The sequence below is a fragment of the Lissotriton vulgaris genome, chromosome 7 (assembly GCF_964263255.1).
Source record: "Lissotriton vulgaris chromosome 7, aLisVul1.2, whole genome shotgun sequence".
Classification (NCBI taxonomy): Eukaryota; Metazoa; Chordata; class Amphibia; order Caudata; family Salamandridae; genus Lissotriton; species Lissotriton vulgaris.
The window spans coordinates 971,781,108-971,853,196 of NC_141695.1; positions in this window are offsets into that span (position 1 = coordinate 971,781,108).

Below are 72,089 nucleotides of genomic sequence, written 5' to 3' on the forward strand. Positions count from 1 at the left end.
AAACAGTCCCTAACATCGCTACCTTCTATTACCAACTTTTGGAGATATTCGTGCTAAGCGCGAATATCTCCAAAATCTAACACCTGCCCTGAGCAGTTCTTAGCCATGTTATCCAATGGGAGGTGGATAACATGGCTAAGAGCATTTGCTCGATAATACATGAATATCGCTGACTTTTCTGCGATAATAGCAAGGTTTATCTGCAATAAAAATCGCCGATGTGCGGCGATAATTTTTGTCTCTAAACAAAAATTATCTCCCTATTACCAAGCTGTCGCTAACACCAGTTACTGACAGCTAAAAGGAGATAGCGACCATCTTGGGCCCCGCTTTGCATGTCAGTGATACTTATCACTAATGACATGCTAAGTGGCGTGCCAAGATGTTAGCGACTGGAAACAGTCCCTAACATCGCTACCTTCTATTACCAACTTTTGGAGATATTCGCGCTAAGCGCGAATATCTCCAAAATCTAACACCTGCCCTGAGCAGTTCTTCGCCATGTTATCCAATGGGAGGTGGATAACATGGCTAAGAGCATTTGCTCGATAATACATGAATATCGCTGACTTTTCTGCGATAATAGCAAGGTTTATCTGCGATAAAAATCGCCGATGTGCGGCGATAATTTTTGTCTCTAAACAAAAATTATCTCCCTATTACCAAGCTGTCGCTAACACCAGTTACTGACAGCTAAAAGGAGATAGCGACCATCTTGGGCCCTGCTTTGCATGTCAGTGATACTTATCACTAATGACATGCTAAGTGGCGTGCCAAGATGTTAGCGACTGGAAACAGTCCCTAACATCGCTACCTTCTATTACCAACTTTTGGAGATATTCGCGCTAAGCGCGAATATCTCCAAAATCTAACACCTGCCCTGAGCAGTTCTTAGCCATGTTATCCAATGGGAGGTGGATAACATGGCTAAGAGCATTTGCTCGATAATACATGAATATCGCTGACTTTTCTGCGATAATAGCAAGGTTTATCTGCGATAAAAATCGCCGATGTGCGGCGATAATTTTTGTCTCTAAACAAGTTAGAGACAAAAATTATCGCTAGTTGTTCGTAATATGCCCCCGTGTTTTTGCTTGCAGAAATCGGGAGGCGGGAGACTAGCACTGAAATCAGTAGTCACACGCCTGAATCGGGAGGGTTGGCATGTCTGAATTCTCTACAGCTGGGGCCATAAACTACATCCGCAGGGGTAGATGATAGCCTGGGACCAGCCTGGCATCTAAAATGGCTGCCGTGCACGACAAAATTGTGGCATTGGAAAAAAGGCAAGATGGCGCAGCCGCTGGAAGAGATGTATCAACATATATCAGCCTCCTCAGCCACCCTCAGGAAACATAGGGGATTAGGATACGTCTCCCGCACCCACTTATACCTAGTAATTTAATTAACGAAGCACAAAATGGCGAATTCCCGTTTCGCTACCAGTTTGCGGCCCAGTTCGCGGCCCGTGAAGCGCTTCTACCGTGAAAAATCATTTTTTTTTTATTTTCCCCACGGGACCCTTTAATAACCCCAACAACATTCCTAGGGGGTCAAGAGGGGGATACCTTGCCCCCTTTCATTAAATTCCCCTTTCGTTTTTCACCTCTTCTTCTCTCTCGATCCTACCGAGAGACAAGATGGCGGCCGCTCCGGACTGTTTAGAATGTTGACAGACACCGGAGAGCCAATCAGCTTTCTGCGCGCAAAGTTCCGATAAGCGAAAAGTAAGCGGACCGGATCGCTGCCCGGAGCGCTGTTACAGATATATATCTTGATTTAAACGTTAATTTCTCAAAATCCACTGAAGCACATATATTGAGACCTAGCAAAGGCACATCGGGCTAACAGTCCCTACAATTTTGCCAAGTTTCGTGCAAATCCATTCAGCCGTTCGAGCTAAAAGTGAGTCCAACCGCCCTATGGAAAACTCAATGCAAAAAACGCGTTTTGGGACCCCCCTTTTTTCTCAGCCCACCCTTGACGAAACCCCACCAAATTTTCAGGGGCTGCTCAGAAACAAAATGTGCCATTTTCCTGAAAATTTCAGCCGATTCCGTCCACAAACGCAAAAGTTATTAGACATAGAATTTTCAGAAATCCCATAGGGAATTAATCCTAACTATATATACCTACTGGCGATAGCCAGTAGGTAATATATATATATATATATATATATATATATATATATATATATATATATATATATATATATCACCTCCAATCCCGCTTTTCTTAAAAAACGGGCTGACACATGCTGGATTTGTTGCAAGGAGATTTATTGCCACCAGTTAACAACACTGCAGAATGTTCGCGTTATCTTCTCCCCTCAGCTCGGGCAGACCGGTTTCGGCGTAATGCCTTCTTCAATGCCATATGCGCTGGGAAGTTAGAGTTCTGACGGTCATTCGCGGGCAGTTTAATATCGCCAGGTGAATCCTTTCATTGGGCCAAAAAAGGATGACGTCTCTGGGGGAGGGTTTGTGGTGTTTCCCCCTCCCATGGCCCAAGAAGACTCGCAGTGTGCCTCCCACACAATTCAAGGAGCTGCAGACATCCGAAGTTTAGTGAGCCAGGTACAGTGACCCTCCCACAAACACACCGTGGTGCTCTGACGTAGTCAGTTCTCCGCTTGTCCCGTTCCTTAATTGCTTGTGTGGAACATGGTGAATTGCATCCCTCGAACAAAGTCCATAACAGACCAGCTGTTTCTCTTTCCCCATTACCCACACATAGTCCAGGTTGGGGGGGCGCCGCATTTGTGCAGTCCTTGCACTCAATCCACGAAGTTCGCCGGCAAATGCGGAGCACCAAACCAAGAGGCGTGTCAGTATAGCGGGGCCGACCCTCCGCTTCCAATCCAACCGCCCTATGGAAAACTCAATGCAAAAAACGCGTTTTGGGACCCCCCTTTTTTCTCAGCCCCCCCTTGACGAAACCCCACCAAATTTTCAGGGGCTGCTCAGAAACAAAATGTGCCATTTTCCTGAAAATTTCAGCCGATTCCGTCCACAAACGCAAAAGTTATTAGACATAGAATTTTCAGAAATCCCATAGGGAATTAATCCTAACTATATATACCTACTGGCGATAGCCAGTAGGTAATATATATATATATATATATATATATATATATATATATATATATATATATATATATATATATATATATGTATATATATATATATATATATATATATATATATATATATATATATACATATATAGATCAAGCCACTCTGTGTGGTGAAACGCATTATGGCTGACATTTAAATGCTATTCTAAGCACTAAAATGACAAATCTGTGTCTGCTTGCTGAAACGATTATCTGTTGGAGTGGCATTTAGTAGCTTTTCCTGATATATATATTTGCATTTGTAATACCGTAACAGCTAGTATTGCTGCAGAGCGTCCTGCAGGGAGGCACTTCCACGGGGGAAGAATCGAGTAAAAGATAAATAACTACTTGACTCATGGACATGTTCTGTGAAACGGACCACCCGCGCTGCAGATAAGGCTTTGTTCAAACAGAATGAAAAGCCGCCAGAATCAACAATGAAAGCAGCAGAGCCTCAAAGCAGCAAACTAAAGGATAATATAGTGAAACTGGAGAGACTCTACAAACGGGAAGTCCGAAAGTGGTGGGAGGCCACAAGTTTGATGAGTTATATTGAGGAGCATCATGTACCCCGAGGCTTGAGAGTATACACGGTCCCATCGTATGAACACCCTGACCCTCAACTCCTCACTGATTGGGCGGAGCACACAGCCATGTACTGCGAGGGGACATTAAAAATTCTCATAAAGTATGCCTGGAGTGAGAGGGAGAAGACGTTGGCGGAGATAAAAAGTCTGGAGGAAGAAATTGATAAGGAGGAACAAACTGCAAAGGTGCAAGACCTGAAGGGGCTAATGAAAGCCCGCTTGGTTAAATACGAACATAAAATTAAAGTTCGGAAGCAAGAGAAGTATGACCGCGATGAAAACGATTATCTGCAGGGTCTCGTTCTAACCTTTACCAAGAAATTTGATGCCCCCAGAAAAAGCACTCCGCCAAAACTTACAAACATGCAAGGGGTTGAGATTCTGTTTACAGCACTCCTAAACAGTTTCAGATTATAATAATCTGGGCATAAATTACAAAAGGCCCTAGATGCAACACACTCTAATTATCATAGAGAATACCAAAAGGGACAAACAACAAAATTCTATTCAATGGGGGATTCCAGAGAAATTCAAGATACAGTCCAATTATTTTGTTTCTTCAGTCTTTTCTTTATTGATATTCCAATTTCATAAAACAATTTCTCCCAGCACGTAAATCGCCAACACGTGTTTCGTCCTACACAAGGACTTCATCAAGGCATAAATGAGGTGGAGTGGAAATTAAGTTCGTTCATCAAAATAAGAGAAGCAGACTGTAGTTAAATTGAAGCAGAATACCATTAAATTTGATAATAGAATAACTATCTGCAATGAGAAGTGAGGAATTTGTTCGGATCTGTCAACCAGTCGCAAAAACAATCAGGTACGATGGAACTATTGTACTTGCTATATACGAATCAGTTTAGCGTTTGCACGTCTCATATGGAGTAATGTTCTAGGTGCACACTGGATGGTTAAGCAGTATTCGTGAAGTTAACATTACTGCAACCATGATAAGTTGCTTGCAAGAAAGTTAGGTCATAGCGCTTCCACACACATCCGTCCCCGCAACGAGAAACACGTTTCTCGTTGCGGGGACGGATTTGTGTGCTTCAATTTAACTACAGTCTGCTTCTCTCATTTTGATGAACGAACTAAATTTCCACTCCACCTCATTTATGCCTTGATGAAGTCCTTGTGTAGGACGAAACACGTGTTGGCGATTTGCGTGCTGGGAGAAATTGTTTTATGAATTTGGAATATCAATAAAGAAAAGACTGAAGAAACAAAATAATTGGACTGTATCTTGAATTTCTCTGGAATCCCCCATTGAATAGAATTTTGTTGTTTGTCCCTTTTGGTATTCTCTATGATAATTAGAGTGTGTTGCATCTAGGGCCTTTTGTAATTTATGCCCAGATTATTATAATCTGAAACTGTTTAGGAGTGCTGTAAACAGAATCTCAACCCCTTGCAGTCTATGTGACACATACCTCTGTGTGTGCCAACAGCACCTTGAGGTAGTAGGTGCCCTGAGTTTCTTTAGCACCCTTTTATATAAACTTTTTCTTGTATGATCAGACCACCAGTGTGTACGAACTGTATATGTAATAAGATTACTCTTTAGAGAGTTGTGCGGACGTTTCCCTATGGGAACACTACTACCTATCCTTGTTGTACTAAAACTTACAAACATCACCAGATCCCAGTGCGGTAACTTCTGAGTCCGAGGAAACCGAGAATGAGTCGAGTGATGACCAGTCTGACCCCAAGAGAAATCAGAGGGGACATGTGGTCCCTTTTCATGACAAATTCAAACTAATAAGGCAGTAGTGGCTGCGAGGGGGGAAACAAACCCCCAGAGACCACAAAAGGAGGATCAGAAGGGCAGGGGGTGGCAGCTGGAGGAAGGGGAAGAGGAAGAACAGGAGCCCCCGTTGGACCAGCCGCAACACAACCAAAAAGAAATTACTGATTTAGAGCCAAGAGATATGACCAATCTGACTGTGGTCAATCTCATGAACAGGCCATTGACTGAGAATGAACGGGAACTTTTAAGCCTTGGACTTACATTTTGCCCTAGTGCCAAATTGGAGTACACCCAGACAAGAATCGGTCTCTTCCGGTTTACCCGGAAGCTCAAGCTTCACAAATACTTTAAGTTGAGACCCCATATTAAGGATACAGCTAAACAGGGAGCCAGAATAACAGCAACGGACCTGTTGAGCAGTAGAGATTTACCCGGCCTGGAGGCCATGGATGATTTGAGAACTGAGCGGGACTCAAATCCAAGGGCCAATATGGATATAGCATAGCACAAAGAGCAATATTAAAAGGAGTGGATCAAGAAAGAGAAGAGAGTCACTTCAAACCGGCGTCTGTCTTTAACCCACAAGTACCATGGAATGCCATTGATCTCTTTACCGAAGCTATGACCAACAATCTGTTGAAATACAGAAAGACTACGAATCCGAATATGCAGAATATAACTGATGCCCAAAGAAAGGCACTGCACAACCTAATGAGTGAAGACACCATCATTATAAAACCGTCCGATAAGGGGGGAAACGTAGTCCTGCTTAGTAGAGAGTATTACCATCAGGAGGCGATGATACAGCTGTCCGATGAGAAGTATTATAGGGTCACCAACAACGAGATATACAATCAAAGTATCAAAGAGTATGACACTTTAGTACGTAAGTGGTACAATCTCGCTATGCTGGGCAGGGATGAACATCTTTTCCTACGCAGTAATAACCCTTTGACTCCTACATTCTACCATCTCCCTAAACTGCATAAGAACAACATATGCCCACCGGGTTGACCTATTGTTTAATCGATCAATGGTCTCACTGAAAACAGGTCTAGATTTGTGGATAATGTATTGTTCCCCTTTGTGGTTAACTTAAAGTCGTATATCCAGGACACAAAGGAATTTTTTAAACAAAATTATGGATATGACTTGGAACTCTGACTATTTATTGATGGTGCTGGATATCTCCAGCCTATACATGAATATAAAACACCAACATGGTTTCAATGCGGTCTGACACTATCTTGATCAGCGCCAGCTGCACTTTGCGCAGCATAACGATGATACTAGAATTTGTGGAATTCTGTCTCACACACAACATTTTTTTATTTGAAGAACAATTGTTCAGACAGGTATCTGGGACGGCGATGGGCACCTGCTTTGCCCCCAGCTATGCAAACTTGTTTGTTGGCTGGTGGGAGGAGCAGGTGCCCAGGAGCTGTAGTGTGGGACAGGATAGTGGGAGGTTGTTGTACTGGTACCGCTATATAGACAACCTATTCATTGTGTGGCAAGGGGCAATGAATACGGCAGAAAAATACATTGAGATCTTGAACAACAATGAATACAATCTGCACCTTTCGGGTTCCATTAGTCCGGTGGCAGCGGACTATTTGGACCTGAAGGTGTTCATTGACGATGGTAAAATCCAGACTGCACTCTTTAGAAAAAAAATGCGGGCAATTCCATCCTGTTCTCCAGCAGTAGCCACCCACCTAAGTTGGTCAAAAGTATACCCTATGGGGAACTGCTAAGACTACGCAGAAACAGTTCGAGGGACCAGGATTTTGAGGCGGCTGCCTCGGATTGCCTTGTGCGTTTTAGTCTTAGAGGGTATGATGTTGGGCTGCTACAGAGCCCCCTTAAAAAAGTCAGACCGAATCCGAGGAAAGAGCTTTTGAAGAAGAAAAAAATCTGTGAATAGTGAGACCAGTAAAGAAGGGAAATTTAGAATGGTGACTCCGTACTCCACTGGGGCGAACCACTTGAAAGCCATGCTGAGGAAGAACTGGCACATTCTCCTTACGGATAATGCACTGAAGGATGATTTGCCACCATACCCCTTAGTGACCTTTATTAGAGCAAGGTCATTGAGGGATAAGCTGGTCAGAAGCCACCTAGAGAAACCAATAGTCAAGACTAATACCCTCAAGGCTATGAGGGGTTTTTATCCCTGTGGCCGCTGTAAGGCCTGTGCAGCAAGCAGAAGGGTCCTTACCTATGATATACAGTATACAGGGAGATCTGTTAAGATACAGAAATGTATTACCTGCAGTACCTCATATGCTGTATATTGCTTGGTCTGCCCGTGTGGTCTACGCTACGTGGGGAGTACGATCAACCAACTAATGATGCGAATACTTGAGCATCTTCGGGCCATTGATAAGGCCGATCTGGCATACCGGTGGCCCGACATTTTGCAGAGCAGCACGGTAAAGATAGAAACAAACTGCAGTTTTTTGGTTATGAACTCCGTACCACAAAATGCCAGGGGAGGTGACCGTTTGAGGCGACTGAGGAGGCTCGAATCGAGATATATTATCGATTTGTCGATCAAATATCCCAGAGGCTTAAATGGCGGGGAGGAGATGGCAGTGCACCTAGGGAAATGAATAGAAATACCAGAATGTAAATATGAATGGTTTGAAGCTATATGACTCTGCTGTATGAGATATGGATTTTTTTATTAAGATCTTGTTGTGCAATAATTTTCCTCTTATCTGAATAATTTTGACAATGGGGATGATTAGATGCATTGGATTAATGAATTGAGTAATGTGTATATATCTATTTTGTAGTTGTTTGAATATTGTTGATTCGGTTATACTGATACTAATTGTATGAATTATTGTGAATTTCACTTGAAACAATAGAGCTTACATTTCGTGTATTAACTTTCGAGGGACAACAGCAGATCGACGGCTAGAGAATTGTGTAATTTTCATTTTTGCATCCTAATGAACCGATCTTCGGTTGAAAAACTGTGCTTTTATGTGCATTTGTAACATACTCTAAGATGGCGTCTTATTTGACACAGAGGGGTCAGTCCCTTGTTTGTTGCCACAAAATTGTAAATGTTTTATCAGTAGTGCATGAGTTTAGTGTCATTGACACTGACGAAGGCTAAACGCCGAAACGCGTTTGTTGTTACTCGTTTAAAATACCTGTTTAATCTGCCACCCTCTAGAGTGCTGTCTTTCCTGTGGGAATTATAGGAAAACTAAGCGTCAGATATATATGTAGATATATATATATATATATATATATATATATATATATATATATATATATAGATATATATATATATATATCTATATATATATATATATATATATATATATATATATATATTCATATATATATATTCATATATATATATATATATATATTCACTGAAAAAACCATAGGTTTTAGGCCATATATAGTTAGGGATTAGCATTTACAAAACCTTAATTTACTCGCACAAAACCCTAGAAATTCGCATATATAGTTAGATGCAATAACTATATATCGCGCACCCGCAATTCACTGCTGATGATGTCACATATTACATCATTAATGACATGGTCAGTGACATCACTGATGACATCACTGATGACATCTCAAATGACATCACTGATGACATCTCAAATGACATCACTGATGACATCACTGATGACATCTCAAATGTCATCACTGATGATATCACTGATAACATCTCATTTGACATTACTGATCACATCACTGATGATATCATTCATGTGATAATACGATGAACCTCTTCAGACTCTAATATAACCTTAGATACACTCAGTGTAAACCGACACTCACAGATTGTCACTCATCCATGGAGTTACTCATACATCTAGTCAGTCATGAAAAGAATCAGTCACTCCTCCATTTCCTCAACTATACAGTTATACACACCTTATTTATTCAAACATATACTAACACATATTTACTCTCTTATACAATTCCTGATACACGTTTTCAATGATCCTTTCAGCCACTCACACATTCACTGGCTCTTATACACAGTAATTTATATATGTGAACTCTCACATGTACTGTGTTTTACATATTTACTTACTTTGACATGTAGCACTGAGATATCCATTCACTCACTAATACACTCGTACACAGTCAACCACCCATACAGCTGTTTCAACATGCAGTTTTGAACCCATAGATCGAGTGAATCAACTGTTCACACATGTATACACAGAGTCACACACCTCCCAGCCACCCACACACACACACTTACTCTTCCATAGAAATACATAGGCAACCAATCAATAACCCATATAGTTACTCATATAGCTACTGATTAACACATGCAGCACTTCATAGAACAACAGATATAATGATGCACAAATTAAGACAGTTTAGTCACTAACCCATGCACTCAGTGAGACACATTTAATCATTTACTCATACAGTCAGTCATGCACCTACTAAATCCTTCATCCAGACACTTATACATCCACTCATTCTTCAATATGTAAGACATATTTTAACTTTACAGAAACATACAGTCACTGGATGATGTCATCAGTGATGTCATCAGTGATGTCACTGACCATGTCATTTATGATGTAATATGTGACATCATCAGCAGTGGATTGCGGGTGCGCGATATATAGTTATTGCATCTAACTATATATGCGAATTTCTATGGTTTTGTGCGAGTAAATTAAGGTTTTGTAAATGCTAATCCCTAACTATATATGGCCTATATCAAAAGCTGTCAAATGTGAAGTACGTGATAGGTAAAAACATTTTCGTATTTATGCACGCTGATGTACTTTGAACGCTGCCCCTCCCCCCCTCTTTTCTCTTAGCAGTACTCTCTCTTTGCAGATAGTGAAGGGTAGTTAACGCAGGCCTATGCCCCCGTTCTAATCCGTCGTGTCTGCTTCTCTCTCCATTTGATTGATTGTTATCCAAGCATTTACTGTTTTAGAATTGGTTCTCTTTGGTTCATTCTCTATTTACAAACAAGCATAGAGTCGCAATACTCTGTTTAGTCTTTGCAGATAGTGAAAAATCGTTTTAAAAAACAAAAGGAATCAAGCAAAATCAGTAGGCCACTAATGGGATCTCTTTTTGACCTAGCTAAAATAGAAACATTAAGAACAACCCCTCATGAGAAATACGAAACTAGTGAGATGAACTGAGCTCCACACGATGATGGCTGCAATACAGCTCGGCTCCGCCACCCACCCCACCCAAAATAACGACAAACCCTATGCAAATATTATAAATATATACAACACACCAGCAAAGTAACAGGGTAAAACATTTTATTAAATAACTATTTACATAACTATTTTATACTTTTAGTTGCCCGATCCGGCTAGCTCAATCGATCGAGCATGAAACTCAGAAACTCTGATAGCAAGCTTTGCTGCTGATGCTATGCAGACAAAAACTGGTTTTCAGTTTGTACATTCATCAAGATTTTTCCATCCAAGGCTGGTTGAGAGTTTGTAGAACGATGGCTTCAGATTTTCAACATACGATGTGGTGGCGCGGACTGGGAGGGGGCGCTTGGCTCCTGCCCCCTCCCCAAGTCGTGTTGCCCTGGTGTGGCCTAAGATCGCCCCCGACATAGGCGGCCGGCTCCCGGGGTCCGGCGGAACTTTTTGCCTTTTGATGACTCTTCCATTCTGGACCTTGTCCCACAATCCGTTTGACCTGAAGACACGTTGTAGTGGGGCGCCCCTTTACCGTTTCAGTTACCATTCCGCCCGCTTTTGCTACACTGTGCCTCTTCCGCCATTCAGCTGTTTACCGCCCGCTCTTGCGACTACAGCGTCTCGCTCACCATGTAGATGAGTTGCTCCCGCTCTTGCATTGCAGTGATAGGCGGCTGCCACAAGACTCTCAAAATGGCGGCCGGCTCTTCAGATTTAGGCGTGATCCACTAAAATGGCCCTGGGACACCTTGGAACTCGGACGCTTGTCTGCTAGGACTTGGGCCCCATTCTCGAAAGCGTCCCCTGAGCCTTGAAGATTCTACAAAAGTCTTGGGGGCCCCCGACTCCCGCAGGCTTCTGGTGGGGAGCGCCTGCCATGATTGCTCGTGGAATGGCCACGACTGAGCTACGATATGGTGGTGCTCTCATGCTGACGCCAGCTTCAGTCTGAAACATCCAGAAACACTGTAGACTACCAATTCGATCAGTTCCGGTAGCGCCCCAACGTGACCCGGTAGGGAAGAACTTGCCCTCCCCTCTTTGACTGATGGTTCTTGTTGCCTGTCCCTTCTGTTGTCATTTAACAGAACTTTTTAGACTACTGAAAGGGGTTGTGTTCCGACCGCTGGTTGGTGGAGACATTTTGACTATATTCTGGACCTACGTTGTCGCGTAATGCGTTATATGACACGTCGCGTTAGCGCACCCGGAAGTGCTCCGCTGCGCGAAGCGCAGCTTCCCGGAAGCGATCCAGGGCGCGGCGCGTAACGTAAGCATAACAGGTCATGTGACTTGTTTATAAAACTTTTCATTGGTTCATTTTACTTTTGTTATTCTAATGATGAAAGGCTTGGTCATATGACCTAAAAATTACGCTTTTTATTGCTTTCGAACATTATTTTTTCTTAAACATATATGTTATAAAGTTCCAGGCTAATGTACTTTCCCGGAAAATTTACAACTGTCCTGCAAGTAAAATATATTTCTTTTTCTAGCAAAAGGGCGTTTCTTCGTCCCATGTCGGAGCCGTTGAGCAAAAGATGCTCGGCCTGCTGTCTTAGTCACTTTATGTTGCAGGAGTAGAAAACACAACAGCCCTTGACCATTTATCTTTACTGCGTTCCTGCGTATTATACCTTTTATCCGTCATGTAATTGGACTGCTTTATTTCACTTGCCTTTTACTGATTCGAAAACAGTGACTAAAATTAAAAACTTTACCAATGTAAATACTACTACCATGTTTTGTTTTAAAAACCTTTATTGTGAAAATGTCAGTATACAAATACGGGCCTATAACCACGTGGGCCAGCCACGGAGCAAACTGGAAACGTATATGATGAGGAAACATTTACACTGTAGAGGAACGTAACGAGCGGGCCATTAGGTTGCAAGAACTAAGGTGTCTAACAGTTGTGGAATCGGTGGACGTACATTTTGTAATTAAAATACAACAGGGCCACTAACAATAAAATTTTCTAGATATACATTTGCGGGCAAGTACCATGGGTGACGTTAATTCGAACTTACAATAGTTCAGTAATCAATAACACATCAGAACTTAATATCAATAAGGATGTCGAAATATTCAATCAATTCTCGTCCCCGCCCGCCATGTGCTTCAAAACTGCATACGTATCTCGCGATATCAAGGTTGTTCAACCAGTACACAACAAGGAGTTACGAGTCCCATTTATACCGGCGCCATTTTGGGCGAGGCCGGGCAGGTCCAGGATATAGTCAAAATGTCTCCACCAACCAGCGGTCGGACCAGAACCCCTTTCGGCAGTCAAAAAAGGTTCAGTTAAATGACAACAGAAGAGATAGGCAACAAGAACCAACAGTCAAAAGAGGGGAGGGCAAGATCTGAAGCCATTGTTCTACAAACTCTCAAGCAGACTTGGATGGAAAAATCCTGAAGAATGTACAAGCTGAAAACCATTTTTTGTCTGTATAGCATCACCAGCAACGCTTGAGTCAGCTTTGTGTGAAGCCGCCATTTTGATTCAATCAATAGCGTCCCCCTGCACACATTCAGGGACCTGGTCGTGTCTTCAGGTCAAACGGATTGTGGGACAAGATGCAGAAAGGAAAAGGAAAAAAGTTCCGCCGGACCATGGGAGCCGGCCGCCTATGTCATGGGCGATCTTTGGCCACACCAGGGCAATAGTGAAGCTGCAGCAGGTGCAAATAAGCTTCAGACAGTGTTACAAGCACTGCTCAGAACTCTCAACTATGGCACCCAACATCCAGGACTTGCCATCCGGATCTTGACGCCTTGTGCTGGTTCCGACCTATTCACACATCGGTCCACTACTGACACCACCTCATAAGCCAACGGGGCACCCCACGCCGACTTTCGGCGCAGCATTGTAGGATGGCCACACCAGTGCGGCAACTTGCCGGACACCACCTCGGTGCCATCCAGATCTCGGCGCGTTGTGCTGCCTTCGGTCTACTGTAGCCGCAAGTGCGGACGCAACTCAGCTGGATAGCGAGTGAAACACCAAGGGGCGCCCCACTACAGCCGAGGAGCCTCCATCTTGGGGGCAACGCACAGCATCACATTGCTTTCTCAAACAGCCCCCACTGACTGACGCGACCTCACAGGCCAACGGGGCGCCCCACGCCGACTTTCGGCGCAGCATTGTAGGATGGCCACACCAGTGCGGCAACTTGCTGAACACCACCTCGGTGCCATCCGGATCTTGGCGCGTTGTGCTGACTTCGGCTTATTCGCACATCGGTCCACTACTGACGCCGCCTCACGTGCCAACGGATTTTCTACGCTTTTTATACCAGCGCGTAACGTAAGCATAACAGGTCATGTGACTTGTTTATAAAACTTTTCATTGGTTCATTTTACTTTTGGTTTCCTAATGATAGAAGGCTTGATCATATGACCTAAAAATAACACTTTTCATTGGATTAAAAAAAAAAAAAATTCCCAAACGATGAAAGCCCCACCTTGTTTCTGGATGTTTCAGACTGAAGCTGGCGTCAGCATGAGAGCACCACAATCTCGTGGCTCCGTCGTGGTCATTCCGCGAGCAATCATGGCAGCCGCTCCCCACCGGAAGCCTGCAGGAGTTGGGGGCCCTCAAGACTTTTGTAAAATCTTCAAGGCTCAGGGGACATCCGAGTTCCAAGGTGTCCCAGGGCCATTTTAGTGGACCAGGGCCAAATCCGAAGAGCCGTCCGCCATTTTAAGAGTCCTGTAGCAGCCGCCTATCGCTGCACCGCAAGAGTGGGCGCAACTCAACTACATGGTGAGCGAGACGCTGTAGCCGCAAGAGCGGGCGATAACCAGCTGAATGGAGGATGAGGCACAGTGTAGCAAAAGCGGGCAGAATGGCAACTGAAACGGTAAAGGGGCGCCCCAGTACAGCAGACGAGCCTCCACCTGGGGAGGCCCGTTCACGCCGCCTCCCCCTCCCCCCCCCGGGGCGCCCACGCCGTTTTTCCGAGCAGCATTGTAGGATGCCAAAACCAGTCGGGCAACTTACTGGACATCACCTGGTTGCCATCCACATCTCAGCGCGTTCTGCTACCTTGGGACTATTCGCACAACAGACCGCTACTGACGAGGCCTCCCCCGCACCACCCGGGACGCCCCACGCCATTTTTCGGAGCTGCATTGTAGGATACCAAAAACCAGTGCGGCACCCAGGTAACATCACCTGGGTGCCGTCCAGAACTCAGCACGTTGTGCTGCCTTGGGACTATTCGCACAAAACACAGCTACTGACCATTGTTGCTTCTTTTTTAAAAAAATGTTTAAATGTATTTACTGTTTTTGTTCCGTTGTATATATTTATAAGTTATTAAAGTGTTATAATCCTACAACTTTGTTGGAGTGCTATATATTTTTAATGTGACACATAATTGTGAAGACTTTGATGTACAAAAAGGCATCCCTGGAATCTTCCGCTTCAGGCTCGGACCCACACACCCTCACAGTGAGAATCCCCTCCCCAAGCACAATACAGGATGGTTATCAGATAGTAGGAACGCGTGTGGTGTGAAGGATCTCATCGGGTGGGGGCCTTGATCTACTGTAACTCCTTTGAAGAGGGGTGATTCTCTACAGCTGGGGCCATAAACTACACCTGCAGGACTAGGTGATAGCCTGGGACCGGCCTGGACAGTCGGACACAGAGGAAGAGGAGTGTCACAGGGTGCGGTAGTGAATAGGGTGAAAGGGAGGTGTCGGGCGGGCACAGGGTGTGATTCTCAGAGAAGAACAGCGCAGATGGGAGGAGGTTTCTGGGCCATGCATGAGAGAGAGAGCGGGGGTGACCAGTGCGTGGGGGAGATGCTTGCGAGGGAGGGAAGCCATGCTGAGGATCAGCGGCGTGCAGAGAGTGGGTCTGGTCAAGGCATCTAAAATGGCTGCCGTGCTCAACAAAAGTGTGGCATTGCAAAAAAGGCAAGATGGCGCAGACAATGTTTATCAATAAGGATTAATTTATAACAATTATTTTTATCAAAATATTTAATTGCAGTGACAAAATAGCGGTCAACAGTTCCTGATTTCCATCAAATCGAACGTTAACAGACGTCACGCAGCAAAAAAAAAAAAACGCTCACGAACAGCGCAGATGGGAGGAGGTTTCTGGCCCATGCATGAGAGAGAGAGCGGGGGTGCACGCAGCAACAAAAAAAAAACGCTCACGAACAGCGCAGATGGGAGGAGGTTTCTGGCCCATGCATGAGAGAGAGAGCAGGGGTGACCAGTGCGTGAGGGAGATGCTTGCGAGGGTGGGGAGCCATGCTGAGGATCGGCGGCGTGCAGAGAGTAGGTCTGGTCAAGGCATCTAAAATGGCTGCCGTGCTCAACAAAAGTGTGGCATTGCAAAAAAGGCAAGGTGGCGCAAACAATGTTAATCAATAAACAATTATTTTTATCAAAATATTAACTCGCAGTGACAAAATGGCGGTCAACAGTTCCTGATTTCCATCAAATCGAACGTTAACAGACGTCACGCAGCAAAAAAAAAAAAAAGCTCACGCACAGCCGCTGGAAGACATGTATCAACATATATGAGCCTCCTCAGCCACCCTCAGAAAACATAAGGGGTCAGGATACGTCTCCCGTACCCCCTTATACCTAGTAATTTAATTAAATCGAAACACAAAATAGCGAACTCCCATTTCGCTACCAGTTTGCGGCCCGGTTCGCGAACCGAGAAGCGCTTCTACCGCGAAAAATCAAATTTTAATTATTTGCCCCACGGGACCCTTTAATAACCCCAACATCATTCCTAGGGGGTCAAGAGGAGTCTACCTTGCCCCCTTTCATTAAATTCCCCCTTAGTTTTTCTCCTCCTCTTGTCTCTCGATCCTACCGAGAGACAAGATGGCGGCTGCACCGGACTGTTTAGAATGTTGACAGACACCGGAGAGCCAATCAGCTTTGCTACGCAAAGCTCCGTAACGCGAAAAGTACGCGATCTGGTGCGCTATCTAGGACGCTGTCACAGATATATCTGTTTTTTTAAACGTTAATTTCTCAAAATCCACTGGAGCACATATATTGAGACCCAGCAAAGGCACATTGGGCTAACAGTCCCTACAATTTTGCCAAGTTTCGTGTACATCCATTCAGCCGTTCGAGCTAAAAGTGAGGCCAAAGGCCCTATGGAAAAATGAATGGGAAAAACGCGTTTTGGGACCCCCCATTTTTCTCGGCCCGCCCTTGAGGGAACCCCCCCAAATTTTCAGGGGCTGCTCAGAAACAAAATGTGCCATTTTCCTGAATATTTCAGCCGATTCCGTCCACAAACGCCAAAGTTATTAGACATAGAATTTTCAAAAGTTCCATAGAGAAAAAATCCTAACTATATATACCTACTGGCGACCGCCAGTAGTTAATATATATATATATATATATAGAAACAAGGTCCTGCAATGTGACTCCTCACACATCCATCAGGTACAGATCTCCAAAACACCCAGAAGTTAATTTAAAAGTGGCTTTATTCTTCCCTCGCCATCGACATGACGCGTTTCGGCCGTCAAAAAACGGCCTTGATCACATGGCTTCAAATGACCAATGGGGGTGTTTATATACTGTGCTCATAAAAGTAGAAACAATAACATCAGGTCACATGGGTAAGGGACATAGAAAAAATACTTGTCTGCACATATGCACTGAGTACAAGCTCAATCAAACAAATTATAATATGTACACACATGAGCTCCTTCTAAACAATGTAAATTCATATTATTATAATATATCATCTTAGATAAACATTGTAAATCCGATCGAATTTGCATATCAGAGAAATAAAGTGCAAGTGCATCATTGAGCTCAATGTGAACTGTGTAAGGGTTTAGGAGTATGTACAAAGGAGTGCAAAAAAATATAGACTCATTATTTATACTAAAATAGGAATTATACAAGTCATGACGTATGTGCAAATTACTGATATCATGTCCCTGAGTGATGAAAAAAACCCATAGGATGTTATTGAAAAACAGTGCTCAAGTGCCCTAAAGTGCATGAAATACTCGCAGTTTGAACATATATGTCATGATTTGGTTCAAATCACAACAAAAGATGTCATGTATCATAATGTACCTGCGCTAGTGCTATCAACCAAACACAGTTAAAAACATTTATAAGGCACTGCCGCTGATGCTGTGAGTACACTATAGCCATAGTGATTAAGTAACAACAATTAATGTTTCAATAGGGAAAACATTTTTTTCAACAAGACTCAGACAGAAAATATATATACAAATGAACTGAAACTTGGTATGATATGCATTTAGAAAAGGGAGAAACACTCCAAAAGAAAGAGTTACACAGGTCAGGGGAAAGGGAGGCATATAATAAGGTCCTTCTCAGATAATCGCATGACAGGGTGATGTTATCAAGTTTACAAGAAAACTTGTAAATCTTCCCCCCTGTTTAGCCCATTTGGTATTCTGGTGTTTAAGAGTACAATGTATTTGCTCTCAAGTTGTCTCAATATTTTCTCACGATCCCCACCCCGGATGTTCTTGGGGATGGAGTCAATGACAAAGTAGGTGAGGTGATTCAAGTTTTTGGCATGTACAAGTTCAAAGTGCCGGGCAACAGGGTAATTTGCGTCAGAGTTAACTATTGCCCTGAGGTGCTGTAATATGCGATATATATATATATATTACCTACTGGCGGTCGCCAGTAGACAGCTCCGCTCTGCTCCTTGCCTGAAAGTTTTGGGGGGATTCGTGAATTTGGGGCTGAGAAAAAAAGGTGGGTCCCAAAATGTGTTTTCCCCATGTTAATTTCCATAGGACGGTCTGACAAGTCTACAGCCCGAACCGCTGAACGGAATTACACCAAATTTGGTAAAATTGTAGGGACTGGGACACAGAAGTGCCTTTGCTATGTTTGGTGAAAATTGCTCCTGTGGTTTTTATGAAAATTAACTTCAAAAACACATATATATCTATAGGCGCGCTCCAAGCGCTCACTGGCATGCGTACCGGGGAGCGCACTCGGCGCGCTACAGGAGTGCGCGAGTGGAAAGGTGATTGGCTGTCGGATGTCTGTCAACATTCTAAACTGTCCGGAGAGTCCGCCATCTTGTGTCTCAGTAAAATCGAGACACCTGAGTTGAAAATTAAAAGGGGGAAATGTTTAAAAGGGGGCAGAGTAGACACCCCCTGACTCCCTATGTATTCTGAGGGGAGCTTGAAGGACCCTGAAGGGCAAAAAAAATATATATTTTTTTTAATTTTCGCGAGGTGAGCGCTGGGTGCGTTTCCATGTACGATCTCCGGTACGTGCACCCTGAGTGCACCACAGGGTAAAACAGTGAAAGACAATAGTTTTAAATAAGAATTTGGATTTCTTAGAGGTAGGGTAGCTCTAAAAAGAGCTGTTGTGTTATGTGGGTGATTTAAGTACCTACAAGTAGGTACTGATGCAGAGTCTAAAATTCAAGAGCAAAACTCTGTTCTCCTCATCTGAGAAATGTACATTGTCTCCTCTGTAGATATCTTGCATGTTGTAATGCAAGTTATTGTGGTATATTCAACTCATACCATAGTTTCTCAGGAAAGCAGAAACAGATCCTTTTGGGACCTCCTGAGAAGGTCTAGGGGGTGAGGGGCACTTTACCCTGCTCTCTTTTCAAGTTTGGAAGTATTACATTTCACTCTCGTCTAAAACTACACAAAATGGCGGCGATAGGGTGCATCAGAGACAGGCAGTGAGAGAAAGGAGGCAGGAGATGAAGAAGAGATGTCAAATATACCTTGGTAAAAATACAGTGGGAGAAGGGCAGTAAATATGAGTAAACTTACTATGTAACATAAACATTTTGCACTCTATACTTTAAGTATTAAATTATACTACATTCACTTCGCTTTTACCTCATAAATTAGAAATACAAATGAATAATATGTCAACTTGTTTTTAATTTGTAATTAATAATTTATTGTTCAGATTTCTCATAATGTAATAGAACTTGTAGCATGTCCTCATCTGGTATTTCATCTTCATTTATATATTTAATCTCCTCATTAATATTGTTCATTGCTGTTTGTTGGCATTCTATTTCATCCAAACATTCTATAAATTCTTCATCTAGAGATTGATCTAAAAAGTCTTTTGAGTCTTCTTCTCCATGTGATGAAATTTTGCTTTCAGTCTCCATTACATTTTCATTATCAAGATATGTTGAAGTTATTTCAAATGAAATTTCTTTGCTCTCCTCCATATTAATTTCAAATTTCTTGCTGTAAATTGCAGAAAAAAGTAATCACTTTCATTTATCGTTTTTATTCATACATAACATAAAAGTTGCTTAATCAAGTATTTATTTATTTCAAATTAATTGGGCAGTGTATAGTATCAGGCAGGAACTAGAAATATAAAGCACTGTATGAGATGAAGCCTATCTTAATCCATAATTATAATATATGGACTGTAAATAACTAACAGAATACATTTTTCAAATTATCTCAAAGTGTACAATATAGTTCCCCTTACAAATGTACAACTCACCTTTTTGAAAGTAGAAGAGTAAGTACTGTGTTTTTGAAAGTCCAGAAATTGTGTACTCAAAATTCCTCTCAAAAGTACCTCTGACAGGAGTATCACAAAATGGCCGTGTTTTCCTCTCATTTAAGATATATACATAACCAATCATACTTCATCACATATAAATTCAAAATATAAGTTACATTTTGATTGGTTCTAATTTTCAATAGTTTCAAATGTGTTTTCCCCATGCAGTTTTCCATAGGACTTTTAGATACGGCTACAGCCTGAACGGTTGAAAAGAATTACACTAAAGTTGGCAAAATGCTAGGCACTGGTATGTAGTAGGGCCTTTTCCTTATTTTTTTAAAATTGCTTAAGTGGTTTTTATGAAAAGCAACTTCTAAAACACATATATATCTATGAGCGCAGTCCGAGCGCTCACCGGTACGCGTACCGGAGAGCGCACCCGGGGCGCTACGGGAGTGCGCGAGCTGTAAGCTGATTGGCTGTCGTGTGTCTGTCAACATTCTTAACAGTCCGGAGAGTCCGCCATCTTGTGTCTTGGGAAAATCGAGACACCCGAGGTGAAAGAAAAAAGGGGGAAATGTGTAAAAGGGTCAGGGTACACACCCCCGACCCCCTAGGTTTTTTGTGGTTGGCCTACAAAGACCCTGAAGGGTAAATAACATTTGTGGGGTAAGTGCAGGGTGCGTACCCAGGCGCGCTCTCCGGTAAGCGCACCCTGAGTTCACCACGGAGAAAAACAGTGAAAAAAATAGAGTAAAAAAATTATTTAGAGTGCATATAGGTAAGTTAGCTCCGAAAAGAGTTGTTGTGTTATGTGGGTGTTTCTTGTACCTACAAGTAGGTACCAATGCAGAGTCTTATATTCAAGAGGAAAACTCTATTCCCCTCATCTGTAAAATGCACACCATCTCTCCTATAGATGCCTTGCATGTTGTAACGCAAGTTGTTGTGGTAAATTGAGCCCATACCACAGTCTCTGAGGAAAGCAGAAACAGATTTATTCACATGTTTCCTTGCTTTCTCAATTTGTGGACAAAATTGGTTGGACTAGTTCCATTTTTGCCTTTGGCATATATTAAAAAATACCAAGGCAGTTTTTGGAAAAAGTGACATCAATTGCCCAAAGATGTCCTTTAAAATCATTTCCAGACCTACCCCAGTCAAAGAGCCAAGGTCATTTTCACCACAGTGCACAATTATGAGGTCAGGGTGTGGTAAATGCATAAAGGATTTTACCAATGGTATCAATTGATGACTTCTCAATCCTCTCTGTCCAATCCATACAATGTCCACATTTGGTAAATCAAGGTTGTAAATACCTCTGTTAGCTGTGTATTTTTGACTCCAGTGGACATAGCTATGACCCACAAACCAGACTTTTTGCATTTTGAAGGTAGATGTGCTTCTAGTCAGATGAGTTGTGGAAATGAAATAGCAGTTTGATTATAAAAAAAGTGGTTGAGAATCAGTGCACTTGAAAAACCAGAAATGATTGGTGCTTTCTTAAAAATCTCCACTGAAAATTAGGGTGCATGTTTTTTTTGTAAAACGTCATTATAATGGTTAAGAAAAAGTAATTTAAACAAACATTGTACTTGATTAGCTAGTACATTGAGAGGTCAAACACCCTTGATTAATTCTTTTGCAACATAGTATGATGAACTTGTGAACTGTGTGCTGGGTTAGGAGGGAGTTACCATGGTTACAGGGTGAATGAGCACTGGGGGGATGGGTGAATGTTATGTGAGTTTCAAAGTCTTGAAATGTACAACCAATTAAAATGTGCAGTTTGGTTTTGAATTTGTGTGGGGACAATTTTGATTGGTTAGGTAAAAAGAGTATGGGCCTGAAATTAGAAAGAATCTGTGCCATTATTCTGAGGCTCAAGTGAAAGAAGCATTATTCACAGATTCTGGTAAAGAATTTCTGTTGAGTGTGACTGACACTGTTCTATATCTTACAAAGCATTTTTAAAGGTGAGTAATGATTCTTTTAAAAGAGATAGAGAGCTGTATGCACTATGGGGAAGATTAAGAAGCATATTGTACTTCTTTATTCTTGCATTTTGTGTCATGTTTTTTTGTAATGTTGTTTAAAAATAGAATGGTGCATATTGGAAATGTATTTTGAAAAGGAGTTAATCTGCTTTGTTTTTGTAGTGGTCATTTAAATGAGTTGTGCTTTTTGTCAAAAACTGTTTAGTAGGGAAAATGTTTTCTGGAAAAAAGTCTGCTTTTAAAAATTTGTTGAAGTATCACACTGCATTTCTGAATGAAATAAGCGAAAACATTTTCACATTTTTCCATTATGTCAGCTATGCCTTGTAACAGTTTGTGTCAATCTGGTTAAAGAATATTCTTTGCTTGTGTCTAACTTTACTCTGTGCCTGTGTGTTATATGATATATGATTCATTTTATGAAGATACAATGCCGTATGCAGTATAGGGTGGATTAAGAAGCATATTGTGCTTCTGTATTCTTGCATTGTGTGTTATGTTTTTTTGTAATGCTGTTTAAAAATTGTATACTGCATATTGGAAATGTACTTTGCAAATGATTTAGGTTTCTGCTATGCTTTGTAGTGGTCATTTAAAAGGGAAGTGCTTTGTGTGAAAAACAATTTACTATAGAAAATGTTTTCTGGTAAAAGTTATGCTTATTTGATGTCAAGCTTCACTCACAGTGTGATCTTAGGCACATGATCAGAATGTTACATATAATGTACCGTGCCTGTCTCTGCTAACAGTATGTGTGATTTTGCCTAAGATCACACTGATGGGTGAATCAAGCTTCAGTCACATTGTGATCTTAGGCACATAATCAGAATGTTAGATATAATGTACTGTGTCTGTCTCTGCCAACAGTGTGTGTGTGACTCTGTCTAATATCACAGTGGTGGGTGAATCAAGCTTCAGTCACAGTGTGATCTTAGGCACATGATCAGAATGTTACATATAATGTACCATGTCTGTCTCTGCCAACAGTATGTGTGACTCTGCCTAAAATCACACTGATGGGTCAATCAAGCTTCAGTCACAGTGTGATCTTAGGCCCATGAACAGAATGTTAGATATAATGTACCGTGTCTGTCTCTGCCAACAGTATGTGTGACTCTGTCTAATATCACAGTGGTGGGTGAATCAAGCTTCAGTCACAGTGTGATCTTAGGCACATGATCAGAATGTTACATATAATGTACCATGTCTGTCTCTGCCAACAGTATGTGTGACTCTGCCTAAAATCAAATTGATGGGTGAATCAAGCTTCAGTCACAGTATGATCTTAGGCACATGATCACAATGTTACATATAATGTACCGTGTCTGTCTCTGCCAACAGTATGTGTGACTCTGCCTAAGATCACAGTGATGGGTGAATCAAGCTTCAGTCACAGTGTGATCTTAGGCACATGATCAGAATGTTAGATATAATGTACCATGTATGTCTCTGCCAATAGTATGTGTGACTCTGCCTAAGATCACACTGATGGGTCAATCAAGCTTCAGTCACAGTGTGATCTTAGGCCCATGAACAGAATGTTAGATATAATGTACCGTGTCTGTCTCTGCCAACAGTATGTGTGACTCTGCCTAAGATCACAGTGATGGGTGAATCAAGCTTCAGTCACAGTGTGATCTTAGGCACATGTACCATGTCTGTCGCTGCCAACAGTATGTTTGACTCTGCCTAAGATCACAGTGATGGGTGAATCAAGCTTCAATCACATATTTTTTTTTACTTATGCAGAAATGGCGCTCTCTCTGCGCTCTCTGGTGAGCTTACCGGTGCGCGTACCCGGAGAGCTCCAAGGCAAAATGATACGGGTAAGCTCACCGGTGCGCGCACTCTGAGCGCCCCAGGAAAAAATGATTAAAAAAAAGAAAAATACATTGCAAAAATATTTTTTATCAATAAATTAATAATAATTAATAGTTATACAAAACAGCTAATAAAAAAACACTTAAAATCGTAAGTTACAAACTCGATATACAAAGGAATTAGCTTTTAAAAAACCTTTGAAATTGACTGAAAAAACTAGAGGTTTCATAATCGTTATAGTTAGGAATTTGCATTTAAAAAACCTTTGAAATTCACTAAAAAAAACATAGGATTCACAATCGTTATAGTTAGGAATTAGCATTTAAAAAACCTTTGAAATTCACAGAAAAAAACATAGGTTTCACACCAGTTATAGTTAGCTGAACATTTCACTCATTCAAAACCCTTGAAATTCCCACGTTATAGTTAGTTTGACTCACTATAACTCGCGCGCCTGCAATCCACTGCTGATGATGTCACATATTACATCATTCATGACATGGTCAGAGACATCACTGATGACATCAGTGATGACATCTCAAATGACATCATTGATGACATCATTCATGTGATAATACGATGCACCTCCTCACACTCTAATCTAACCTTTGATATACCCAGTGTTAAATACAGACTGCCATTCTTGAAACCATTGACACACCAATATCAGTTACTACATACAAACTCATTGATTCCTAAGACAACACACACATCCACTCATTCACCCATACAATCACTCATACATACAGTCACTCATCAATACAACACTATCATATGCACTCATACACCTATACAGACACTCACACACTGCCACTCATCCACGGAGTTACTCACACACCTAGTCAGTTATACAAAGAATCAAACAAACTCCAAATTCCTCATCTACACAGTTATACACACTAAACCTTACTTATTCAAACATAAACTAACACATAGTTACTCTCTTTTACAATCACTGATACAAGTACACATTGATCCATACAGCCACTTACGCAATCACAGGCTCTCATGTATAGTCATTTACATATGCCAACTCTCTCAAGCACTATGTTTTACATATGTACTTACTTGGACATGTAGCACTGAGATATCCATTCACTCACCAACACACCCATGCACACAGTCAACCGCCCATACATCTGTTTCCACATGCACTCTTGAACTCATACACCAAGTGAATCAACTGCTCACACATCTATGCACAGAGTCACACACCTCCCAGGCACCCCCACACACACACTAAGCCTCACATACAAATACTTGGGCAACCAAACAATAACCCATATAGCCACTCATATAGCTACTGATCAACACATGCAACAGCTTACACATAATGTCATAATGACATAATGATGCACACATTCAGACAGTTTAGTCACTAACCCATGCATTCAGTAAGACACATTTAATCACTCAGTCATACAGTCAGTCACGCACCTTCTAAATCCTTCATCCAGACATTTATACATCCACTCATTCTTCAATATGAAAAACATATTTAAACTTTACAGAAACACACAGACACTGGATGATGTCATCAGTGATGTCATTTGAGATGTCATCAGTGATGTCATTTGAGATGTCATCAGTGATGTCATTTGAGATGTCATCAGTGATGTCATCAGTGATGTCACTGACCATGTCATGAATGATGTAATATGTGAGATCATCAGCAGTGGATTGCGGGCGCGCGAGTTATAGTGAGTCCAACTAACTATAACGTGGGAATTTCAATGGTTTTGTATGAGTGAAATGTTCAGCTACCTATAACTGGTGTGAAACCTATGGTTTTTTCTGTGGATTTCAAAGGTTTTTTAAATGCTAATTCCTAACTATAACGATTGTGAAACCTATTTTTTTTAGTGAATATATATATATATATATATATATATATATATATATATATATATATATATATCCAACAACAGGAAAGCACAAAGAGGGAGGCCACAGGAAGCTTAATTAAGTTCTTTTAATGAAAAACGAGCACTTGCCAGCAGTCACCACCAGGTAACAGGCTTCCAGTTTTTAAGACACTGCCAGACGCATTTCAGGATTAACAATCCTTTCTTCAGTGGCTGCTTTCAGGAATGAAACATCGCGCTACTCAGTTTTGATTTTGAACACCTGCCCCTGCGGGCGTGGCGCTCCCACTGCCTCTTGGTGTTCGTAGTTCATAACCCATGTGGGTGCGCTGTTCACTCCTTGATATTCACAAAATAAAACAAAATCCCAAGTGGGTTGATGCGCTGTACTTAGTACTGTGGCTGCCCTGCTTTAAAGTGGGCGAAAATGAACTCCGTGCAAGCTGCAGCCCTGAATTGCAGCCTGCACCGCTTCCTTCTGATGATTTCTTGCTCGCAGTGAGAGCCTGAACAGAACTGTAGACCACTTTAAAGCAGGGCAGCCACAGTACTAAGTACAGCGCATCAACCCACTTGGGATTTTATTTTATTTTGTGAATATCAAGGAGTGAACAGCGCACACACAAGGGTTATGAACTACGAACACCAAGAGGCAGTGGGAGCGCCACGTCGTCAGGGGCAGGTGTTCAAAATCAAAACTGAGTAGTGGGATGTTTCATTCCTGAAAGCAGCCACTGAAGAAAGGATTGTTTATCCTGAAACGCGTCTGGCCGTGTCTTAAAAACTGGAAGCCTGTTACTTGGTGGTGACTGCTGGCAAGTGCTTGAGTTTCATTAAAAGAACTTAATTAAGCTTCCTGTGGCCTCCCTCTTTGTGCTTTCCTGTTGTTGGATATTTGGGGCTTTGCACGCCTGACGAGGAAGGCCCACTGCTGTCTACAGGTCTGTTCAGGCTCTCACTGCGAGCAAGAAATCATCAGAAGGAAGCGGTGCAGGCTGCAATTCAGGGCTGCAGCTTGCACGGAGTTCATTTTCGACCACTTTAAAGCAGGGCAGCCACAGTACTAAGTACAGCGCATCAACCCACTTGGGTTTTTATTTTATTTTGTGAATATCAAGGAGTGAACAGCGCACCCACAAGGGTTATGAACTACGAACACCAAGAGGCAGTGGGAGCGCCACGCCCACAGGGGCAGGTGTTCAAAATCAAAACTGAGTAGCGCGATGTTTCATTCCTGAAAGCAGCCACTAAAGAAAGGATTGTTAATCCTGAAACGCGTATGGCAGTGTCTTAAAAACTGGAAGCCTGTTACTTGGTGGTGACTGCTGGCAAATGCTTGTGTTTCATTAAAAGAACTTAATTAAGCTTCCTGCGGCCTCCCTCTTTGTGCTTTCCTGTTGTTGGATATATATATATATATATATATATATATATATATATATATATATATATATATATATATATATATATATATATATATATATATATATATATACCCACACTGACGAAGGCAGCACGCCGAAACGCGTCTGTGTAGAGTGCCTGCGAAATTAAAATCTGCATGGTAGAAAGTACCCCTCGAGTGCTGTTGTCTTCTTCGGATATGAGGAGGAGTTGGAGCGTTATATATATATATATATTCTCCCAAACACCAGGTCCCTCGATCCTCTGGGCTATTTTTCCAAAAAAGAGCATTCTGAGCCTCTCTCGCATGTTTCGCCAAGATTTATTTACAGTCTCTTTGCAGTTTTTGGCAAGGTTACAAACGCGTTTCGGCGTTGCCGCCTTCGCCAGTGTAAACCCGCATATTTTTTTGTGGTGATTTAAGTGAAATTCATTGTGACTTCCTGTCAAGTGCATAAAACATAAACAAAAAAAACGCCACAGTTCATGTAATTTAGACATTATTCATGGCGGCTATCTTATAGTGGTTAAATAATATGTGTAATGAATCACAAAATATAACATTTAAACATTTCATTATATTCTTTAGGCATTCTTAAACTCAAATTTTTATGTATATGAAAATCAATTTATATGCAGCGTCTATGATAGCATGAGTAATATTATCCAACATATTACTGGTCGCCTATCTTGTTGGTGCCGTTGATTCGTAAGGCCCCCTAACATACTGTTTGGAGCCCTATCGAATGGTTCACGGATTAGTGACACATTATTTATTTTACTGATTGTGGTTTCTCCAATCTAGCCCTGAATGGGCTTAATCCACAACATTCATCGTGTTTTGTTACCACATTTATATATTAACAGGGTCTTATTGTTTCATGCATACTTTGGGTGGGCAGATACAGGAATTTTGGGGATATACCTCTGTTCAAGGAGTCATAGATGGTAACGGTTCAGATATGTGTCCACATTTCTTCTTCGTTATTCATCCCTCCTGGGGTCTTGGTCTGGAGCTGGATAATGAACCTAGATTCTAAGGTTTGTAATTTTTTCACCCAGTTCCCTCCTCTCTCAGTTCTAGTTAGTTGGTCCAGTGCGAAATAGGTAAGTAGATTGCTGTTGCTGTTATGCATCGCCTCAAAATGTCGGGCTACAGGGTAGCTTTGGTCTTTGGTCTTTTGAGGTGATGGCCCTCATGTGCTCTAAGACCCTGAGTTTAGTTTGTTTAACCGTGCTCCCTATATATTTTTTCCCACAGGGGCACATTAAGCAATATACTGTGTATTCTGAATTACAATTAAGTAATTTCGAAATCTTAGTCTTGTTCTTTTTCCCTGGTACTAGATATTCCTTGACCTTGTGTGAATTCTTGCAGGCCTTACATTTCATGCAGGGAAAAAAGCCCAAAACTGTTGATTTCCTCCTATTTCTGCACTCGTAATGGCTATTGACTAGATGGTCCTTGAATGAGTTCCCTTTTCTATAGGAGATGAGCGGATAGTTGGACAGCGATTTTCCTATCTTCAAAATTTTTCAATTTCTTCTCATAATATTGAAGACCTCTGTTGACTTCTCTGAATAGCCTGTGATCATTCTGATTTCTTAATTTGCCTACTTTAGGTTTATCTATCAGTAGGTCATTCCTCCCCACTGTGTCACTCTTTTTCTCAGCTTGATCAAGGATTCCTTTACAGTATCCCCTTTGTCTGAATCTTTTCCTAGATTCCCCTCTTGCTTTCTCAAATTCTTCATGTGTTGAGCAATTGCGTTTCATGAGCAAGAACTCCCCCAGTGGGATGTTGTTAATTACACTCCGTGGATGATAGCTTCCCGAGTGTAAATTGTGTTATTTATTTAAATCATCTCGCGCTGCCAGAACGCAAGGAAAGTCGCACTCAGGATTTTCAATTTATGAGTCGTTAGTATTTATTGACTTGACGCCTTTCGACAGCACGGTCTTGTAGTTGTAGTTGGTGGTAAATAATGAATCCTTAAAGCACATAAGCACTCTAAATGTGCTTCCTACATACCCGATTCAGTAAATAATGATTCGGTAAATACAGAAACTGTGAGTACTGATTCTGTATTTACCGAATCATCACCTACATTGGAAATGGCTCAATACTGGTCGGTAAGCCTTGAAATTTACAGAATTGTCATGAATTCCTGTCATGCGAGGGGAGGAAAACGGTAACCAGCGAAAACGGACTACATCTCCCAGGATGCTTAGCGGTTGAGAGGTTATGTAAACAGGAGAGCTGTTACATAACTCAAGGAAAACACGCCCTTATGTAAACAGGAGAGCTGTTACATAACTCAAGGAAAACACGCCCTTATGTAAACAGGAGAGCTGTTACATAACTCAAGGAAAACACGCCCTATAAAGGGAGGAACCGGGAGGTACAACGCTGTCGGATATTGTGTTTACACCGACGTACCTGCTTTGTGAAGAGCAGTGTTCCGGAGTGGTGCTCCAGTAAGGCTAGAACGGAGGTAGGTCGAGTCGTTACTCCCTGGGCCGTGTCTTGCCCCATCGTCACCTGTGAAGGACCCGGAAGCTCTACCGGTCAACCATTGAGCTTCGCTTTTTGACTCGGCTGAGTCAAAGCGCAGTGGCGCTTTTGCTGGTTGGAGTCGTAACTCCCAGCCCGACCAGAGACACAGGGACTGCCAGCTGTAACGCACACCAGGAGGTGTTTGCCGCGTTACAGACTCGGAAGTCCACAGGATCGATCGAGCGGCTGCTCTCGGTTCAGTCTTCTTGCTTTTGATTGGGGTATCGGTGACGCATCACCAGGAGGTGACTCCGCGTCCCGGTGCAGTCTGAGGAAGAGGTTGAGCGGCTGCTCCCTTCAGGTAGAGACCCCGGCTGGGTGTTTCCCTGACTCCTCGATTCTCCCCAACACTCTTCGTGCCCCTCACAGCCTACCGATTGGCATTGTCGGCCATTTCATTTCTGCCCTCTGTTGGCATACGCCGGGATCGGCGTATATGCAGAGGACGGTTAGGACCATCCGTGCTGTGGGCTGGTAACGTACTTAGCCTGGAGGATTCCAGTGACTATAACTTTTGTTTACTCTTTGTATTATTTTTGCCTTCATTAAAATAACTAACCCTTCACAAGTGGTTGCGTCCTCATTATCGTGTCTGTTAAACGATCCTGAGACGTTCAGGGCGTTACAAAATATCCGACCTTAATAACACTAACTGTCTCCCGGTCGATAACAGACATGGCAACACTTGATGATGTGCTGGCTGCTTTAGCGACCGTGCAAGTTGAATTGGCTGCCTCTAGGCAAGAAACAGCCGATGTAAAAGCCAGACTGGATGCTATCCAATTGGACCCGCTCACGCCCAGCACCTCCCTCACGAACCAGACCCCTGCGGTAGTAGTGGAAATGCCGGTAGCCATCCCCTTGGCAACACCAGAGAGGTACAGTGGGGATCCTAACACAGTGCAGGTATTCCTCACACATTTATCGTGCAAACCAAAGGCGTTCCCCACGAGTCAGGCTCGTGTGGCTTTCCTTATTTCCTATTTGGCTGGAACACGGCACAATGGGCCGTACCTCTGGTGAGCAGGGACGACCCCATCTTATGTGATTGGGGTGCTTTTCGCGAGGAATTCCTGAAGGTATTCGACAGAAGGGCTGACTCGTACACGGCGGACCGTGAAATGCTTGAGTTGAGACAAGGATCCAACGACCTTGTGGTAAATATTTGATTTACCGTCTTAATTTCTATGCAGGTAAGTACTTAAACAAAAATAACTAAATCGGAAAGAAAGAAACAGAGTCCGTGGTGTTAGAGTTCTTAGGGGTTTTATTCCTTAAAAAGGAATGGTACCAGACCGGATATCATGTTCCTGCCACCACAGGGGTGCAGGAAGGGATAGAGCCCTATTTTATTGACAATACATAGCTTATATACTTGAATCGTATTATAGGAACCAATACAGTAGGCGTAACAGCTGAGAGAGACAAGATAAGACACACACGTGGTAGTGATACGTAATTAGAAGGCGTGAACTAGGCGTGAACTAGGCGTGTGTGCTAGAAACGTCACATGTAAGTGTCATAAGTGGGTGGCAACAAAAGCTGAATCTTGCAATGTCAGCAGAAATCTGAGGCCTGGATGCGCGCGCAGCTGCATGACGTGTGCATGACGTGTGACTGGAGGGTGCAGGGGACTTGACATTACACCAGCGGAAAGAGACAGAAGTCTGGCATGTCAGATCAACTTGTACCACTATCATATCTGATATCTGATGTTTAGGAACCATATTATCTGGACGGGAAAGGTCTCTGGGGCAGAAGCTATTCTATACTGACTGTGAGTGCGTGTATAAGCGTCTAAGTGTCTGCATGAGAAGCGAGGGGGGCATGGGCCTTCCATGGTAACAGAGGCTATGAATTACTTGCACGGAGACAGTGAGGCCGGGCCCTTTGCTCTGCAGCTGGGGGGATGTTTACTTAAACTAGTAGGCAGGAATGCATTTTCGAGGAGCGGAACAGATAATTCGAAGGTTGAATACAGTCTTGGCAGGCAGCAGGCTGAGCTAAGTGCCGTGGGCCGCGCAGGGAGTAAGGCAGAGGTCACGGGTACAGAGGCAGCCCAGGCTGAGGCGTTCGGAGTCAGAGGACAGAAAAAAAGCTCGATGGCAGAATTCGGGGCCTGCTTCGCCAGAGCTGAAAAACGTGTAAAGTACACCACAAAAAGACGTTGGCATAGCATACTTAGGAACTGAATATTGAACCCGTTCATGGTGGGTCTGAAAGAGGACATGTTAACGTTGAACGCAAATGTATTTGCGTCTTTATAGCTGGCACAGGAGGGAAGTTACATGCACTTTAAACTCGTACATGGAGACGGTGGGGTACACGTTAGGGAACATTTCTTGACCATAAAATTTATATTTCCTCATTCCCTCCTTGTTCCCTACGGACCCTTCATGATATATCGATCCTCATGAATCGATCAGTCTGTTCTTGTAACATCATTTGCTCTTCTTTCTTCTTTTTGCGTTTTGAGTGAAAACTGGAATGTGCAATGCACGATGTGGCGCACAGTCCACAAATCGCTGGCCCACATTGTAGGCACAGGCAGCAACTGAATACTATGACAAGGGCAACGCCTAGGAAGGATAGGATCTTCCATCCCCAAGCAGTCAATGTTGTCCAGAACCAACCGGACCAAGTCCAGGTGCCTGGATTCTGATGTATCAAACTTGCAATTTTATGAAGACGTGTAATAGCTTGGTATACCGTTGGCGCGTTTTCTGGAATGAAAACACAGCAACTTGACCCGATGACCTTACAAGCTCCACCTCTGTCTGCCAAGATGACGTCAATAACGAGACGGTTTTGAAGAACAACAACCCGCATGGCGGACTGCTCCTCTGTTAGGTTGCCTAGAGCGGAGGCAGTTTCATTCACTACTGCTTCGAGTGTTCTAGTTAATCTTCGTATTAGTTTACTGTTTTGGACGGGGCCTGTGAAGAAAAAGAATCCCTTATTGAAATCTGTGTATTGCTCCCATGCCGTTTCAGTATAGTCGACAATCGGGAGATCTCTTCTGAGTCTACTCTTTACTAGGTTTGTATTTCTGTGATAATCAGGAGGGGCTAGGAAAACAGGTGGCAGAAGGAAGGCAATGTAACAGGTACCATCCCAATCTGGAGGTAAGCGTATGTATGCGGTATGGCCACAAACAAAATAGGAATGACGAGTAGCTCTAAAGGAAGACTTGCCATGATCACTGAATTCGACCACGGTAGTACATTTACTATGACCTAAGTGTACTGAACCCTTCTTTCTGACACATAAGTCACCTGTGACTGGTAATACTGACATAGCATGGAGAACTGGTGCAGCTTCGGATTCAACAGTAAGAATCATGAGGTTAATTGTATAATTACCTAACCCATATACTTCATTTTCTAAATCAGTTCCTGTCCTAATGGGAAGTCCCTTCTTGTCAGGGTAGCAGACGTTGAGCAGAACTAGGTTCAGGTTTCCCCAAATCCAATTCCCCTCGAAAACAGCAATATCAGAATCTAAAGAATTAATTAATCTAAACCATGCGCCACAGGAGCCATTGTGAGTGAACGGGTACGGGAAGCGAGGCAGAACTCCCTTGTATTTCTGGTAGGGAGGGAGTCGGCCACATATCCAACAGTTTGTAGCATTGTTAGTCTGATGGGAGTGATGTAACATACTAATGAATGTGTTGTTGCGCAGCGCAAGCCTGTATGATAGCTCGTGAGGCGGTAATTCGCTAAAAGAGTGTTCGGCAGTTACATTGTAAGCAGATTGTTCACGCTTGAAGATAGGGTAGTATATCGGCAATAGTATACTAGCAATAATAATCAAAAGACTTAGGAAAAACATAATCAATAATGTCACTATACAGTGACTGCGGAGTGATTTACAGTATGTACGTTTCTTGAGTTGTCTCTCTTTCTCTCTATCTCGATCTAGGGGATACATGTCAGAAACTATTTAACCGATTCACCTAGGGGAGGACTTAAACAATTAAACTGTCTGACTTGCTAGATCGGAGTTTCTTTCGGTACTCCTCTTGGGGAGTTTTTTCTCGCTTAGGAATTTTACAGTCACTAGATTCGAGGCAGTCCTTTGAGGGGGTGGACGAGTCAGTTTCTGGTAGCAGTTCGTTGCATTTTTTAATATGACTCGTGTGGATCCACCCCTTTCGGCCTTCCACCTTGATCGCGGTCCTCTTGGTAAGAAGGACGATCTTCGGCTCTTTCCAGCGGGGCTCCAACGGACTTTTCCTGTCGAAGTTGCGAATCAACACAGCATCTCCGGGACGGACATCATGTGGCTTTACATCAGTGTTGTCGGGAAAAGCTGCGGCAACCTGTGAACGACATGATTGGAGTGCAGACATCAAGGAGGCAAGGTAATCTGTCAGCATATTACAGTCAACATCGGTAATTTTCTTAGGCATGGGCGTCCCCCACATATTCGGTGGTCTGCCAAAAACCACTTCATACGGGGCTAGCCCTGATCTCGAATGGGGGACCATTCTCATGTAAAACAGTGCAACGGGCAGGGCGACTATCCAGTCGACCCCTTTCTCTTTACAGATCTTTGCAAGGCGTGTTTTCAATGTCTGGTTATGCCTTTCCACAAGGCCAGCGGCCTCGGGATGTCGGACACAATGGAATTTCCACTGATATCCCAGCAGAAGGGAAACCTGTTTCATGAGCTCGGATGAGAATGGCTGTCCGTTATCTGAGTACACGATACGAGGCAAGCCGTACCGTGGGAAGAATTCTCGAACCAGCTGCCTGGCAGTGGTCGGGGCAGTGTAATCTGGGACTGGATATGCTTCGGTCCAACGGGAAAGTGCACAAACAACTACGAGGACATACTTAAATCCTCGACAACGGTCCATCTGGATATAATCCATCTGGAGGACTTCAAAAGGGTGATCGGGAGGATGAAATCCACCTTGCTCTACAGGGACGCTTTTACCTGGATTGAACTGACAACAGATCATGCAAGTACGCACTTTCTGTTTTGCTGCTGCTCGTAAGTGTTTGTTGTACCAGAGATTCTGTAAGCTGTCTAACATAGCTTTTTCTCCTAGATGTGCCGGACTATGTGCTGTATTTATTATGACTTGAACCATAGAGTCAGGGAGAAACCATGTAGATTTTCCCTTCGTCATCCATCCTTGATCTGTCTGAATCCCTCCTAGTTCAGTCCATTTCTTGATTTCATCTGGAGTGGCATGTGTCTGAATATTGATTACATCTAGTGTGGGATCCCTGACTGACATACACTGTGTCGGTACTATTGTCTTTGTCACATCAGTTGTCTGGGTGTGAGTTAATGCCGTATGTTTTGCTGTTCGGTCTGCCAGGTCGTAACCCTGGGAAACAGAATCTGTAACTTTAGTATGTGCTTTACACTTCATGATGGATATGCCTGAAGGCAGATGTATTGCATCTAACAGGGCTTGAATGAGGGAACCGTGTTGGATCTTGGCACCATGAGAGGTCAAAAAACCTCGTTCTTGCCATAACACTCCGAAGTCGTGTACGACTCCGAAAGCATAACGGGAATCTGTGTATATGTTAACATTTCTGTTCTTGGCTAGTATGCAGGCTCGGGTCAGAGCGATGAGCTCCGCCGCTTGAGCAGACAGTGTGTCAATACGATGTGTTTCTTTGACTTCAGTTTCTGTGGTCACTGCATACGCGGCCACTAACTCTCCTGTACTTGTTCTCATGCATGAACCGTCCACATAGAGTGTCAGGTCTGGATTTGTCAATGGAACATCTGTTAAGTCTCGTCGGGGCTTTGTTACTGCATTAATGATCTCTATACAATCATGCGGGGCTGGATCTGTCATAATGGAGGGTAATAATGTTGCGGGATTTAGAATGCTACAGCGTCTAATTTCTATGTGTGGCTGGAATAGCGTCAATTCATAACCTGTCAGTCGTGCTATAGTTAAGTGTTGAGTCTGGGTTCTGTTTAAAAGAACCTCTACAGAATGTGGAACTTGTACTGTTAATGGGTGTCCTAATACAATTGAATCGCTCTGTCTGATAGCTAGGGCTGTTGCGGCAACTGACTTTAAGCACGCAGGGAGTGCCTGGGCTACTGAATCCAATGTACTTGAAAAATAAGCGCAAGGCTTATGTGAACCTGCCTGGTCTTGAGTGAGGACAGACAATGCTGTACCATCACGTTCTGTAACAAAAAGTGTAAACGGTTTGCTGTAACATGGTGTCGCTAGAACTGGTGCTTGACATAAAGCTTTCTTTAATTCCTCAAAAGCCTGTGTATGTTCCTGAGTCCAAGGGAGGGCAGTCGAAGTCGCTGCCTCCTGTGTTGTCAACTGAATGAGTGGTTTAGCTAGAAATGCATACTGGGGAATCCATTGTCTGCAGTACGAGGTGAGGCCTATAAAGGCTCGCACTTCCTTTTGTGTCTGGGGTTGTGGCATATTTACAATTAACTGGATGCGATCAGGAGTGAGCTGTCTCCCCACTTTGGACAGCAAGTGGCCCAAGTACACAACTTGCTGAACACAGAATTGTAGCTTCGAAGGAGACACCTTGTGTCCCTTGTCGGCCAGAAAATGTAGAACCGTCAGTGATGCTTGCTCACATTCGGGCTCACTTCGTGCGGTGATCAGCAGATCATCGACGTATTGCAGTAAAGCAGTGTTAACTGGCATTTGGATACAATCGAGTTGTCTTTTAAGTGCTTGGCTATAGATGCTGGGGCTTTCTGTGAATCCTTGAGGTGCGCGTGAAAATTTGAAACTTCGTCCATTTAAACTGAATCCGAAGAGATATTGGCTCTCTGGATCAATGGGCACACTGAAGAAGGCGTTCTTGAGGTCAATTACGGTAAAGAACGTTGCTTCTGAATCAATGGCAGTCAATAAGGATGAGATATCGGGAACCACAGGGTACTGTGGAATAATGCATTTATTCAGTTCTCGTAAATCAATCACCAGCCGATATACTGGCGGTGCATTGGGATCAGTACGTTTAAGAATCGGAATGATAGGGGAATTACAGATATTGGAGTCGGTCTCTACAACCACTCCTTGGGCAATGAGCTCTTCAATGATTTCCAGTAAAGCCACTACAGCATCGGGTGGTAACTTGTATTGTCTGATTCGAGGTAAAACAACACCTGGCTTGAGTGTAACACGATATGGTGTAATATGCATGCAGCCTACATCGGTTGGGCCTTGTGCCCACAGGTGTTCTGGTACATTTTTCAATCTGACATCAAACTCTCGTAATAAATAGTGACCCTTGAAGTCTCGCAGGAAGAGTCTAACTCCTTCCGGAGAGCAGCATATCACAGCTCCTAGAGCCTTCAGTGTTTTGATACCTAACGAGTTTTCTGGACATGATTTCGTGAGTAACAAGTCTGTAACACGTGACAATGGACCTACTGCTAAGGGGACAGGTTTCGATACTTCATTTACAATAGGCTGTCCTGAAAAACCAAGGGAAACATTCTGTGAGCCTGAGAGGGGTGCCCCTGGAACTTCATCATGGCTGATCGTTGTGCGGCTTGCCCCTGTGTCAATTAAAAACTTTCTGTCCTTTCCCAATACTTGACTGTGTACATAAGGACCCTCTTGATCTACAGGAATCTCAATAAGAGGCAAGCCAACTTCCCTCTCCAGGCTGTTTCATGTGTATCGCTGATAATCGGGGTAATCTGATTGGGCATACTGGCACATCTGTCGTGAAACTTGCTGTGTCGTGGCAATGGGCTGTGGCTGTGATGCCGCTGCGGCCTGTCCTGTATGTGATGAAGCATGCATCGGTTGTGAATTCTGCGAAGTTTGTTGTTGGCCCTGGTCTTGTCTAGGCGGGTGCGGTCTTTCTTTAGTTTTACCTGTTGCTATATTGTGTTTCAGGACTGGACATTCATGTACGTAGTGACCTGGCTGCTTGCAATAGTTGCATGTCCCTTTAACGGGAGCTGCTGAATTATTTGTCTGTGTCCCACCCTTTTTCTGACCGTCAGCCGGAGCTGTCTGCGCAACTAGTATTTTCATTTTCGTGTCTTTCATACGTCTTTGTTCATGTTCTTGTTCTTCTCTGATTCTGTTCTGGTGATACTGTAACATTTGTAACATCTGGGATGGCGTATTTGCTTGCCATGTGCTTTCGACTTTATATACTCGATTCTTAACTTGCGTTAGGGAATTCTCTACTAATTTACTTACAAAAAGGTGTGGGTATGACTCGCTACTTGGTTTCAGGCCACTATTTATAATGAAACATTTCTCGAATCTTGAATAGAATTCACTAGTATCTTCATCGTGTTTCTGTTTACAGGCTGAGATTGCATCCCAGTCTTCCTTTTTAGTTGTCAATAATCTTGGCAAGACCTGTACTATCAAACCTGGTAGTGCTTTAGCTTTTTCCCCAAGGCCTAGCCCTGGGGTACGAAGTTTCTCCTCGTCTTCTATTTCAGTCCATATAATCTTTTTCTCTCCCACCTCCCATTCTCTTTCCTTGAGCTTCTCGTAGATGCCGGTAGGCAGCAGAACCTTTAACAATTTCATAATATCAGTGTAGGTGTAATCTCCCATTAGTAACATATCCTTAAGTTCTCTGTGGAAACCTGCGGGGTCTTTATCATGACAGGGTACTAGTTTCTTCATCTCCAATAATTCTAACTTGGTCAGAGGTGTGTATACATACACACGTTTCAGGGTATGGTCGGTACCCATGACTGGGTGTACCTCTCGTAATGGGTTCTGCCTTTCAATGCCATGAAGACGCTCCATATGATACATTTTTCTTTCTGGGGGCGGAGCGGGAACATATTGTGGGCCTAAGAAAGTGTTATATCTGTGCCGTTGTTCTAGAATTATTTGAATTAACTTAGTACTTAGGCCTCTCCATCTATCCATAAGCAGTGCTTCTAATGTATCAGGTAAGGGACCTGGATCAGAATGTTGATTTCTGTATAACGTGAGGAGGTGCTGAATCATGTATATACCTGCTAATTTCTGCTCGTCTGGGGAAAGGTTCAGAAATGTATGTGCTACTGTGTCATCATTGTATATATTAGGATTGTCAGCCCATAGTACTGCTGACCGGGCTAGTTCTTGTTCATCCATAGAATTGAGTACATGGTACCCCATTCGTTCTCGAAGCATTTTATCAGTGTCTTGAAACTGATGTTCAGGAGAATTCGGTTTTGATATGCCAGAGAGAAAAACTCTCTTGCTTTCTGGGCGAATGCCTTTCCTAAGGTAAGTTCCCTTACCTACATACGCTATTGTGTCTGTAGTCCTTTCTGGTTCTTCAGATCCTTCCTCCTCCTGGGAGGAGCCATTTTCTTTTTCCTTTTCGTGTATTTCTATTACTGTTTTTCTTATTTTCTTGTACATGCTAGCTATGCAATTCTGTTTATCATGCTTTCCTTCGGCTATATTTTGACCCCACTTGCTTAGGACTTCCATTTCACGCTGGTCTGTCTCTGGCCTGTCTCGGTCTCTTATTAAGCAATTTATGAAAAAACGTAGTATATATGCTTGAGTGTCAACTTTCTGATGTGCCAGGGCCTCCTTAATACTTTCAGGGTTTTCCCCAGTCTGGACAAAATGATATATTCTGTCTAGGTGATCAGGCATATCTGGGAATAATACTAGATAATCTGTAGCTTGCCGTAAACGTAGTGATGCTATCATCATTCTGTCGTCTTTACCGGGTCATATCTGCAAACTGAGAGCGGTTCTTTGAGTATGTCAAGACGGGGTGATTGTAGCATAGGGTGTTTCTGCATATCCCTAAGGTGTAATCTGTGGGTTGCTGGCGGGGTCTGGTAACCCCCTGGTGCGCCTCCTGGGGCGGAGGCTTGGGCATTATCCCTCTGTGGAGTCTGTATATGTACTTGAACTGGTCTCTTAGTAGGATCAAGTAGCAATGGATTTGGTATCTTAACCTGAGGTGGGGGAAGTGGTGGGGGTGGAGGAACAGGCTGTCGAACGGGGGAACTCTGTTGTGGTAATGGCGGAATATGGTCTGGAGGCGGGTTGCCACCTCCATCACCGTCAGTAGGCGGTACACGGCAGGTAGGTTGGTGTAAGTGGGCGCTACGTCATCTAGATATGAGGCCAGAAATATGTCTTTAGTAGTCCTGTGATTTACTTTAGTTGGAACCAATGGTGGCGGCAGATTTTTCGGTATTTCTGAAGTGGCTTCAGGCGAACCCTCGGCCACTAAGTACATACCATTTACAAGATTGTTTCGTGCACGGTCTACCTGTTCGGCTTTTACTCGGATCCCTTCATTAACTAATTCGTTTTCTCGGACTCTATCCGGCGCTTCTCTAAATCTATCTTCTCTTCGGAGTTCTTTTTCGGCTCGTTTATGCGATTCTTTACGCCATAACTCTATGGCATCTTTCTGTGATTGTCTGGCTTTCTTTCTCCATAGTGCTTCTTCTATTTTCAGGATGCACTCGGCATCCCATGTTCCTGTAACGGGCCATCTGTATTTTTCTTCTAGGTGCTTAGTATAATCGGCCCATAAATCTAGATACAGTATGGCGTCTATGCCATGCTTGTGGTACATGTAATTTCCAGGCGTGTCCCTAGGGGGGATAGGAATTTCTTCCTCTAGCATCCCTTTCCTAGTTCTTATCTGCTTTAACTTATTGAAAAACGGCATCTTGTCTACTTAATACTGGATACTCGATACTTTTCTACCTGAACTCTGAACACAATTAGTTACACAGAAACACAATAATGCACGTTAAACAATCACTCATACCACGACATTAATCACATGAGAGAACATTTTAAACATATATCTCTACCTTCTGGACTAGATGTACTGCTAAACAGCACAGATACACTGTCGAAGACAGTGCAAGAACTTGAGTAACGGATATACTGCTAAACAGTACAGATACACTGTCTAAAACAGTGCAGACCGCGTTTGTGTACCCAAACCCGTCTTTACCGGATACATAATAATGCACCCGTCTAGATACGTCCCAGCAATGGTACTCACCGGGAAGCACGGAAACAGAAGGCCTCGGAAAACTCGACTGGACTGGACCGGACTCGACTCGACTCGACACGTGGATACTTCGGAAAACTGGTGGGCCTCTTCACACCTCGGACCTTGCTTCTTTCGGCTAGGCTCTGGTCGGGATCCTCCGCACTCCTCACCGCCTCGTCTGGGTGCTGATCGCAGTCTTCGTCACCTCCGTGGGCCAGAGGGAGATACAGGAAATCCTGCCAGTACGCGTAGTTCCGTCTAACTGATGGCAGGGGACAGAGCTTGCAACGCACCAACCGGCGCGTGAGGTGGGGGAGGTGTCCCTGTTCGGGCGCCAGAATATTGTGGTAAATATTTGATTTACCGTCTTAATTTCTATGCAGGTAAGTACTTAAACAAAAATAACTCAATCGGAAAGAAAGAAACAGAGTCCGTGGTGTTAGAGTTCTTAGGGGTTTTATTCCTTAAAAAGGAATGGTACCAGACCGGATATCATGTTCCTGCCGCCACAGGGGTGCAGGAAGGGATAGAGCCCTATTTTATTGACAATACATAGCTTATATACTTGAATCGTATTATAGGAACCAATACAGTAGGCGTAACAGCTGAGAGAGACAAGATAAGACACACACATGGTAGTGATACGTAATTAGAAGGCGTGAACTAGGCGTGAACTAGGCGTGTGTGCTAGAAACGTCACATGTAAGTGTCATAAGTGGGTGGCAACAAAAGCTGAATCTTGCAATGTCAGCAGAAATCTGAGGCCTGGATGCGCGCGCAGCTGCATGACGTGTGCATGACGTGTGACTGGAGGGTGCAGGGGACTTGACATTACACCAGCAGAAAGAGACAGAAGTCTGGCATGTCAGATCAACTTGTACCACTATCATATCTGATATCTGATGTTTAGGAACCATATTATCTGGACGGGAAAGGTCTCTGGGGCAGAAGCTATTCTATACTGACTGTGAGTGCGTGTTTAAGCGTCTAAGTGTCTGCATGAGAAGCGAGGGGGGCATGGGCCTTCCATGGTAACAGAGGCTATGAATTACTTGCACGGAGACAGTGAGGCCGGGCCCTTTGCTCTGCAGCTGGGGGGATGTTTACTTAAACTAGTAGGCAGGAATGCATTTTCGAGGAGCGGAACAGATAATTAGAAGGTTGAATACAGTCTTGGCAGGCAGCAGGCTGAGCTAAGCGCCGTGGGCCGCGCAGGGAGTAAGGCAGAGGTCACGGGTACAGAGGCAGCCCAGGCTGAGGCGTTCGGAGTCAGAGGACAGAAAAAAAGCTCGATGGCAGAATTCGGGGCCTGCTTCGCCAGAGCTGAAAAACGTGTAAAGTACACCACAAAAAGACGTTAGCATAGCATACTTAGGAACTGAATATTGAACCCGTTCATGGTGGGTCTGAAAGAGGACATGTTAACGTTGAACGCAAATGTATTTGCGTCTTTATAGCTGGCACAGGAGGGAAGTTACATGCACTTTAAACTCGTACATGGAGACGGTGGGGTACACGTTAGGGAACATTTCTTGACCATAAAATTTATATTTCCTCAACCTGGTGCAGTATCTCAACGCGTTCCGAAGGCTGGTTGCGGAAACCAAGTGGCCTGTTGCTAAACAGACGGCGCTCTTCCATCAAGGGCTGTGCGATGAGCTCAAGGACGCCGTGGCTCATATTGACCCTCAACCCAAGACATGTGAGGGCCTTATCAACCTGGTATTACGGCTGGAACATAGGCTAAGTGAAAGAAAGGGGGATCATGGGAGAAAAGGAAAATCCCTTCCATCCTATGTGACGGTGGGAAGTCCTGAAACTTCCACCGCATCCAAGGGAGAACCCATGGACATCGGCGCAATACGAGCAAGCCTCACAGCCACGGAGAAAGAGTCACGCCGTAAACAAGGATTGTGCCTATATTGTGGCAAAAAAGGCCACTACGTACGTGAATGCCCTGCCAAACCGAAGACGTCACGTTATCGGGCCAACCGGTCGGTAACAGCCGTGGTGGACATACCGGCGGAAAACTAGAGGACTCCCAGACCAAAGAAGGGGCATCTCGGAGTCACTCATCCATCCCTTCACTTTCCAACTCGGTCACTAAGGGACAACGACACCTGTTTCTCACGGTGCACGTGGGAGTGCATGACCAGTGGATACCCGTTGTGGCCATGGTGGATTCAGGGGCCACTGGCATGTTTATGGACCACAACGAGGCATGCAGGCTAGGGCTAGTGCTTCTTCCCAAAGCTGTACCCAAAGACGTCTATGCTGTAGACGGAAGGCGATTGGTGACGGGGCCCATCGGGCAGCACACGGGGGTCCTTCCGATGAGATATGGGAGGAACCATTTGGAACAAATCGATTTTAACATCATCCGAGCGCCCCAATATGGCGTCATATTGGGATTTCCGTGGCTACAGAAACACAACCCCTCTGTGGATTGGCCAAGACATCGCATCGAAATGACGTCACTGTATTGCACCCTGCATTGTGGAATACGAACGGAATCCCTTGACGCAGATGAGAGCGGGAGTCAGACGGTGGCTACAGCGGCAGAAAAAGATGTGGCTCTCCCCCAGGCTTATCACAGTTTTGAGGATGTATTTGATGAGGTGAAGGCGGAAGTGCTACCACCACATAGACAGTTTGACTGCCAGATCGACCTGGTGCCAGGGGCCAGCGTTCCCAGCGGCAGGCTGTATGCCCTGACGGAGCCTGAAAACGTGCATCTCCGGGGGTACCTGGATAAACTCATCAAGCTAGGATTCATCCGCCCGTCCAAGTCTCCGGCCGCCTCGCCACTCTTCTTCATCCCGAAGGCTAATGGGGAGCTGAGAGCCTGTGTGGACTTGAGGGCGTTGAATGCGATAACCATAAAAAATCGGTACCCCTTGCCTCTCATCAGTGTACTTCTGGAACAGGTCAAGAAAGCTCGTATCTACACCAAGTTGGATTTGAAAGGGGCATACCATCTGGTACGCATGAGGGACGGAGACGAGTGGAAGACCGCCTTTAAGACCAGGTTCGGCCTTTTTGAGTACCTTGTCATGCCGTTCGGTCTGTGCAACGCCCCGGCAGCCTTTCAGTACTTTCTGAATGAGGTATTCAGAGAGGAGTTGGATATCTACGTGGTCGTATATATCGACAACATCCTCATCTATTCGTCCAGTGTGGAGGAGCACGTACACCACGTCAAAGCTGTGCTCCAAAAGCTGAGGGAAAACATGCTGTTTTGTAAACTCAGCAAGTGTGACTTCCACGTCACATCCGTGGAATTCCTCGGAGTGATGCTGAGTCCAGAGGGACAGGAGATGGCAGAACGAAAGATCAAGGCGGTGAAAGAATGGCCGGTGCCCCAAAGCGTGAAGGACGTCCAAAGTTTCATTGGCTTCGCCAACTTTTACAGGCGGTTTATAGATGGATTTTCAGGATTGGTGGCCCCAATCACACAGCTACTGAGGAAGTCCAAGGAGTTTGTCTGGTCCCCTGAAGCGAACACAGCCTTTGAGGCCCTGAAAAGCGCCTTTGGTAAGGCGCCGGTGTTGGCTCACCCCGATCCGGATCTCCCCTACGTGGTGGAAGCGGACGCATCGGATGTGGCGCTGGGGGCTATCTTGTCCCAAAGCAACCACGACACAGGGGTGCTTCATCCCGTTGCGTACATGTCCCGCAAACTCAACGACGCCGAACGCAACTGCCATATTCCGGAGAAGGAGCTTCTCGCAATCAAGGACGCCTTCACCGAATGGAGGCATTGGTTGATGGGGGCAAGACATGTGGTATCGGTGTACACGGACCATCGGAACCTACAGTTCATGACGGCCACAAGACACCTTTCTCCCAAGCAGCTGCGGTGGATGATCTTCTTTGCGGGGTTCAACTTCCGCATCACATATCGGCCGGGGACGGAAAACCGGAAGGCGGACGCCCTGTCAATCTGCAGTTAAGGAACCATTGCCTGCGACCGAGCATTCCATCATTTCCCCGAGGATGGTATTGAGGGTTATCCAACCGGATACTTTCCTGAGGGGAATAAAGAGAGGGATCAGGTCATTCGCATGGCGGAGGTGGCTCCTCAGTCACAGAGAATGGCAGCTGAAGGACGGGATACCCCTGAAGGGCAGGTGCCTATTGATACCCACGCCTAGGCTAAGGAAATAAGCATTCATCTGGTGCCATGACTCTCCATGCGCAGGTCATTTGGGCTTTGAAAAAACGGTGGCTAGCATGGGACGGCATTTCTGGTGGCCAACCATGAGAGTGGATGTCAGGAGGTGGGGACAGGAGTGTCCTACGTGTGCTACCATGAAGGCCGACCATGGCTGAACCCAAGGGCTCTTACATCCACTTCCAACCCCGGATAGACCATGGGATAGCATATCACTGGACTTCGTGGTGGGCCTACCGGTAGACCAGGGGATGACGGCAATTCTGGTGGTGGTGGAATACTTGACGAAAATGGGGCACTTCATCCCCTGCAAGAGAGTCCCTACGGCCGGGGAATTGGCGTCACTACTCCTAAAGAATGTGGTACGACTGCATGGATTACCTGGGGTGATCGTGTCGGACCGGGGGCCACAGTTTACTGCGCAATTCTGGAAGACTTGGTGCACTGCGCCTCATGTTAAGACCGCCCTGTCCACCAGCTACCACCCTCAAACGGACGGCCAAACCGAGCGCCTGAACCAAACGCTCAAACAGTATCTGCGATGTTTTGTGGACCAGGGCAGGGAAGAATGGGTCGACTTGCTATGGGTTGCAGAGATAGCCTACAACAACGCCACTCACAGCTCCACACAGTCATCTCCGTTCTATAGCAACTATGCCCAACATCCCAGGTTCTTGCCATTTCTACATCCGTTCAGAGAGGACAGGATTCCCGCCACAGCGGACAGGGTGGCACACATAAAAGACACGTTGATGCGCTCAAGGGCTGTCCTAATAGAGGCCAAGAGAAGATACAAGGCTGCGGCAGACAGGAAGAGAACGCCCGGGCCACTGTACCGCACTGGAAACTACGTCTGGATATCCACAAGAAACATGAGGTTTCGAAAGAACAGTGTGTTCCATCCCAAGTACATGGGCCCCTATCGAATTACCAAGTGTATGGGTCCCGTGAACGTGAAGGTGTGCTTGCCCCAGTCATTGCGGATACACCCTGTCTTTCATGTATCATTGCTCAAACCAGCACCCTCCAAGCCGTCTGGGACACCTAGGCCGGTATGCGTGGAGTCGGAGGTGGAGTATGAAGTGTCGGGCATACGGGCGTCCAAATGGCGCAGGGGGAAGCTGTGGTACCTGGTTGCGTGGAAAGGCTATGGCCCGGAGGAGCAATCATGGGAACCGGCTGAGGGGGTTCATGCTCCGCGCTTGGTCTCCTTGTTCCATCGGCGTTTTCCTGCCAGCGCTGGCCCCGTGGGGAGCCGCTGAGAGGGAGGATGTACTGTCAAGAATTCCTGTCATGCGAGGGGAGGAAAACGGTAACCAGCGAAAACGGACTACATCTCCCAGGATGCTTAGCGGTTGAGAGGTTATGTAAACAGGAGAGCTGTTACATAACTCAAGGAAAACACGCCCTATAAAGGGAGGAACCGGGAGGTACAACGCTGTCGGATATTGTGTTTACACCGACGTACCTGCTTCGTGAAGAGCAGTGTTCCGGAGTGGTGCTCCAGTAAGGCAAGAACGGAGGTAGGTCGAGTCGTTACTCCCTGGGCCGTGTCTTGCCCCATCGTCACCTGTGAAGGACCTGGAAGCTCTACCGGTCAACCATTGAGCTTCGCTTTTTGACTCGGCTGAGTCAAAGCGCAGTGGCGCTTTTGCTGGTTGGAGTCGTAACTCCCAGCCCGACCAGAGATACAGGGACTGCCAGCTGTAACGCACACCAGGAGGTGTTTGCCGCGTTACAGACTCGGAAGTCCACAGGATCGATCGAGCGGCTGCTCTCGGTTCAGTCTTCTTGCTTTTGATTGGGGTATCGGTGACGCATCACCAGGAGGTGACTCCGCGTCCCGGTGCAGTCTGAGGAAGAGGTTGAGCGGCTGCTCCCTTCAGGTAGAGACCCCGGCTGGGTGTTTCCCTGACTCCTCGATTCTCCCCAACACTCTTCGTGCCCCTCACAGCCTACAGATTGGCATTGTCGGCCATTTCATTTCTGCCCTCTGTTGGCATACACCGGGATCGGCGTATATGCAGAGGACGGTTAGGACCATCCGTGCTGTGGGCTGGTAACGTACTTAGCCTGGAGGATTCCAGTGACTATAACTTTTGTTTACTCTTTGTATTATTTTTGCCTTCATTAAAATAACTAACCCTTCACAAGTGGTTGCGTCCTCATTATCGTGTCTGTTAAACGATCCTGAGACGTTCAGGGCGTTACAAGAATTTCGGGTTTACCGACTGGTAATGAGCCACCTACATCGGGCCCTAATTCCCCATCTAACAACGCGCCAGGGGACGCATTTGCAGAGTGGTGGAGAAAGTGGGGGAGGCCTCCAGCAAGATGCCGGCTTCTTATTTTTATTTTTTTAACAAGAAGGGCTGTGTGGCCCCTCTTTTAAAACTTTTTTGGGGCCCTTGGGACCCCATCCCACAGGGCATGACCCCTATTTAATAATTTTTTTTAAACGGGAAGGGAGCCGGGTGGCCCCCCTCCCGAGGCAAATTTCAACCCCAGGGACCCCATCCCCCAGGGCCGGCCTTTTCCTTTTTATTTATAAATTTTAATTTTTCGTTATCAGAGGGGAGGGGGCCGCTTGGCTCTCCCTCAGGCCACTTTTGGCCCCGGGGACCCCATCCCCCGGGGCCTGGCCTCAGTGATTGGGAATGTGGGGGGAGCCCCAATGCCCTTTGGTCCCGCTGACTCCCCACCTCCTGCAGGAGCCGGCATTGCTTTTAATCATGTAGAGCTGCTAACATGCAACTCCCCTTGCTCAAAAGCAATCTGCTTTGCTTCATTGAAGTGAGAGCAGGTTTACCTGCTCTCGGTTCAATGAAGCAAAGCAAAGTTTGCCTTGACAGATTGAGAGCCGCATGGCAAATGGCAATGTCCCGGGGTGGGCACCCTGGGACATTGCAGGAGCTGGCCCTGGGGGGTGGCAGTTCCCAGGGCCATCAAGGGCTCTTGGAGGGGGGCCACATGACCCCCTCCCTTCATTTTAAAAGCCCCGGGTAGGTGGTGATCCCCGGGGCGTGTGGGGGGCTCGAGGCCCCTACATTTATCTTTTTTTAAAAGCAGATCCCCGGGGAGGTGGCAGTTCCCGGGGCTTAGGGGGCCCACGAGGACCCAAACCCTAATAATTAAAAAAGGCCCAGGGAGGTGGTGGTCCCTGGGGCTTGGGGGGGCTGGCAAGGGCCCCCACCCTAATTATTAAAAAAGCCCCGGGGAGGTGGTGGTCCCTGGGGGTGCGGGGGGGCCACGTGCCCTCTTGCACATCATTAATAAAGCCCTGGTGAGTTGGTTGTCCCCAGGGCAGCAGGGGCCCCCACAGGCACCCACCACATAATATGGCATGCCCCCGGGACCTGGCCCACCCGGGGGCTTAAATACAATGAAGCGCGGGAGTCTGCGCTTCTTTTTGTAAAAAATTCTTGGCCGGATTCGCGCCTCAGCATGAATTCGGCTGATTTTCTTTAAAAAAAAATACATTTTTTGGCCCTGGGGGTCATTGTGGGACCCCTGAGCAGGCCTCGGGGGTCAGGGTGTTTGTACCCTGACCTTTTTTGTTGTTTTTTAATGTCTTTTTCACTGTTATCTTGTGACTTAGTTACCAAGTCACAAGATGGCTGCCAACATTTCCTGGTTTGGAGTTTTAGCAGCCAATCAGAGTGACGCTCATGCCCCGGAGGGTTCGCAAACCCTTCTCGGTGCTCAGATATCAATATTTTTCTTTTTCTAATTTCTCAGCAACTACTGAACTAATTTACACCTTTTAATAGAAAGGGTGCAGTCTAAACCAAGACCTACCTTTTTGCCAAATTTGGTGTAATTCCGTTCAGCAGTTCTGGCTGTAGCCTGTCATAAAGTTCTTATGGAAGTTAACAAGGGGAAAAAGCGCTCTGGGAGCCCCCTTATTTCTTGTCCCCCGCTTGACGAATCACCCTGAAACTTTAAACACACAAACTGCTTGGTCCAACCCTGTTTATTGGAAAATTTCTCAAAGATTCGTCAAACAGCGTTAAAGATATTGGCAAATTAAAAAACGTTTTTCCTATAGAAAATAGGTCCTAACTATAACTACCTACTGGCGACTGCCAGTAGGTAATACACACACACACACGTGGATTTATGCATACACACAATTATATAATGTTGTGACACTTAAACAGGGGTTGTAAGGGAGTTTTAGGGTTCAGAATTTATAGTGTTAAGTTGTAGTAGGGGTTTGCGCTTCAGGGATGGGTAGTGTTAAAGAGTATTATGAGTTTTTTAGGGCTTAGGTGTGGGTAGTATTAAGAGGTAGTAAGGGTTTTGTAGGTAGAAGTCTAACAGACAGTGCAGCTGTCTGGTTTGCTGAAGACATCTTTTGAACATTCAGAAAACTTCCCTGGGAATGAATTCTGCCCATTGTTTACCATTGGCTTTGTGGTTTATAATTCACATTCCCTTGCTTTCTATTCGCTGGCTCTATTTGTTTTGGGCTGTCTAGCTTGAATTTGTTCCTTCCCTTACCCAAACCTTGTTTACTGTATCCTTCAGAGATCTCACTTTCTATAAACTGGCCTTTACATCTTATTACATTTGCTGTGCATTTAAACACAAAGGTCCAATGTCAGGCTTATTTTCCAAGGGAGCTTGGTATTTGCTTTTCTTTTTGTGACTTCAAAGTGACAGCATTTATAGGAAAGCAAGAGTAATGCAAATTACTCTCCCCAAAGATCCCACTTGTTCTCCTCCTATGTTCCAGTTTACGAGGCTGTAACATAACCCTTAACATAGGCCTGTAGGGGATAGGTGCATACCCATTCCGTGGAAACAAAGATTCATGTTGACGTTTGCTTAATGTGACCCTCTAATGAATGTCTAATGATCTTTCCTTTTACAGTCAGCTAGTCAGTGTACCAAACCCTTTTAATAATAGCACACATTGGCAAGCCAAAAGGTGTACCCTACACAACTACACTTAATGAGCAATAGCCTAAGTATGTGCAACATGTGCAGTTGCACCGTGACATAAAAATCTAGGCAAGACAGATTGCTGCTTTCCAAAACACTACAAACAGGTGCCCATATTTACACTACAGCCATAAACATTCTGCTTATTTCAAAAACATAGTTTTTGTACTATTTGGCGTGAGTTAGTAACAATGAAATAGTTGAACATGTTCCATTGAAACAACAACAGCCTACCACCAGGGCCAGTTAAAGCAATGCTGACATCTGGTGTGACACTCTACGCTACTTTTCTCTATGCCTCTCTATTCTACTCTGCACCACTCTACTCTATGTTAAGGATAGGTAAGGCGCAGTTGCATTATAATTGCAAATTAAAAATATTATATATTTTATCCGCGGTTTACCACCTTCTCCTAAAAAAGACATAAATACCACTCTCCATGTAAGACAAAATGTAAAGTACTGAGACTCATGCCAAATCTATATGGCTTCCAGGACCACGATTGTGCTTTGGTGGGCTTCAGTTTGAAGGAACTGCAGAAACACATGGCACATAAAAGAGCCTTTGACATGCAGGAAAACCTATTTTTCTATATTATTAAGCCATCCATGAAGTGTGCTTTCTAAGCTCAATAGACAAGGTAATACTATTGAAAAAGTGACACACTATATTTAAAAAGACTGATCTGAAAGTGCTTGGATACTAAATGGATATTTCCCAGTATAGGTTCAGCTATGTTTGCCATCAGACAGGCCTAGATGTAATTAAAATATTTAATTCGATATCTCAGTCTGGGAAAGGCTGGCAAAGGTCTTCATAGGTATTTTTTACTTAATTTTTCAAATCTGATTTACTTGTGAAATATAGCTTAAAACTAGTTTTGATACTCCTCACACCTCCAGAACTGAAATGTATATCCTTGATTGGGAGGGTTAATGACTCTGGCTCAATAGACAATGGCCTGCCCTTCAGACGAGGAGGGATAGGGTGTTATCTACCGACCATTTGGAAGGTATTAGCTATCCTGGAGTGGACATAAACTGAGGGTAGGACAAAGGACATACTTTGCACTAGTTTTTTTTTTACTTAGGAAGGCCTAGGAAGGCTTCTATTAATTCCCACTTTGCTCCTAGACATTCAGACAGCAGTCAGAGTGGAGGAGAGAACCAGTTTGGACCCTGTCAGGTGGGAGAGGAGCTTATCTCAATAGGGAGTGGCTAAGGAGCAGAAGACGTGTCTGCCTGTTGGTAGAAGGGTTATTCCATATTGAAACAGGGCTCCTTTGTAATTTTGCAGTAAGGCAAAGAGGTAGTGCTGCCAAATAAGTTTAGGGACAGCGAGAAAACGGATAATGTATTGGGAAACTCTTGCACATTAACTGCCATCCCATAATGTTTCTGGAGCTAGTAGGACTCTACCTGAATATGAAGACAAGGCTAAAAGAAGAAAGCAGGCCTGTGACTTTTACTAGAAGAAGACGACTGCGTCAAGGACTCCTGACTGCTGCGAGGAACCTGGGAGTGGAACTGCTGTCCAAGGATCAAGTAGTTGGTATATTATTTGCCTGACTCAGGGACACAAAAAAAGCAGGACTCCTGACTGCAAGAGGGCTTAGTTGACCACAAAGGACTGGTCCCAGCTTGAGACCTTGCCAGTGAGAAACCTAGTGACGAGACACCCTCGAAGAAAATCTAGTAGCTTCAGGACTGACAAGGAAGAGTGTTCCCAAATGTTTAAGAAAATTAGGAAACGCTAATTTTTCCACCACCATGGACTGGGACATTTAGCTGAGCCGTGCCCAAGAAGACCACACTCTAGGAGGTTCATCTTATTCAAAGCTAGAGGATACTGATTTCCCAAAAAGTGCGTAGGTCCAAAGGCGAAATCTTAGTTTGAGATGGCAAATGTATCTGACAGTCAAAGATCCCTCAGAAGCCACAAAATCCAGATTTGCCCCAGGTGGAAACTATTGGTACCAAAACATAGAGTTTAAACCGGAACTCCACGAAAATGTATGTAACTTTGAGGGGCCTCCACTAGATAAGCCTTGGACTAGTGCCTTGCCGGCCAGAAGATTTTGACTTACGTTCTTGATACTAAATTTCCAGGTAAAAGCTTTGACTGGGAAAAACGGCTTAGTCTATCTCCAGGAAGTGTCTGCTGCTTGTGCCATAGCTACTCTTCCCACAGTTATAATACAATTTCTGACAGTGGTCATGCGGTGTACCTTTTGTATGTGATGACTTACACCATGATCGTCATTAATGATTCAGCCTGTATGCCCCCTCCCCATTGTTTACCCAGTTCTGCATCCTTGGCTGTGGGGTCATTGCCTAGAGTTGCTGATAACCCTGGAGATGTCCAATATTTATAGAACCGGTAATCCCTAGCCCTAAACTGAGAAACGAAGCAAGCTTTCCTATCCAATATTTTTGAAGCATGAACACTGAAACACCAGATGTCATAGTGAATGAATCTTAGTTTCTCTCGACACAGTTTCCTAAATGTATAGTGGATGTTTGTTGTAATTTCGATAGTGATCCTGATTACCTAGTGGTCACGAGTATTGGTTAATGAGTTTCTGTTTTGATGGAAGTATCAGGTTTTTCTTTGCTCCTATTAAGAACAGCACAGCATTTGCAAAAATACCGGCACCCACTGTTGCACCTGTCTTTGTTGAGCAATAATTTGCTTATGTATTGATTCATGCAATTTCGATTTTTATATATTCACTCTACATACAGCTACATATCCAACTGACCACGGGACAGCTTTCTGGCAATAGCGTCCGGTTTTCCTGTTGCCTTGCATGCCAGCGATAATTATCGCTAATGACATGCAAGGTAGGCGTTCCCAACTAAAAGCGACTGAAATCAGTCGCTAACACAACTTTCCCCTATTAGCAACGCAGGTGAAGCGATAAAAAAAGTCAAGCTCAGCACGATTATCGCTAGAATTTAACACCTGCTAAAAACATGACTTACCTGTTTCTTCAATGGGAGGTGGATTGTCAGGCTGTTGCGTGTTTATCTAGGTTCCTGATCGATACTGTGACCTTATGCCCCTATTCGGCTATAAATCCATTTATTCCCTATATTGGCATAACCGTTCAAGTGTGATTTTCTGAAAAGTCATCTCTGGCCTCACACGAACAGAGCCACATTCCAGCATAGTTCTCTCTGCCACTTCCTTTGCGACCAATTAGTGCAATGACAGAGCAGTAGTCACTATCTGATATTCCTAGATAACACTCCGAGTTCTTCAACAAGATAAAAACTCCGCAAACCTGGAAATCCCCGCTTGCTGTGTTTTGATTAGTAATAGAACTCTAATGAGCAACTGATAACTATCACTTCCTAGTGACATCTTTAATTGACGTCTTATGTCCAGCAAACTTGCGTCAAACCCGGCACCTGTCAGGTATAAATATTACCAACGTTGCCTTAAGCAATGTGAGCTGCAAGCTACTGTTGCTGATGCTGGCTGCCTGCAAGACCCCGTGTTAGTAAATCTAGCACTCTGTCGCTGCAGCCTGCTATCCTGTGGTGGTGAAGCTGCTGATACCATTATCGCCGCTACAGCGCGAACTATGGTGCAGTACGCTTAAGGAGCTGAACAGCCGTCCCTCTGCGAAGACATCCAGCAGATTCCAGCTGCCCGCGGACGCTGTCCCCCCTCCTTCCTCGACGCGCTGAAGAGAAGCCGCTGCCTTTCTCGTGCAGAGAAATCCAGTCCCGGCGCTTCCGGTTTACCCTCGCGGGTGACTGGGATATCGAGAGAGACCCCTGAAGGAGATACCAATCCTGCATCATTCTATTCAGAGGTATGGTGTTGACTAAACCTTTAGACGAGAATTCTTGAAACAAACCTTGGCAAAACCAACTTAACTTAAAGCTACTTACTTACTCCCCTTTTCACGTGTTAGGCTTAGGTCAGGCACACTGGGGTAGGCTTAGTTAGAAGCATCAGTTGAGTATGTTAGCCTAATGTATATATGACTGTATATATGTTTTATTACTTTTAGCCATTGTATGGCTAAGAAACCATATCAATGCTTTTACAGTTCTATTTCGCAATACTTATCTTACTGTACGTACTTTTTATAATAACAATTATTGCAATTGTGGCAATACATTTCTCTTGTACGATAAGAAAGACTGTGCAATAAATGTTAACCCTTTATTGACAAACGCCCGTCTCTCTATTCTCTACATCTCGTGAAAGTAAACTGCACTAGACTGACTGAGTGAAATACATGTCTATTGTTTCACACGACCCTAGAGATTGACTCTTGATCTGAGGAGCAAAGTTGTCATGTTGCACGGTTGTTGGAAAACTGAATCCCTTCTTGTCTGTGCCAAGGAAGCTGATCACTTACTATGCAGAGAAGAAAGTTTCCAGTGACCTCTGAGCTAGTTGGTAACACAACCCAATTAAGTTTAGCATAGTCAGTGGAGGCCTGGAATATCCTCAGTTCCACGTCGATACTACTGTTTATGTTATTCCAATGCACAGGGCCTAGTGGGAAACTAGGAACTACACTACATGGCGCCCAACGTTTGGTAAGGCGATAAACTAACGCAAGACAGTAGAGTAACTCAGTCGTGCATATTTCACAGACCCCTTTCTCCCGTAAATACTCCAATAGACGTCTGGAGTGGGTGAAAGGTAAAAATCCGCCCGACCTTAGTAGGAAGAGATTCCTATGAAAAGCTCTGGTTTATTCAACGTTGAAGGATACAGTGTTCCAAAATATTGTGCACCTAATCTTTGTCTCCTTGGAGACCTACTCTGCAAAGCCTGCATTTTTAAAAATGTCAGACAGTGAAGAAGAAAGGGAAGCAGCTAGGCTGGCTTCCATACTAATAGAGGAGGACTCGAGTCTCCTACAGGCAGACCCGGATGCTATAATCATCCCGGTCCACTTAAGAAGATCTATAACTTTAAAACTTATAGAAAACGGACTGACACCTCAAGGTGGTACAGTAATTTTCGTGATAGAGGCTCACGAATATCGGCAGACAGAGGTATTCTATTCATGGATAAACTTTCCAGCGGCAAACGCTACAACACAAGAGTTTCACTATTACAAAATAGAGAAACCTCCGGAAGAGTACGCTCCTTTCGAGGAGATTGAAATTCCACTTAAATTTCAAGAGCACCTGCTCTGGTTTAATGGCGCCCTAAAACACAATGATCACATAACTAGGCTCGGTCCACTAGGTAGACCAGGAGCAACGTGGCCGGTTCTAGCCAGCTACACACCACATCCTGACATTGTAAGAATGTCAAGAGAAGAGCTGTTAGTACAGCTAAACACATTAATAAAAATACATAGGCAATTAGTCCAATATGTAATGCGGACTGCAACAGTCCAGCCAGCTGTTAATTCACACCAGCTGACCCCTCACCAGGGGAACACAAATAAAATTACACCACAGAACATACAGTCATGTCTTGGTAAAACACCCGTAAAACGGGAACAAATCCCTTTCTGGTTAGCACAGAAAATCACTCAAATAGAGGCAGTATTTCCTGATACTACCCCTATTGAGAAACACAGAATCTTGACCATCTGCCTTCCTATGGGAATCGCACCACACGTGGAGGACTCCGACACTTGGGGTACAGTCTTTGCTTCCATTTATACAAAAACACACGGTGTTCCGTCTATGGCGGTAATACCAGAAGTGCTAAAACAGATTCAAAATGAATTCGGTCCAGAGCCCGCTTTAAATCTAGGTATGAAATTACTGAAAGACTTCAAGCAGGTCTCGGCTATATTATTAGCCAACATAAAAGGAGAAGCAGCATCTGTGGCGATTCGCCAGAAGGTGAGGGAAACAGATATAAAAGATCCTGTTGAGCTTGCAAAAATCATAGAAAAATGCTATGAAGAATTAGGTAGAGACAGCTTGGGTGGGAAACCAGTAAAACCCCAACTGCTCGAAAGTCCTGAAAAATTATTTATTAAAAATAATTTAAACACTCCTAAGAAGAGCTGGGATGGAAATAAACAATCCACTCCCAAGGAAAAAGTTTTCCAGTCCAGAGGAAGGTCTCCTCGACGGAGGGAAAGAACTAAGCATGGGCGGAAAATCCGTTTCGCTCGCGGATTTTGCAGATTTTCGGTAAATTCGCAATCCGCGAGATTTGCGAATCTCCCGCAAAATCCGCAAATCCGCGAGCAGCGGATTTTGCTCGCACTGTTCGCACTGTTCGCGTGAGTTCGCGCCCCGCGAATAAGTGCAAAATTGCAGAAATACGATCTTAGCAAAACTGAAACTACTTACCAGGTTCAAAAGTTCAGGCTCATCATTAGTAGCCATTTCCTGTAGTGCTTCCTGAGGGGCCCCTCCAGAGTTCAGTTGCCAGTTGCAACTATTCTGTGACCCTGCTCTGAACCTCAGAATAGTTACACATATGCCACAAAGGTCCTGAATTACAGCTAAGGGAGACAAGCAGGAGCCAGGCTGGAAGTTCAAATCCATTAATCAGCCCCTAATTCATTATTGTCAGTTGGGGCAGGGCAGGTGTTGTAACTAATATTGCAACAATGAAAGCACTTAGCAAGTGCAAAAGATCACTAATCAGGAAGCACTAAGGAAGCAGGTGCCAGCTAAAAAAATATTCTGTGACACATTAATCAGCCCCAAATTAATTCAGGTCACTTGAGGCAGGGAAGGTGTGCTTGCGTTGCCATAATAATGTACACTGACTGGACAACCAGAGGGTGCTGTGATGAAACAGAGGGTGGCATGGGTGGGCCAGAGGGTGGCATGAGTAGTCAGAGAGTGGCAGTGGTGACAGAGAGTGGCAGTGATGAAGAAGAGTGTCCCAAACAGGCTGGACACGTAGAAACAACAAGTTCGCGAAACTTGCGACCCGACAGGTAAGTTCGCAATTTGCGACATTGTACAAAACCCTCGCGAACTGGCAGAAACCCGCGCAAACACAAAAAAAAAATAATCCGCAAATTCGCGGATTTTGCGGATTGCGAGTTCGCAAATCCGCAAAATTCGCGAACGCGAGATTCGCAAAATTCGCCCATGCTTAGAAAGAACTCCGACTCGAGAAAGCCAGTCTCCCCAGAGGGAGCCCTCTGAGAAAAGATATAACCTTAGAAATAGGGATAATCTGAAAAAACCTGATAGATATCAAAGTATTGATACACGTCCCTCTCGATCTCTTCCACAGAATTCGGAAAGAAGAGGACGGTCAGACCCAGGAGAGCACACCAAGTCCAAAGACAAGGAGCCTGCTCAGAGTAAAAAATCTCAATTTCGTAAAAAGAAGGTAGCCAGTATTAGAGTAATCAACCATGCCGAGAATACTGAGGACACAGTTGAAAAACGGGGAGTGGGCATTGACAATGTTGGACAGTGCAGCAGAAATCAGTATAGCGCGCAAGAACTTGATGAGTCATCTGGAGACAGTGGACACGAATGAATACATTCAGGTTGAAACTGCCGACGCCAGACTTAGCGAGCCCCATAAAATATACGAAATAACATTGAGTATGGAGGGTGATAAGACTAGGAAAATTAAGGGTCTATTTTGGGATAAGCTCTCAAAAGGCTATGATATTCTGTTAGCTGAAAAAGATTGGCCCCCGGAGTTTGTCAGGGAGTGCCCTCGTGGCGAAGAAGTGATTATGCCTGCCTTCTCGAATCACATACCGATTCACAAAAAATATACATATGCACGGAAATGGGCAGTAGCACAGGCACCTGCATTGTATAAAAATCATGTAGGATGGGATGAAGATTCGCCTCCTCACAAAATCCAACTAAAAAGTGAACCAACTGCCCAACGGCAGTTCCCATAAAGCAAGAAGCTAAAAAACAGGTCAGGGAGATCTTAGATCAACTTGAATACCAGGGGGTGATTGAAACATGCACCTCTCAAATGAACAATCCTTTGTTTCCTGTCTCCAAGCCAGACAATTCATATCGTCTAGTTTTGGACTACAGACATCTTAATACATGTTGCAAAACTTTTGCAGTACAAAACTCGCATAGTGCAGCCCTAATGAATAACATAGTTAGGAAAAAATATAAAACGACATTAGACATATCTAATGGTTTCTTTTGTCAAAACATTGCACCAGAAAGCAGATATTTGACCGCTTTCTCCGCATTTGGGTCGCAGAAAAAATTCTGTCGACTCCCACAGGGGTTCAAGAACAGCCCAGGACTATTCTCAGCTAGGGTAACAGAGTTACTACAAATCTATGATGATGAGGCATTATCTTACGTAGATGATATTTATCTCACAGACGATGACTTGGATACTCATTTGAAAAGAGTGAACACCATTATACTTGGGTTCGCAGCAGAGGGTTACAAATTCAACTTTAAAAAGTCCCGAATTGCCCATCTGACAGTACTATTTTTAGGGTACGAATTATCAAGTGAAGGGAAAAGCCTAGCGGACAACTTCTTAGAGAAGTGCGCTGTACTCCAAGCTCCAAAAACGCGGAAGAATTTACAATCCATTCTAGGTTTTCTGCATTTCGGAAGAACTTACATCCTAAATTACGCAGAGAGGGTTAAACCTCTCTACGAACTAATAAAACCTGATTTTAAACAAATCAATTGGACTCAAAAACACACAGAAATTTTGAGATCACTGCAAACAGACATGTTAGCAAAAACAAAATTAGACACACGTGACAACACACGTGATCTGGTAATCCGAGTCATCCCAGGAAGATGCGGATTCACATACCTAACCTCTAATGAGGGAGAAAAGGTACCAATTTCAATTAAATCTCTCTTGTACACACAAGCAAAAAAAACATTCAGTCACACAGAAAGAACTGTGAACGCAGTGCAAATCGCATTAGCAAATGAACGAGAACTAGCACACGGCAAAAGGATTAACATCCTCACAGCGGAATCCGCCTTCGAAGCGCTATTCAGCCCAGTAAACGTGCCTACAGTGTCACTGGATCCGAAATGGATACAGTGTATAGATTCTCTAGGAGCGGAAGATGTGAAATACTATTTCGCCCCGCAATTAGAAGAACTGAATGATTTAGAATATGAAGAAAAATATCCTCTGCCAATCGAAATTCTGCCTCTCCCACTATACGCCTGTATAATCTATACAGATAGCTCTGTACAGCATTTCAACGTAGAGAGAAAATCCTACGATACAGCATGTGCGATCATTAAATGTCGTTGGCTGTGCGGTAAAATCAGACCGAAAGTAACAAAAACCGAATCAGTAAAGTACTGTTCGGTTCAAAGAACTGAAATCAGATCTTTAAAGATGGCGCTCGAAAATGCAGAACGCAAATTCCCGACACTTATAGTGTGCGATTCTCATTTTTGCGTCAACTCTTACAACAATAAGCTGCAGAGTTGGATCAAAAACGACTACAAAGATGACACAGGTGCCACAATAAAGCATAAATTGCTCTGGAACGAGGTAGCTCTTTTAAGTAAAGAACTACAAAAGACTCACGTGATTCACCCACAGAGTCTTCAACGTGATGGCGTTCACGTTGCAGGGAATTCATTGGCTAATACAGCCACCGCGGAAGCAACTAAACCGGCTTCCGTAGCCACAAAAAAGCGTACAGATAAGTACATAGACGGGGAAACCATGCTGGCAGTAAGAACGACCGTAAAAGGCGACTGTGCAGCACTACCCGTAAACTATCCACTCAATTATGCATACATAATCGATGCAAACTCCGTTCCTTTTGCTCGAATCCCTGGAGTGGGGGACAGAGTAATTCCAAACAGGAGCAGGAGGGGCTTCCTCTTACTGGAAGCACACATGGGATTGGGTCTGAGACACCAAACAATCAAAGCCTCTCTGAAAGAATTACGATCAGAGTACTGGTGGCCAGGAATGAGTATAGATATTCAATGTTTTGCTCAAAATTGTGAAAACTGCAACCGAGATCGCAGAAATGAACAGGCCAGTGTAGTTTCAGGATCCCTTCTAGACAGCATAAGGCGGTCTATCTGCGCAATCAAAGAAGAGAAGCGCGTCCCAGTGTACACCATTAAGACGAAAAGCACTTAAAAAATGAGGCCCCCAGCGCTCGGCTGACGCTAGAACGGTTATAAAAGATTTGCGAGTCTTTATCGGCACATACGCAATTACCACGTTCCATTCTGACCAGGGTCCTGCTTTCAGCGCTCGAGCCTATAAGGAGGCCATGGCCAGCATGGGAATTGGGTTGCGGTATTCTTGTCCGTCATACCCCGGAAGGGAACAGTGTGGTAGAAAGAAAAAACCGTGACATAAAGCAATCTATAACAGCGAAGGTATTAGGTTCAGGCGCTGGGTGGGTCAAACATTTAATAAGTGTCCAGACTAGTCTTAACAACATGCCAAGAAATTCTCTAAAAGGTTTCAGCCCATACGAACTATTGTTCGGAATTAGAATGCGAGTTCAGGACCTCGATAGTCAGATGTCAGTGGTACAAGAAGAAACAAAGCACTTTGATGTAAAGGATCGTTTGGCTGTTTTACAGGAACTGAATGAAACAAGAAAATCATTAAGCAACATAAAGTTAAAGCAACAGCCAAGTACCACTGACGAGGCACCACCCGCAACAGCCCAAGCAAGGCCTGTCTGGACTCCAAAGATTGGGGATCTAGTCAGAGAAAAGATCGCGGTTAAGAAGGAATTTGGGCCTTCTTACAGAAAAGCAGTACCTGTCTTGGCAGTCACCGGAACAAGATCAGTTGTGCTACCGCCCCTTGCTGGTAAAAAGGAGAACAGAGTCGTGTCTATCGATCTGGTAAAACCACAAGCATGTGGCCTATAACCAACAGTAGGCCCAGTGGACTCCCAAGAAACAACAGAATACCCAAACTTGCAACAATCCAAGAGGTTCAAACTGAAAGACTAATCACATTCGATCAGCCTGCAGTGCACAATGAAGGACTATGCAATAATGCCATGGAACTCGTGCCTCTTGAAACACAGATTGAAACAGTTCGTCAAGAAACAACACCATTCTACAATGATGTGGCATCAGAAAGTGCTACCGAGAGACAGATTGAAAGAACAATCCCATCAATTGACAGAACTGCCTCTGGTTATTTCATCAACTTCGACAACTTCTCTGAAGATCAAAACGACCCCGAAGTGATGCCAGAAACAAAAAAGTCTTTTAAAGAAAAAGCAACAGAACTCTTTCATCAACTGAAGGAAATCTACCTTGTTTCCCCTTGGCTAGAGTTCTGGTTCGGTCTAGGTGTATTTTTCCTCCTGCTTTGGCTCATTATGGTACTGTGTTTGGGTAAATTCATTGAAGGAAAATATATTACAATGGACACAGCAAGTCAGAACATCAACCTAGTCCTGAAACCACACAGATCATCCCACGTGAAGAAAAGAGAACTGTCAACAGTAAATGTCACAGCAATTCCAATACCTGGTGGGGTAGTATGGGAGAACACAGACTATGAGATCTATGGTCCGGTCGAAATCCTGAAGTATCCTCATCAACTAAAGGTTTCCTTAAGTGACTTTGTGACACCAAGTACATTCTCTGATGATTGGGACTTTAACAGTATTAATGACATGATGTCTGATTTAGTAATGTCAGCTAGATTCACAGATCATGATTATTTACAAGGTTCATCTAGTTATGAGCAATTATTCTGTTACACCCACTATGGGGATCATTACTTGCATAAATCTGCACAGCCTAGAAATGTTTTTATGTATAATCAATGGGAACATTGTTCTACACCACCTAAAAGCAGTTCTAAAGCATTTTTTGAGAAATTCAAATACTTCTCAGGGTTTAACACCAGTGATGCAGAAACGTTTGAAATGAAAACAATGCTGACAAATTCTAAATTGATATATTCAGAAGCATTTTATGACAAAATGATGACATTTGGTTTTGATTATTGGAAAAATAATATTGAAACGAAAACAATCTGGGGTACAAAAGATTGGCAGGTGCAAGGCATAGAAGCACTATTTAGAACCTGCATGATACCAGAACAAATGTTGTTTTTAAATGACACTATACACCAAACATCTTGTCTTGGCCTAGCTAAGATCAAAGACCTTAAAACACTGTCTATACCAAAGCCAATACCAGAAAATGCAACTGCAGATATTGGGTTAGACGTGTCACAAATTTTACATTTGAACAGAACACATCCTGATTGGAAAAAGTGGTTAATCTGGCCCACAGACACAAACAGCTGTCAAGATAGATTCCTGAATAAAACACAGGGGTTAAAAATGACCAGATTAGACTCGAGATACTCCCAGAGACAACATCCAGGGATTACAACAACATACAGTGTAGGGAAGCTCTGCCTTGAATGGCTAACATCATCCACACTGGCTGAAATTAAGCAACACTTGTCTTTACTAAAAGATGGTGCTGATTTGCGCGATTTCATTCTTGGACCACGCAAACAGCGTCAAAAGCGTTTCATAGCGACCAGTATCTATGCTGCTTACAACGAGGCTTGGAAAGTAAAGCAAATTGAAACTGCTGAAAAAATACGAGAAATTGATCGTATTAATTTGGAAAAATCACTTTCTGTAGTAGACAATGGGTTAATGACTCTGTCTTCCAGAATATATTCGTTGGACAATATTGTATCCTCTGCCTTTGATGTGATAGACAGAGATTTGCTGATGTTACAACATGGCCAGTCTCAATTGCGTTCTATTATAGAATTAGGCTGGACGCTGCAAAATCTTCGTTCAGGCTATGTGCCTTGGCGTTTAATCAACACAACGTCATTATTTTCCAGTTTTAACCTTACTGATAAACAGATCAGTTTGGCACAGAAAGGAGCAGACTGTACAATCCTGAGCATCGAAAAACTCGAGAGATTACCATTGACAATGTCAGAGAGTCCTGTCATTGAATGGATAATACACGGAATTATCACAATTCCGATAACAACTTTCCGATTTAAAAAGTGCCTTGAGTACATACCTGCTGGCCAGTATGAACAATTGGGTAAAGGATATGTAAAATCTATATGGAAATTACCATACACTCATTCTTGCTATAGTGACAGCGACAAAAATGTATTTCTTAGTGGTGATAACTGTAAACACGCACTAAGCGGTATACTTTTGTGTCAGGGTATTAATTTACACGGAGCATGTGATGGAAATTCAAACAACCTTTCATGCCACCAGCTAGTCACACCTGCAACTCAGATAGAGCCCTTCTTTATGCAACTTTCGAACGGGAGTTACATTCTTAGAACGGATCACAGATGTTGTGGCCTCGTGCCAGGGAAAAGTTATCTAGTAGAAGTAACATCCATGGTCAAATGCTGTATGCAAGCATTGTTTCCGAGTGGGCCTCCAGACATAGTGACTCCCATCTGGCCTCGTCTGAATCTCTATTCTATACGAATTGATACATTAAGCAAAATGAAATCTGTACTTTTACAGACAACAGTGCCTATAACGTCATCTAAAGAGACGTATGATCTTCCAGTTGCAAGGACAGCTACTGAAGTTCATGACCTTTTATCAACAAATTGCCCCGTGCATTTCGTAGAAATGTTCAGCCAACTCCTTAACATGTCTAGTGCAACAAGCATCCCAGGCATATTTAAGACAGTCTTTACGGGACTGCTAACACCCTTCCAGGCAATTTTGGGAATCTTTCCTAATTTTGTGCACTCCATTTTTGGCGGCATACCATTATTTTTGGGACTCGTCGCAGGGATTCTATTTTTTACCCTCCTGCTTCGTTATGGCAAGCCTCGGCTCAGACATAGCTCCCATGGGAATGGAAGAGACAATCCTAGCAATGCGCTACCGGGACAGGATAACTAACGTCCTCGGATTGGCCAGGCTGAGAGATCTAAACATGACCTGGTTCCTTTCATTCAGACCGATATGGCAAAATTGCATTTTACCTGTGTTACGGTGTATGCTTTGTGGCGATGAATGCGTGTTGGACATCTGTCTTTCACTTCCATCAGCAGTACCATTGGACGTCGATACTTTGCTCAGTCCAATAACGGCTCACGCATTGTGTTGTCCCCAGCGGTTACCAATCCTGATGACGGCATACGTGGAGACTCCTGTACTACAGCCAGGTGGTAACAGTGGAGCGAGTGACAAAAGCAACATCATCCAGGTACAACGAGCTGTGAGCATTGCTGCTCCCGAATATGATGACAGCAATCATTCTCACACCTGCCAAGTTACAGCGCTATCTAATTTGGTTGAACTGTCACCTGAATTTGTAGACCAATTCTTTGAGAGCCTGTCTGATACGATGTTCTAACCCGTAGAGAAACAATACCTTTTGAGAAGCTTTCCGACACACAGCGTTCCCATGAACTCTGAATTCGGCCTTCAGTTTTGATCAACAAAAACTGCCAAGAGCTTTGGAAATCTATTTTTTGAATTGGACAATTTTTCTAACATTGACCTTTTTTTTGGCACGAACAATTCTTTGCTTAATGTAAAAACTATTCTTAGAGAACAGAAGCTTCACACTTCTATTTCTAAACACATCTAGAGACATAACAACATTACACCAGCCTCTAGCACACATGTTATTACAATGCATTTTTATGTGATGATTTATCTCGCATTTCTTCTGTCAGAGATACTTCATGTGTAATTCTTTTTGCATAATCGTTCATTGATTTCATATGCAATAATTATTTGAATGATTTCTATGCTTTTAAAAAAAACGTACAGTACCTAAATTTCATGTATTACAAGTACGCCTATTTCGAATGCATTTATGTATTTTGGGGTGGGCAATGTTACACATGCATCTAATTGCTTTAGTTTTAGTAATTTTGATGGACATTAACCTGTGGAGTGGGTGTTGCGTGTTTATCTAGGTTCCTGATCGATACTGTGACCTTATGCCCCTATTCGGCTATAAATCCATTTATTCCCTATATTGGCATAACCGTTCAAGTGCGATTTTCTGAAAAGTCATCTCTGGCCTCACACGAACAGAGCCACATTCCAGCATAGTTCTCTCTGCCACTTCCTTTGCGACCAATTAGTGCAATGACAGAGCAGTAGTCACTATCTGATATTCCTAGATAACACTCCGAGTTCTTCAACAAGATAAAAACTCCGCAAACCTGGAAATCCCCGCTTGCTGTGTTTTGATTAGTAATAGAACTCTAATGAGCAACTGATAACTATCACTTCCTAGTGACATCTTTAATTGACGTCTTATGTCCAGCAAACTTGCGTCAAACCCGGCACCTGTCAGGTATAAATATTACCAACGTTGCCTTAAGCAATGTGAGCTGCAAGCTACTGTTGCTGATGCTGGCTGCCTGCAAGACCCCGTGTTAGTAAATCTAGCACTCTGTCGCTGCAGCCTGCTATCCTGTGGTGGTGAAGCTGCTGATACCATTATCGCCGCTACAGCACGAACTATGGTGCAGTACGCTTAAGGAGCTGAACAGCCGTCCCTCTGCGAAGACATCCAGCAGATTCCAGCTGCCCGCGGACGCTGTCCCCCCTCCTTCCTCGACGCGCTGAAGAGAAGCCGCTGCCTTTCTCGTGCAGAGAAATCCAGTCCCGGCGCTTCCGGTTTACCCTCGCGGGTGACTGGGATATCGAGAGAGACCCCTGAAGGAGATACCAATCCTCCATCATTCTATTCAGAGGTATGGTGTTGACTAAACCCTTAGACGAGAATTCTTGAAACAAACCTTGGCAAAACCAACTTAACTTAAAGCTACTTACTTACTCCCCTTTTCACGTGTTAGGCTTAGGTCAGGCACACTGGGGTAGGCTTAGTTAGAAGCATCAGTTGAGTATGTTAGCCTAATGTATATATGACTGTATATATGTTTTATTACTTTTAACCATTGTATGGCTAAGAAACCATATCAATGCTTTTACAGTTCTATTTCGCAATACTTATCTTACTGTACGTACTTTTTATAATAACAATTATTGCAATTGTGGCAATACATTTCTCTTGTACGAGAAGAAAGACTGTGCAATAAATGTTAACCCTTTATTGACAAACGCCTGTCTCTCTATTCTCTACATCTCGTGAAAGTAAACTGCACTAGACTGACTGAGTGAAATACATGTCTATTGTTTCACACGACCCTAGAGATTGACTCTTGATCTGAGGAGCAAAGTTGTCATGTTGCACGGTTGTTGGAAAACTGAATCCCTTCTTGTCTGTGCCAAGGAAGCTGATCACTTCCTATGCAGAGAAGAAAGTTTCCAGTGACCTCTGAGCTAGTTGGTAACACAACCCAATTAAGTTTAGCATAGTCAGTGGAGGCCTGGAATATCCGCAGTTCCACGTCGATACTACTGTTTATGTTATTCCAATGCGCAGGGCCTAGTGGGAAACTAGGAACTACACTACAAGGCTAAGTCCACCATGGCATTAATGCATGAATATCGCTGGATTTCCAGCAATATTCACGCATGTTGCCGCTATCACTGGATATTTTATCGCATTGGAGATAAACTTTGCTAATAGTGTGTTATCTCATTGATAATATCCAGCGATAGGCGGTGATAGAAAAACACGCTAAGTGCGTTTGCGATAATTATCGCAAGTTGTTGCTAATATCCCCCTATGTAATTAAAATGCCTATTTTATTTACAAAAACACCACAGCCACGATTAGACCTTCCTTACACTGCCCAATCATGCAGGGCTTTAGAATTCCAGTAGGAAATCAAGATTTAACTTATATAACAGATCTTCCATATGACCTTCCTCCCCCGCATCCTGTGTAGATGTTAAACATGATTCTCAACAAGTAGTCAGCAAAGGCCAAATTATTATTTAACAGTCTACTTTGTCACGCCATAATTTGTATTGAAGGAACCTACTGCAAGTGGGTTGAATAAACTTAAGGAGGCATGCCATTAACCTATTATATGTAAGCATTGGTCAAAGATGATAGCAAAGTTGTGAGCTTGGGAGTTTTACGACTTTATGCATGCTAACTTCTTTTCTAATTTATGGAAGTGGATCCAGGGTCCTGTTGTGTGCTTTTTTCTAAGAGAACATCATGTGTCCTTTCCATTTTATGGTTTAAAGACATTATACTGAGTTTTATGCATATAAATTAACCTAACAATAATACCTACTCTTCCTCCTTGCCAAACATCCCCCTCCTCCCAACCATTTTTCCTTTGCGCTTCCCCCGCCCATCTTCCTTTGCTACTCCCAGACAAATCACTACTCCACCAGCATGCATGTACAGTGAGACATAGGTCACTGCACTTCTGTAGTCCTTTGATCCATCTTGTATAGGCTGGGACCCCCCTACTCCTGCACTTCACCTAAAAGAATCTGCACCACTCTCAGTGACCCCAGGCTGGTCAGGTCTCTACTATTCTTTGTAAAATATCCAAAAAGTAAGCTCCACACAGCAGAGAATGTTCTTTTCACCCAAATGTATGCTGTGGGTTGTATTTTTCATCCTCAATATAAATCAGAATCTACTATACCAATCATTATGTAAAATAAGGGGTGGCCTCCAGTATTTGCTTAGCAGGTAGGAGTGGATTCATTATGGATCTATGACTTTCCCTTCCCCTACAATGGATAATTCAACCTACAAAAATTCCCTCTTGGATCTTGATTCCCATTATTCAGTATATGACCTCGAAGTCCATATTTCAGTGATTTTAGTTGTAGGGGCAGCCTCATAAGTTGTGGCAAAACATGCCTGTTTGGTTGAATATGATCAATTGTGAAGAGGAGCTTTGGAGTCCAGTGCCACCACTGCCTCCTGAGTGTGAATGTGTGTTTCTCAAGGTGTTTCTCGGTGAACAATGATGGCAAATTAACCACCTACATCTTGTTTTTCGTTGCTGCCAATTGTATACAAGACACTTTATAGTGCAAGTGTTGCACTTGAAGGGTGAATGCTGGCTTACCCGCATTGTGTTCCTCTCAGAAATATTCTTTTTAAATGCTATGCTTCACCTCTGCAGTTCTAGTAGGGAGTGTAAAGAATGTTGAGGGCTTGACATAGAGCTCAATGCATTGTCCACAAAGAGTGTCAGTTTGAGCTTGTCAGGGTCAAGTTTCACTCTTGGTGAGTTGGCCGCTTTATGAATGTGCCCTGAGTGCTTCAAGACAGAGGCCGTAATCCATGGTGATTGCATTCTCCCCTGTCTGGTATCCCGTTCTACATTGACCCTACCTAAGTCTTTCCCATTTATTTTGATCCGAGCATGTGGAGTTAAATTGTTTGAAATTCACTTGTTCAGGAAACGGGGACCAACTGCATGGGCCAGGCGAGTCTCCAACCAGCCAGGAATGCCTCCCTCCAGGAGCACCAGTCTATCCTGTCAAATGCTTTCTCAGTCTCTACTGTCAGGAATAGTGAACTCCCTTTTTGCTTGTTCACTACATCAATCAGCTGCATGACCTACTTTGCTAGCATAGTAATTAAAAATGATCCCTACCTGGTTTGGATGGACCAAGTGCAAAATTCAATCATTTTGGTGGATGGCAAGGATTATAATGAAGACTTACATGTCAACGTTCAATAAAGAGATGAGTTGGTATGAGTAACATTCCTCTGGGTCCTTTCTTTGTATTGGTATAATTGTGACCCAATTTTTATTTGTTCCTAGAAATGTCTGGAAATATACGTGCGGGGATCCCCCCGTTTACTCCATGCCATCCCTGTGTCCTCCTAGCAGCTACAGTATCTTCTTGGCTTCCTCTAGTGAGTTTGTGTGGAAATTCTGACCTTGGCAGCACTACTTAAAGATCTCTGCATCCTAAGGGTTACTGTGGGTAGGTCTCTTGATACAACAAACCTGGACTATGCTAGGTGGTGAAGTTTTGATTATCTCATGCTTTCTGCATTATTTTTTGATTTTGATGGAAAAAAGTGAACTCTCATGAGAAGTTATGTTGACTCTCAATGTTCAACCAGCTGTATTTCGAGTTTTGTCTAGAAGTATCTCCTAATAGTCGAGTGAGTGTAGTAGGACCCAGATCTGTCCTTAAGTTGTGACCTTCTGCCCCATTTGGTATGCCTTGAAAGTAAGTGTTAATCCATCTGGAGTGTTCTTCTAGTATTCATCAAGGCTCTGGAGGACAATAATCGAATCTTTCAGACTGCCTTTGCTCTCCCCATCACTCATTTCTTCTAAAGTATGTGGCCTGTCCCCTAGGTTTGTGCAGTTCTTCTTTTTTCTGTGTGTGCTGTGATTTGGTTTGCATACAGCAGAAAGTCTCCATGAGATTCAGAAAGAAGTCGGCCATGAACCTGTTAGTAGTGGGCATAGAGACCTCCTTTGCGGTCACAATTGGTGTTTTCACTGTGAGAGGTTCACATTCAGCCTTGTCCTATTAGACATTAGGGGTACTAGAAACAGACTTTTGGAACAGTTCCTTGAATGGCTGCTTTTTCATCCCCTAGTTGTTTTCATGATGGGAATAAAACATAACTCTGCAATAGAGCGGCTTCTCGCCTGCTTATTCTTTGAGGGTGCATTTAGTTGGCTTACTCCTTCCGTTGGGAGTCATTCCTCTCTTGTTCCCTCATTTCTGCATTGTAGTAGGCATTGTTTTTGACCTCTGAGAGCAAGGGCCCTCCCAGGCAGGGGGTCAGAAGTTCATCTGTGGTGGCAGGCTGGAGCAGTCCAGTCAGCCAGCACACTAAATGACTGGTAGTGTCCAGAGGGTACTTCTAAGGTTCCCTCTGGGTGCATGTCATAATACATCCATCACCTGCTCGGTGTGGATTGATTAAGACAAGGTTTTTGATACCAAACACCATTATTTTCCGTGAAGACATTAGGAGCTGCATTAATCGCAAAGACCAGTGCCCAGTACATATGCTTAAGATGGCTTCCTGATCACTTGCAATGTCGTGGCAATGGATCCACATATCACAGTGGCACATCCGCAAATGCAGATATATCCTTGCATATAATCTAAAGCACCTTGCCTTAGGGTTCTAATGTCTGCTGTAAGGGTGACTTACATATGGTATATGCAGTGTGCATGGGTATGTCACACAGGAAGTCTGCCATGTCATGTTTTCAAAATGGTTTGCATCATTTCACGCATCCTGTGTGGGTCCGTTAGGAGGGCATAAAACATGCTGCAGCCCAAAGACACCCTCTTTAGTACCCATGCCCTAGATATCAAATGTACCATTTAGTATTACCATTACCGATTGTTGTGTTTTAAAAATAATTTACTATTTTTAAACTGCACTGCTTTCACTCCTTACCTGCAATTTTAAAACTGCCTCATTAATCTTCCAAGCCCTGTTCCATCGCGGCATCTGCCGTTTGTGCGGAGGGCTAGAGGGAGAAGAGTCCTACTTCCGCTTACACCACTTCCTGGAGGGGTAGAGCTCTAGTCCTGGAGCACCCCACTCTACTTAAGCTGCAAGCCAAGCGCATGCGTGCAGCGGGCGTGCCGGCACTGCGCCTAAGGCGTCCAGCCGAGACCAGGGGCCAGAACCCCTGCCCCGCTTCCCGTAAATCAAAATACACGTATCAGGTATGACTCTCAGACTCTTCAGAACCTAGAGCCTCTTATGGAGGCCTCCTGCCTCCATGCTATGTGTCCGATTAACACCAGCTCGAGCTGCCTCAACTGCCACTTTGAACTTAAACCTTCTACAATACTTGATTGTGGCTCCCACCACCGATTAAAATGTATCTTTTAAACTGCCGCTCCCTAATAAAACACGCAGCAGAATTATCACTCCTTTTGGAAAACCTCAACCCGGACGCTATTTTTCTCACGAAAACTTGGCTAAGGGATGAGGTAGACCCCGCTATTAGTAATATCTTACAGCTAGGCTATCTGCTTCAGAGGGTCGACAGGAAAGCGGGAAGAGGTGGGGGGATAGGGATAATGTTCAGGGTCTACTACCAATGCAGATCCTCACCAGCTGAAGTCCCTTACTGTGAAAGCATGAGCTTCGCACTGGAACTTTCACTCACCCTGACCTTCTCAGGCCTACTACTCTATCGGCCCCCTGGACAGATAGGCAAGTTTACTGATTCTCTCCCCTCCCATGTTGGGAGGGGAGAGAATCCAAAATCCAACTGCCAGCTAGTGGAAATTCCACTACTTAATGAGGACTCCTTGAACGCAATAATGTTAAAAGTGTCGTCAGGCTCTCCCACTGACCCTGACCCCGCGCCATCTGTTGATGGTTGCGGACACTATTAGACCATTCTTATTAAACATCTTGAATACTTCATCACCACAGGAACTGTACCAAAGGCATGGAAGTGTGCGCATGTCAGAGCACTACTGAAAAAACCTAACCTCGACCCAGCAGCCAAGGCTAACTATCGTCCGATCTCTCTTCTCCCATAGGTGAGCAAGCTGCTTGAGAAGCATATCAATTCCATTTTGGTTAACCATCTGGAGGCTAACAACTTACTCAATGATTCTCAAGCAGGCTTCCGCCCAAAGCTCGGGACTGAGGTCGCTTTGTTGACAGTAACTGAGTTAGCCCGGAAGCACATGGATCAAGGCGGCACTACGGTAATTATGCTGTTAGACCTGAGTGCCGCCTTTGATACCGTGGACCATAATATCCTGGTTTCTCGCTTAAAACATCTTGGAGTCGCAGGTCAGGCCCTCACCTGGCTGCAATCCTTCCTAGAAGGCCGGATGTTCCAGGTATCGGAGAGTGCCACCCAATCCAAAGCATGGCCCCTCAACCGCGGAGTGCCCCAGGGCTCCTCCCTGAGGCCCTACCCTTTTTAATATCTATATGGAACCTCTGGCAGAGATAGTGCAACCTTTTGGCTTTGAAATTGTAACCAATTAGTGGTGGCTATGAACCAGCCTGAGGGCACGCCCAGTAATCTGGGCAGCTGTCTGGAAGCAATAACCAAATGGATGGCACTCTCCCATTTAAAACTGAATGGGGAAAAAAACGGAACTGATGTTCCTAGGAAAATCCGTTTCACCTAGAGCCACCATTGACTGGCCGACCTGCATGGGTGCCCCTCCAGAACCAAAAGACCAGATCAAAAGTCTGGGAATATGGCTTGATAACAGCTTAAGCTTTAATCAGCAAGCCACCAAACTCTCTGCCACATGCTTCGGCATGATGAGGATGCTGAGAAAAATCTTGCCTCTCCTCCCTTTTCAGGCCCGTAGGATAATAGTGCAGGCAACTAACCTGTCCCCAACAATGTAGCAATGGGTCAAGGAGGGAACTCTATTGTATGTGACTGTCAATGGGTGACCTCAACTGTGAATAGTAAA